The following is a 60,948-nucleotide window of genomic DNA, read 5'->3' as shown; positions in this document are numbered from 1 at the left end:
GAGCCTATGGAAGAAATCAAAGATCCAGTTTTCCAAAATACCCTTTAGACATATGGGAAAGAATAAATTTTTCCCTTTCTTCCCTGATTTTCAAAGGGAAGAGGAAGTACAATATACAAGAATTGTCTTTTCTGGTATACTTTTGATAGACAATTTCCCCAGAATGTTGTCAGCAGCTTTTCAAGAAACATCATTATCCCTAGTTTGTGTAACCACATTTGCTAGGTTTTCCTTAGTCATGTTTTGTTCCAAATATTTGTGTTTAGGGTCTCTGAAGAGGAAAAGGTTTTCTGTATTTGTTCCTATAAGCAGAAATAACAGATGATGTGGTAATGAAGTTGATGTAGAAAAATGATGGTTTATCATTACCACAGTAATTCTGGTGAAATTCTGGTGAATTCTGGAGGAATTCTGATGAAGCTACTGAGCTTTTCTTTTTTACTCCTTCTTTTCCAAATAAACCTATGGATAGGCTATTTTTTAGACTATAGAATAGCCTTTGCATTACCATCTCTTACAGGTACAACCCACTGCAAGGGAAAGGCTGGCTCCATCCTGAAATACACAGAAAAAGTTTGAAATATCACTACACAAAAAGCTAAAACCCTGCAGTGTTCTGCAATGTTTCTTTCAAAATGTTTGTATGTGTGTATGTGTGTGTGTGTGTGTGATCAGAGTCATTTCTGAAAGCTGGGGCTCTTCACTGGTGACAGTCTAGAGGTGATGCCAAATGGGTCCATGCTGTCTGTTTCAAGAGGCGAGGAGTACACCTCTGGTTCAAAGGCCTGGCTGTAATCACCGTATTCACCAAAGTCTGTTGACTCCACGGGAACAGTGTTGATCATAGGTAAGAAGTGAGATAGTGGAAGAAAATCTTTTCCTTTGAACTGTTGTCTTTGCTTGGCACTGCTCAAAGACACTGGTATTCCATATTTTTTTGATTTATAGATGTTGTAGCCATCTGGACGAATCTCCTCTTCGAAGGAACAATCCTCAGTGGAATACCTGAGCTGAAGAGCAAGGAGTAGCAGGAGTTAAATACACCCACCAGACACACTGTATTCAAACACAAGATAAACCTTTGATGCAACCAGCCCCTCTCTCCATGCTATCACTGGGAGTGACCCCTCTGGCTTGTCACAGATGCCTCAATTTGGTGCATCTTGTGAACCTCACTGTCAGATCCATGCTGGTGAGCTGCCTGCTGCCCCTTTGCCTGGCTGCTGCAGGGATGCAGGTAGGACCCGTGGCTCTGGTGACTTATATTTCAGTGATGGACCACAGCCAGCAAGATGAAGTGTCTTGAAGTGGTCAGGCAGTTGGACTAGATGATAGTTGTAGGTGCTTTCCAACTAGAATATTCTATTCTATTCTATTCTATTCTATTCTATTCTATTCTATTCTATTCTATTCTATTCTATTCTATTCCATTCCATTCCATTCCATTCCATTCCATTCTACCAGTGGTCCCCATGGGGCACATAGTATGAATTTTAGGACATTAAAAGACTTAATCCAGAACTCCTGACATTAATGTACATCATTACATTAAATAAGCTTTGAAATCTGGAAATGTGCTTCTCTACCATGCTTATCCTGTCCTGAGCACAGGGCAAATGAATCTCAGATGACAGTGCTTGTTTAGATAAACTGTCCTCAATTGCTGACAGTACTTAACTGCAGTCATGAACCCTAACCCAACAATCCACAGGTATAAAACTCCAGCTCTGTTAGAGATTTGCTTGTGTAAGGGCTTCAGGATCAGGTCTGTAGGAACACAGTGCTTTCAATGGCAGCACTTACACAAACGTGGCCAACAGTAAAACAATACTAAAAAAGGCAACTGCTGGGTTTTTTTGATTCAGTATTTACTGAAATTACAAAAGGCAGTAAACATCATGTTATTTTCTCATTATACATTGCTTAGAACAGTCAAATTAATAATAGTACAAGTTAAAAACTTTGTGTAGAATAGATTTTCTTCAGTATGAATTTGTAGAATTACATTTGTGATATACTGTACAGATAGTATATTAGGAGTTTGCATCACCAGGTCAGACCTTCCCAAATCCTTGCACAAGCACTGGATTTCTTACACGTCTGGTGCTATTTCAGGCTCAGCCACTACAGGTGGTTGAACTCATGGTCAATAAAAGACAATTGCTGATTATGCCTCAGTGATAAGTGTCCTTACATGAATGCTCTGCGTGTCTGAATAGAGAACATGTTTGATACTCTTCAGTATCTAACACCTTTAATAATATGGGCTACAATTAGGATGTCTTTTAAAAGCACTTTTTAAACTAATCAGGTAATTTTAGAAAAGCCATTTTCTCCCAATAAAAGGACACAATATTTGTCCTTCTACACACATTGTATTTCAGGAAACATTTGTGTGTATGATACAAATGTACGGCTGAACTTAAGCTGTCCTTATTTCTATGAGTGCTCAGACTCACTCACGAGGGTGATGAAATGAAAAAGCTTCTTGAGCAAGTGCACATTACAAACAACAGTTATTGATTGTGCCCCACATGTCTCAGTTGTACCATTCTCTCTTCACTTCATTTGGATCCTCTCCAGTGTATTTTTAAAAACAAGTATCAAATGCACTTTATATTTCCAGCTTGTTTTGTCCACAGGAGGAATACATAGTATGTCAGTATATTCAGCAGTTAGTAAACTAGGGACTATGACCCACTGCACATTCAAAAATCAACCCTAGTCATTCATTTTCCATTGTTTCAGGAGAACCAGGTGGTTGTCCAGTTCAGTCCCCAGTATTTGCCCTTTCGTTCTTACTCTTCTGAGCACAGGGTTGATAAGGCAAAGAACTGTCCATAGAGCTACCTGTCTGGGCTGTTAACAGGGAGGTGATAGCAGGTGTCCACAACATACTGATGTGGTGGCATAGCTATACATTATTGCATTTTCAGAGAAAAACTAACCCATTGGTTAATACTAGACACTGCCCAGTCTCTGCCAAGGCATGTACATATGCCTTCAAAATAGTGTTATATGAGAGCTATTTTAAAGTCCTGTGCCTGCCAAAGTCCAGCCAGCAGCTCTGATGGGAGCAGAATCCAGGCTCTGCTTTGTTTTCATTGGTTATTTTGCTTTGGATATACATTAAAGCATTAAGCTAATAATTGACCTACCATATCATCTGAACTTATGCACCTTATCACAGCACCCATTGATTTTAGCCCAAAAAAGCAAGGAAATTCAGAAAGAAAGACTTAATATTATGTTATATATGCATTCAAAAACATCCTTACACCAATACTGCTCTTATTAAAGATACTGAGACTTTTGATCATGGTCCAAGCCCTTGCTTGACTGAAACCAGCAGAAATTTTGACAGAATAATCAGAGCAGGATCAAGTGTAATAAAAACGTGAAACTCAGACTGTCATAAAGCAGTTACACATTGGCTGAATCTGAAACCCTTCGAATTCTAGAGCTGGCAACTTATTTGTGTGGCTCAAAAAACCAAGTTTATATTGTGGACAGTGACCAGCCGATTATGGTGACATACCTAGGGAAAAAAATCCATGGTCTAACGAAGGAGTGTCAGTGGGTTACTGAACTCCTCAGCCCCTTGGAGTCCAAGGGATGTTATCATGACAAAGGGCCTCTTCTCCTTGGAATCCTAATTCTGTTTGGTGTTACCTCAGAGGTGTGACTTAATCTACTTCTGCAGTAGAAATGCAGCCACTGATGGATGAGGCTTCCTAACCATAAATGCAATTTTTCCCCTGGACTGTATTTTCAGTATACTTTGGCAGAGGACATTAAACAAATACTTTGCCTTCTAAAAGATACTTCCTTGCTGCCTGCTGAGAATCCTAACGGCCTTTTAGGCAATAAGAGTGACAGGAATCACCGGTCCCATTGAGAAAGATGAGGGGTTGGAGGGGAGACCTGAAAGCTTTGTTAACCCAGTACCAACCGCAGCGACAATAAAATGTCAGCCCTTCGGTCTCGCCTGCCGCTTCAATGCGGCGGCCGGGCTGGAAAGCTCCCTCAGAAGACGCGAGCCCGGGACACAGCCGCCGGTGAACGGGGGCATCGCAGCTCACCTGCCCGTGCAGCCGTCCCGCCTCGTCCATGCAGAGGTACCGGGAGCTCCGCACGCCCTTGATGGCCACGGTCCGCACGGCCACGGCGCGGATCTCCAGCAAACCTGTGTGGGCAGAGAGTAGAGCGGCGTTATCTCCGCAGCCCCGGCCCGTCCCATCCCGCTCCGGTCCTCCGCACCGCCAGTACTCACTTTGCACGCTCTGGCTACCGGCGGCATCCACCCGTCCGTCGCCGCCGATGCGTAAGAAGCAGCTGAAAAGCCCATGTTTACTGGCGGTGTAGAGGTGCCGCAACCGGATCGGTTCCCCCCAGCCGTAGTTAACGTGCGGACCGGCGTCGGGCAAAGGCAGAGACACGGCAGCGGCGGCGAGACTCAGGAGCGCCAGGGCGGCGGCGCAGGCTGCGCGGCGCGGAACCATGCCGCAGAGGGGCGCGGAGAGGCGCGGAGAGGCGCGGAGAGGCGGGCGTTGAGGAAGGAGCGGCTGCCGGGCTCTCTCTGCGCTGTCTGCGCCTCGAGGATGTAGCGCGGACGAAGCCAGCCCCCCGGCCTTTTATAGCTCTCCGTTATCAGCCCGATCGATTCAGCTGCATCCAGCTCCGATATAGAGCCCCATTTCATAGAGGGAATTGGTCGGATCGGTCACTCCCCCCGAAAATATTGATCGGATGACATCATTTCGCAGGGGACATCCTGAAGTCGCTCCCTCCCCATCCGCATCTCCGAGCTTTCTCCCCCACTTCAAGTCTCCGACTGCATCTCTCCCCGTCGGGCCGGGACTGGAGCCCCACGGTCCCGGCTGCCCCCAGGGGACGGACTGAGCCGGGCCGGGCCGGGTCGGGCTGCATCAGGCCCTGGTATGAGCGCCGGGAGTGAGACCAGGGGTGGGCGCGTGTAAATCCGCGCGTGTAAATCCGAATATGCCCAGTGGGGTGAGACAATCAGCCCGGGGCTCACCTCCCTCCCGCCTTCAACGCCGCAGCTCAGCTGCTGCCTCAGCCCTTGCCCATCTTTTATTTTCCTTTCGGAAATGAGAGCTGCACCATCGGGAGATGCTTTTGAAACCTCGGATCACCTCTAGGCGCAGGGGTCATGTCGCCACCACGGGAGCCCTGAGAGAGCGGTGCCACCGTTCCCGGTTTCCAGCAGCCGGTGGGGCACAGCCGCGACGGGACGGTCCGGGACGGCCCTTACACAGCCCGGGATGGCGCCTCTGGTCTGCTCCCGGGCTTTATTGCCACCCGGTCATTCCCGGCTGTGTCACTAGATGGAGCCTGGCACCTGGGATGCGGGCTGGTCAGACCCCGGGAGAGCTGCTGCCTGGGGGGCTCTCCAGCTCCTCTTCGTCCCCGTTTGTACAAAGAGATTGAGGAAAGACAAACAAGTAATTGCGTGGTAAAACGGCATATCCCTCAGCATCAAAGATTATTTTCTCTGGTCTGTGTGTGGACTTTCTCCGCGTGGACTCCTCCCTGGGAGTTCACTCGGCGAGTGCGCCACGAGAGATGGGAAGAAGCAGACACAGGCGTTTTGGATTGTCGTGTGATTTTTGCATCTCAAGTACATTTTAGGACATTTGTGTTTTCTTTTCTGCTACCCATTCAAACTGAAGATTAAAGGAATTTGCTCAGATCTCAAGAGAGAAACTGAGTAGTGATGGGATTTTATAAAGAAAAAAAACCCCAAACTACTTCCCCCCAGGACACTTAAATAGCAATTAAGCAAAAGATAACCCCATGCCCCCAGCAGCTTCTCTGAAACAACGAATTTCCCATCAACTTCAAATATAGCTTTCATATTTTACTACCTTCTTTAATCCTTTTGTCTTTACTCTTGCATTGCCCTCCTGTAAACACTCACACAAATAACTTTATGAGTAAACTTAGCCCACTCAGTCTGTGCACACAGATAAGCTCATATGAAAGTATAGAGTCTTGTACGGTGGTGACCTGCACTTGTATAAATGCTTACACTTCTTATCATGTATAGCTTATGATACTGAAGTTAACCACATCAATCAATCATCATTTGAATGATCAGGGTCTTGCATCACAAGCTCCCTGGAATAAGGGATTGTATGCCACCAATCTTTTGAAAAGCAACTACTGATTTTGAGTGTTTCAGATTTTTTTGATGGTCAGCTTGAGATGCCCAAAGAGGAGCCCATTTTCTCTGCACAGCTGATGAACAATTAATAAAACCCAGGACTACTTTCAGCTATCTCCTCCTGCACCCTTAAATCCTGGGCTGCTGTGAGAAATTCTGACCTTTTAAATATCACAGAAGTTCATAAAATAAACCCAGTAAATAATACTAAGGCATTTGAGACCCTATTTTTTTTTTCCTCTACAGAATTCTGCAATGTTATTACATGACTGCTACAAAGGCAGTTTGCTGCCCTGCAACCCTGGGCCCCACAGCAGTTGTGCATGTAACTCATCCTGGCTACACATGCATTCTTCAAGGTATTGAGCACCCACCACACACACAGAGGTTATGGTCTGAAATGAATCTGAAAGGCTTTTTTAGTTCATTTTGTTGTGCATCTTGGTGAATGGAAGCTGTTTCATGATTACCATTTCTGCTATACTAGAGGGTGAATAATATTCACAATCACAAGCCTTCATTTTCTTCATCAAGTCAAACTATTTTGAGCAGTAAAGAACCGATGCTTGCAACTTGTATATTCATTTTGACAGGGTTATTATTCCCCTGTGAAGATCAAAAATTGAGGCAGAAAGGACAAATCATTTGCACTAAGTGCTATTTCAAACCAGTGGAAAAGCTATCTACAAATGAACGTTTCCTAACAATCAATGGAATGCTTTTAAAAATGATTTTCATTGTAAGGTAGACCAATGTTTAAGGTTTGTGTCTAAGAAAATGAAAATCAAGCACTTAACTAAGTTTTTGGAATGGCCTCTCTTGTTATAGGAGGCTTTCAATCTAAATCACTTGTCCAAGTCCCTCAGCAGTCAGTGACAGGGGTGTCCCCAAGTACTTAGCTGGAGTAGATAGTACCAATCCTATCTCAAAACAGCTGTTTAAGAGATATGAGTTAAATAATCTCTCCAAGTGCCTACATCTTTATTGGGTCTGTAAAAAACCAAAACCTAGATGATTAACTTAGATTAAGTACTTTAGTTTTAGCTAGAGTTAAATGAGTTAATGGATGTCATTGTTTCAAAAAGAGAGTTGTAACATGATTTTCATTTCAATCCCTGCCTGTGTCACTGAACTTTATGATTTATTGGCATCTTTTTACCAAAGTGCAAGAGAAAGACACATGTCTTGGCATTTTCCAACAAATGTATTTGAAGACAAAAAAATTATTTGCAGAACAAATGTCTTATAGGCTGAATCACACCATCACTTCCAGTGCTGGACCTGCTCCTCATACAAACAGAGCCTGCAACAAGGAAACCTGGTAAGGTGGGACTTCTTGCTTTTATGGAGATTGGGGAAAAAACCAAACCAGGACAAAGGTCTTGTAGAATAAAAATATCTCCTGACCAAATAGTGCACAACTGCAAAAGCATTTTCACCTGTTGCAATGAATCATTTATTTTCACTGCACTTTTCAGTCTCCCAGCGTAATTTCTGCAGAATGTGAACTTTAGCTTTCTGTTACACTAAAGCTGAACTGAGTGAGTTCTGCAAGAACATAACTGCCTACATTTAAAAGTCAGACATCCAGAGACCCTGGAATGTGCCTAAAAGTTAACAGAGGGCTTGTGCCTCACTATGCAATGACATCATTGGAACCATATGAAATAAAACCAAGGAAGGTGGCCATAAATGACCAGAAATAAGGCCTGAAGCCACCTGTGAGTAGAAGGTAGTCACAACAAGCTACCTGGTAGACATCAAAGGACAAATTACATAGTTGAGTCACTCAAGGTTAAGTGGGGGTAAAAATGTAATGAATTAGATGTGTTTAGGAGGAAGAGGTATCTGCTCAGTAGTCAAGTAACTTCCGAATATCATGGTGAAAACTTTGGGTATGTGCAGGAAGGGGGGAAATGTACAGAGACTTGAAAGACTTTCTGCTTCCTTTGGGGTGTTTTTGGAATCTCCCATGGATTTAAGAGTAGTCATTACATTAATGTGATCCAATATTACTTATGAGAAGAGATTTGGAAGTCTTTACTGCTTTTCTGTGAAGTCGGAAGTGGAAGAATTACAGAGGGTGTAAATACTCTGAGGGAAGCAAGGTCCCAAGCAGAGCTAGAGATGCTAGTGTTAATTCCTTTGGGTTCTGATTTCTGCTGCAGTTCCTGCATGTCATCCCAGAAGTGACAGCAAAAAGAAAGCCTTTAGTTTTCCATGGCAGAGGGCCAGCAGAACAGGCCAGTTCTTTCCCTTGCTTCTGGTAGAGAAGAGGATGTCAAACAAATGAGGGAAGGCAGAAGTGAAGACACAGTACACTGCGATATGCGGTTATTCGAGCACTGGGTTGTTCTATAAAGAGCCTTATCAGCACAGCACAAGTTAAAAAACCTGCCTAAGAAGGAGAGGTTACTCTACCATATGTCAAGGACTTCTCTGCTTCCCAGCTGCTTCTGCAATCCAAGAGGCATAAAGGTGACAATATTTCTCCCTGGGCTGTGAATGAGCACAGAATTGAGATTCCACAGCTCCCGCTGCGTGCGCCCACTGACAGGATGTCATACGACAGGACCAACATTCACGGAGGCTCTCCCCAGATAATAATACAGTATAATAGTCCCAAGTGAATTAGCAGGATCTAAATTCATCAAATACTTTGAGATTTTTCAAAATGACCAGCTTCCCAAGAGGTTCCTCTTCTAAAATCACTCCACTAAAGAAGGTCAATGTGCTGGAGAGATTGTTGCTACTGTACTTCGAAGTTTCATATGGTATTGCTGGTTCTTTCCAATGAATACAGAGAGGCAGCTTATTCTAAATATCTCTCACCATTATGTTATCTATTGCTTTCTTGACTATTGCTATCAGTCATTGCATTCATGAGAGTGATACGTGGCCTGGAATTGACTTGAAGCTTTCACGGTCAAACGATATCTTCTGATTAAGTCTGTGAGCTTTGGAGTAGAAGTCCTGTCAGCTTCAAATGGCCTCAATGCATTTTTTCCTCACTGTAAGTCATTATTCCATACTTTGGAAATCCACACCATCGTTTCTGTGTGCTATGTAATCCTCTGGAATTCTAGTATGGAAGCAGCCTCATTGGTTTTCTGGGAACATATTTGGTAGATTAGTTCTCCAGCCCCTTATTTACACTAAGTCAATGACTGTTAGTTTTTTATTATTCTTTTGAGCAAACCTGCATCCCACATCAGAAATTAATGCTTGCAAGTTTCTTTGCCAGCAGGTTACCTTTCCACTTCTAGCTTGACCTAGGGAGTAATGCCCTTGGACTTTGTTTATGCAGTGGGTTTGTGAAACCCATGAGGAAACCCTTTTCAGGAAGGAGTAATTCTAGATCATCAGCTTCTCAGTCTAAAGTGGTTTTCATGGAGTATTTACCTATACTTTTCTCTTGTTAGTTACAACTCCATAGGAATTATTTTTTCCTTTAATAGACAAGAGAAGGGAGCAGTAGAAGATGATGATATACTACAAAAGGAGGGAAACTATCAAAGTAGCATTTTGCTTCAAATTTGCAAGAGCATGTACTCAGACTTGTGATTCTGTTCAAACACATCCAAAGACCTGGAGAGACAGAACTAATCAGGTGATCCTTTTCAGTCTGATACAGTGATAATTACCACAAAATCAGTCCTAAGAAACATTGCAGGAAGTCGAGATGTGCAGGGACTTCAGCAATAAGGCCAATACAGGCACATTAAACCAAACCTGACTCTAGAGAAATTTCACTGATTTATATCTGGGATGAATTTATTCCACAAAGGTCTAACTTCATTTCACTGGAGCTTCAGAGTTGTTTTCTTTGTTAACAAGGACACTGAGCCAGAGGCTCCCAGGTGGTGATTTTTTGGAAGTCAGAAGAAAGGAGGAGGGTGATGAAAGCAGTTTAGCTATGCTTGTCTGTCTGGTGAGACACTGAATCCCCACTCTGCTCTTGAAGCCAGGCCTCCTAGATATCTGGGAATGTAATTACAACTCTGCTTAAAGGCAGATGTTTTCTCAAAACACTTACAATAATAATCCTGATTAGTTGTCAAATTGGTACCACAAGGTCTTTTAGTTATGAAGATGATATAATAAATTATATCAGCAATGGTAGGCTTATGGCCATCTAAACGGTATTTTATCTAGAATCAAGAATGACTGAGAACCCAGTCAAGAATTGTTACAACTTATATGGCCTTGAGGATCAGACTGTAGTTGTCCCTGGCAGCCCGTGAAGGTAAGATGCTTTCACAATGTTCACCTGAGGATTTACAGTATGTAAAATTTACACACTACAGCTGTCTCAGGAGAATGATACCACACATCTTAGTCATAGACATAGTGGAACAAACATAGGTAAGAAGTAGTGCTTACAAAGAGTCAGGGTCTGTAAGCTCCAATTACTTGCTAGGCTTGACTTTGTACTTCCTTAGGGAAGGTCTGAGAGGTCTAAAGTACTGCAGAGCAAGAGACCTCCATTTATTTGGAGGTCTTCTTTATTTGCTGTTAAACCACTCTCGTATTCTGCTAAAAGCTGTGGAAGGCATACTTGGCACAGTGAGTCTCTTGAAGGACAGAGGTGGATAAGTTCCTGGCTTCAAATTGTCCCTCAACATGTTAGTTTCGAACTGCTCAGCCCCGTTAAGACCAAAAGATGTGAAAGGCAAGAGTTGCATGTGTCTAGGGAGCTTCTGCCTATAGTCTGCTGCAGATAGCTGTGAGGGTTTTGGATATGGGGTACAAACATTTGACCAAGGTCAGATAAAAAGGAGTCTGAGGTCTGTGCTGAGCACATTGCAACAATTTACCATGTTGTGGAGGAAAAGAGGTAGAAAGGGAATTAAGGAAGTCAGCTAAGACCCACAATTTCCTTGCTGCCTATTGTTTCTTGCTACACTCTGCTGCTTATCTTTACTAGGAACAGCAAGTCATCGACAGAACTGGATAAACTGTTAGGGAGATGTAAATCATTAGTGAATGCAGGTGAACGTTGTGTCAAAGTGTCAATTCAGTTCACAAGCTCTTATTCACCTAATGTCGTCGCTTTTGATTATGATACTGCAGGAAGGACTCTTACTGAAATCACAGCATCATAGAATCATTTCAGTTGAAGAAGACCTTTAAGACCATTGAGTGTAACCATTAAATGATGAAGCCCTTTATTAAACAATTCTGAACAAATGTAAACTTTCAGAAGTACAAAGTTTCCTAATGGCATCATTTAAGGCTGTTAAGAACATTTTGCACAGAGTCATATCCTCAGCTTCTGGAGAGCAAAGTGATTCAGCTAAACCAACAGAAATCTACCTTTCACCTCAACCTATATCCTGAGCCTGAAACCATGGAGAAATACCTTAAAAGAAATAAAAAAAATGATTGTAGATTATTAACAACTGTTCTTCCATTTGGATGTAGTGTAGGAAATAGTTTTCTACTGAAAGGAAGCTTATACTACAGAGGTAGAGTAGCTCCATGATTTGCCACGACTCAGGAAAATGAGTAACTTTCTCTGATGTTCCTTATTGCAGCTTCTTAACTGGTCACATTTGCTGCCACAAAACATGGCTGTGGGACATTTAGGGTCAAGAACTGAAGGCCAAAGGTTACTGAAGCATCCTGCCAATGCAGCTAAAAGTGACCTTTACTTGACAATGCAGAAGTAACATGGGATCTAAAAGAATAGTATTCAGATAGCTAGTCCATCCAAAACATTGCATTTGGATTGATCCTAATCAGCCATAATTTCCTAGTTTAATGGCCAATTAAAAGGCCATTTGAAAGTAAGAGAAGCAGAACAAATCAGCATGGAAAGAGCCTGGATGGTCTTTAGAAAGTAATTCAAGTTTACTTAGGTTTTACACATCTGACTAGTGAGAAAACAAATAGGTAACTGAGGTCTTACTCCAAAAGTAATTCAGACCCATTAAATAACTTGTTTCAGTATGAGATAAAATCTGAAGCATTGCTGAAATGTGAAAAGAAATATATGTATTGAAACAAGGGATTTATCTATCTAAACATCACAGCAAACATGAAATGCAATGTACAGCCTCCCACTGTCTGGCTATTGTGTATGTTATGTACCTTGACTTGATGTAGGAAGTAGAATCAAACTTGATATTTTTTTATATGTTTTTAGAACTGTGATCAGACATGTAATGGTCAGAAGGACTCTCATTTACCATCTTCAAATCCCAAATGTTTTTATGTTAAAGGTGTCTTAAATTTTTATTCATTTTCCTGGAAATGAAATTCCTTAAACATTATGGGCCAAACATGAGAGCAAACATTGATTCTTTCATGGCTGGAGGCAGCAGGAGAATCCCTACTTGACAAGAGACAGAGACAACTCAGTTCTTGAAGTGAACAAAACAGACCAAAATGTTGAGGGTGAAAAAGAGGAGTCATGGTACCTCTTTCATATGGACCTGTCTCCAGTTCATATACTCTTGGATATGGACCTATTGACTTAGGCACTTATTTTGCAAAGAGAAGTGGAAAGATAGGCCCCCAAATTGATTTTGAATTTGACCTGTTTCAGGAGATTTCCAGAGCAGGGCAGGAGTCCTTCTCATGGCTCTATGTGGGGCACCAGGGTGTCAGTCAACGACAAAGGCTTCCTGAGACCTATATATTACTCTTTATCAGAGGTCTCTAGCAGATAAAGCCTGCCACAAAACAGCTACTGATCTCTGTTCCTGTAACCTCACTGCAGAAAAGCTGCTATTGCTAGGCAATAGACTGCCCTTTTTCTATTCTCTTGGCTAATATGTCACCTATTGCCATCAGTGTGATTTGGATTCAGTGAGGCAGATGTGCCATTGATTGTATAATACTGTAGCAGGAACTAGCCAATACTAACGAAATAAAGAAGAGCAGAACTACACATGGTCCCTACACAAACCCTTCCTATTTATGGCTCCAGTGGCAGTATCAGTAGCCCCTTCTCAAAAGACAGTAAACCCCAAATTTGTCTTTTCCTCAGACATGCAGGGACAGGAGGAGCAATGCTCTGCACCATGATGGCAAAGAGCAGGGATATAAAACCTCCTTGATTAATCATTTACCTCTCACACTAACTGCCTGCCTGACTTACATTCCCTTATAGCTGCATTTTAACATTTGCTTTCCTGAGAAGTGTAGTGACAAACATATTAACTACAGCTTTTGCTGTTAATTTATAATCCTTACTAGCTAAGTTCCTTCTGTACTGTCATTAGAATGTGGTAAGATTTCCCACTTACACTGTCTGGTCACCCCTGCACTGAAATAGATCTTACTGTTTGGTCAGTGCAGTGGTTCCTCATGGGTTGTTTGTATTTCAGGCCCACTTCACCATATAGTACTGATTATTACTATCAATAATACTACTACTAAGTTAATGTTCAGAAAAATGTTGCTTTCTAAGAAAAGGAGCTAGGGCCAAAATTTTGCCTTCCATGGAAGAAAATAATTTACTTCAGTGGGAACAGTCAGACTTTTGGCAACAATTCTTGGTAGTACATTATTAGAGTATCAATTAAGACTTCGTTCTGTTAAGACCTCATAAGAGTGAAGGCTTCATTTTGCCTCACATTTTATGTGCATGCACAAATAAACAATGTTATCTTTTCTCTTATTCTGCCGAGCACGATGTACAGTGAGGGGATTTTGTAGTCTCCCAGCCTGTACATTTATCCCTAGAGAGTTTTTCTTCTGTTACAGATGTAAACATGCATGGCTACAGCTTTTCCAATTTTAGATCGATGAGCCACACACCAAAAAAAGCATCGAGTTGGCAGGTCTTCCACATTCATCTGAATGAAATGAAAGGGAGCTCAGTTCTTGGCTCCAGTTTTCTGTCACTCCATTGTCATTCAACAAAACGGACCAAAGAGAAAAGCGATCAATCCATAACCTCATGAAGCCTCAGTCTCCAGCTGTCATCAGCTTTGAGCTCCCTCCACTGATCTTATCTGTTGCAGAGTGATTGAAAGTAATTTGTTTTGGTTGAAAGTAATTTGTTTTGGAGAGTAATTAGATTATCTCTTGGGGGGCTTCCTACCTGGTGACCCAGTGTTTCTCCTTGGCTTGCTGCTCATTAACATCAATTACCATAGAGACACTCTTCAAAGGAAGGCTTGCACTGCCCAGGGTGGGGAATCTATTAAGAAATATGCTTCTCATTCCTACTAGGAGATAATAAACCTTCTGATGTCAAACAATTATTTGTGGGTCAGACACATATGATCCCACTGGGGCTTAAGCCTTTCATTTGCCATCCAGTGTGAAATGTTCAGTAATTGGGAAATGAGCTAGATCTTTCTGTAATGGTGTATATTGACGTGTGTATAACAGGCTTGAGCAAACTGCTCCATAGGGTTTGTGAGCATTTACTAACACTGGACACATATTCCACACTTGCAGAGGTACTAGGATGGCAAACAAAATATTCTCTGTAGGGGAAAGTGCAGAGAGGCTCCAGAGTTTGTGCTTTGACTCTTGTCCCCAGAATCAACTCTTTTTAATGGAGACAATTAATATGGTTATGTGTATGACACAGCACTGATAAGCATCGTAATAACACCAGTACCTGTTTTTTTTCTCTGTAATCATGGGAACTCTAAATGAGTCACTGCCTGACTGGGACATTTACTGGTAAGATTACATCATTACTACTGTGCCATTCTACAGAACACCACAAAATAAACAAGAACCACAGGGATGCACCTTTTGAACCACTTCTCTTTTTCAGACACAGCAAGTCTGAATAATAAATCACCCCATTTATGCATTGACTTACAAATACTCAGCCTAAAATTTTCCCTTGTTGCATCTGATATTTCTTTTACCTGCACAGCAGAAAAAGTATACAGAGGGAGCAGAAATGACATTTAAAGGCAAGGTTTTATTGTTGAGGCTTGTGTAGAACTCCTAACACCACCAAAAGCCCCTGGGCCAGCCCTGCTTGTGCAGGCTGAGCTGGGGTTGATCACAGTGAAGCTGGAAGAGAAACACAGTGAAAATATCTGAATTCTGCAGCTGTTCAAACCTACCTGATTCATAGAGAGAGAAATATAAGTTGGAGCAGCCTAAGAGAGTGAAAGGGAGTCATCACCAGTGTTTGTAGCCATCAAAACCCAGCCTGATAAAAAAATACTGCCTCTCACATCTTAAACAGGTGACACAAGTCCTTTAAATCTCTTTCCTGAATTGCTGCTAAATGCTAACATCTGAAGTAAATAACTGCCTTTCCCCCCCTCCTTTGTCTTGTTCGAGTAATTAGGTCATTATATCTGAAAGTGATTGTTTTATGCATGCCAAGAGTGAATAATGAAGACCTTTGATGAATTCAGCCAGCAGCATGTAAATGTGGGGAAGGAATGCAGAGGCGAATGAATGACCTTTCTGAATCAGAATTTCTCCCTGCCACCACCATTTTTGTCCACATTAAAATCACAGAGTGTGTTTACTTTTTCCTGCTGTGTATATTATAGTTGATTCTTCGATGCTTCCTTTCCCTAATAAGATGCACATTGTCCTAAGCGTGTGCACTGTTCTTTAAATAGGCTGCTGTAGGCCTCTTTATGAGCCAGACCGCTACTGTTTGTATAGAGCTAAACATTTCCTCTTCCCCTGGTTTTCAAGGAGGAGTTAGAACTTAAGTATTTTATCAGATTATGTTGATATAATCTTAATATTAACTCTGAGCTATGAATGGTCTTTATCCAGCTCCCCATCCCCTAAATATGAAGTTAAACAGAAGCAAAAAAATTAACCTGTTTTATTACTCATGATGGTGTTAGCTGAAAAATAAAAGACAAGGACTGAACAAGCAACAGAAAATAAATAACCTCTTGTTTCTCATGACTGCTCCTCATAGGAGAGGGTGGATCGATTGCTTCCACTTAGCTGCTCATATGAGTGTGGGATGTTACTCCACAGCCTGGTGAAACCAGATCAACTTTGTAGCACTCACGTCATAAATCAAACTGAGTAAAGCAAAGAAACTGGAACTATCATGAGGAATCTGGCAATTATTTTGTTTTGCTGGCCTTTCCTTTGAGCCCTGAGTAGGAGGAGAGCTGCCTCTGCCTGCGAGCATCTTTGACAGCGTGCACTGATGCTGGTGCGAGGGTACTGAGCAGAGGGAGGGTGCCCTGACCCTTGTGTTGTGGCTGGTGACCTTACAATCCTGTCTCACGTCTGCTGGCTGCCAGTGGGAAATAAAACTCAGTCGTTCATCAGCATGGCTGGTTGTGAGAGTGAGGATGGCACAGGAAAATTCAGATGTCTTGAAGAAGGAAGCAAATGCAGTTGCCTGGGTCTGGAAGGCTTCATGGTAGGGAAGAGGATCAGGTGGTTGAATGCATTTTATCTCACCCGTGTACTGTGCAGGTGTACCTGCTCCTTGCAGGTGTACACGTCTGTGTACCCTACCTTCCATTAGCTGGCTATGGTGATTTAGAAGAAAATGAATTCCAATCACTAGACTCTTTTTTTCTGTGTACAGTATGTTGGTGGAAAAAGGGTCTGTTTAAAGCAGTATTTTAGCTTAAGCCAGGAGAAATGGTTTGAAAGAAAGCTGACTCCCCTCCTTTTTTGACCTTCAGTTTGTGTTCAGGAATAAGTGATATGAGAGCATGTGGATTGAATTCACTTTGAATTAAACTAAACCTGAATATGTGCTCAATGAAGCCCCCTGACATGCTGTAAACTACTAATGGTCATTTAACCCATGGGACCAGATCAGGCCTTGCCTGAAGCAACTCCCTTCAACTGCATCCCGTGTGGATGTTAGGTACACAGCAGCTACAGGCAAACAATTCATACTATTTAATCCACTATTATTTTATACCATACATATTTTTCTGTGTAGGACAGACAGTAGGTCAAATAATTCCAAATCTTGAGATGGCATGTGACAAACTCATTTATTTACTCTGCAGTCAACATGGTAACATCTTATTATGCACTTTAGATGCTTTGACTCTGTCTTTCATATCCTGATTGACTGTCCTGCCCTGTCTAAGGAATATGGAGAGGATTATCATTGACTTCTTATTTACTTGTGGGAAAGCCACCGAGGTAGCTATGCAAAGCAGGCTGCTAGATAAAAACAAAACAAAACAACAAAATGTGGATCAAAGGGGATGGAGTCTGTGGCAAAAAATCTGAATATCCTCTTGAGGAAACTGCAATTTTCTGAGCTAGAAAATTGCAAGTTGAACAAAGACAAAACAGGGACATGAGGCACATCACATATCAGATACTCCTAGTTACAGCTGGCTTAGAATTTTCAGATTTCACAATGCAGCAAGTAGGAACTAATTCTGAAAATAATTTCTCATCCACAGGACAAAATACTTTCTTAATACTTTCGTTAAACTCTGTGTGGGTTTTATTAAGATTCATGTGGGTCTTAAATCTCCCATCTACAGAAAACTTTTGTCTCTCCTTGATTCTCTGTTACAGTAACGGAAGAGGTGAGAAGATGGCTAAAGAGACAAAAAGACATCCATTCATATTTTCTTATCCAGTGAATTACCGATGGTTACAAATGTAATCACCAAATCATTTTCTGTGAACACTGTGGAGGAAAAAATATTGTTCACTTGAGTGGTTATTCGGGAATACTTTAGAAGCACAACTCTGAGTAATTTTTCAACATGCAGGTTGCTCACTCAAGGTGCAGAAATGACAGGCCATTGATTAGAGAGCCACTGACCCAGAAGGGTAGGAAATACCATGCATGTGCACATCCTAAATACAGAAAGTTCATTATTCTCTTTGAAGCAGGTACCAGTCACAATCCTGGATTCATATTAGAAGGTGTGCACTGGCTACTGTTTGTACCAGAAATCACAGGTTAATTAATGATAAAAGTAATAAATTCTTTGAGGCCAACTTACAGAGTCCTGTTTGCCACCATCATAGCACATTCGACCATTCTGAGCTAAGAGATGACTCCTTAAGCTCTGGAAAACAAAGTAACCATATTACAAAAGACCAAAAACAGTCGCAAGGGGCTTCTCAGCTCATGTTTCCCATGACCCTGAGATTTGAACACCAGCCTTCTTGCAACATTTCCAGTTAATGACCACAGATTTTGTCTACCATATCCCTTGAAGGTTTGCTGGGTCTGCCTTTTCCCACTTGATGCTGCTGTATAATCCTATTCAGTCCCTCATTGAGCAGCAGAACTGTGAGGTATCCCAGGGATGAGAGCAAATCCTAGCAGAGGAAAACACCAGCATCCTCTTTATTTCACTGAAAAAACAATCCTATACTAGCTGGTTCATTAAAGGGATGTTGCAAGGTAGTGATTATAGGGAAAGTTCATCTGGTTTCCCTTTGAAATACATAAAGGTGGTGTTCAGGTAATGATTTTCAATGTTAATCCTTTTGATGTCTGCAGGCTTTACACTTACACATCTGGAAGCCTGCACACCTAGCTATAAACAGACATCGCAGCTATGTTTCACAGCTGGCTTTACAAAAGATCAGCAGGATGCACATCACTTACAAAGGCCACTCTTTTCTTTTTCTTTAACTCGCTTGAAATTGTATGTTGTTAACTTGTTACTTGCTTTGGTGATTGTTTTATTCATTTTCTTTTTACTCACCTTCAAAGAATAAGCAATCTGGCCTCACAGACTTTGTTTTGTTGCCATAGGAATAGCCAGGGCCAGGACCCGGCATTTGTTCTTGGAAGCTGATTCAAGACCTGCTGAGGAGTGTGTGAAAGCTTTGCTACAGTGCTGAATTTCCCCAAACCACTGTGAAAGAGATGAGGACATCCTACCAACCAAAGGTGATGTGACGGGGTCGGTTCAGACACAAGTCTTATTAATTTCCATCTCTTAAGCCCCATATTTAATTACATTTCCCTTCTAGATTCAATTTCAGCCCCTATAAGAAGTGACAAAACGTCATTATCATTCAAAAACTACTTTATGGAAGCAACGTTTATGGAAAATGTCTTAGTGTCACAGCTCAAAAGCAGTATGTATGTTCTTACCCAGGTACAGGAGTAGCCACCATTACTTTTGGAAAGACCTGGCAAAAAGTGCCATTGCCTTTGAGATACTGTTTGATTTAGAGGGTTGGATATGTCATCTCAGGTAAGGGCTGCATACTAGGTAGTAAGGGCCTCACTACCTAGTGCCAGCTAATTCATGAATAAACAGCTTTGAAGCTTTAAGATTACTATGTTAAATGCAAGAGTTTGCTACGCAGGACGTAAGACCAAGAATTTTCCAAACCCACGGTTTCCTTGCTTTCCAACTGGGTCTTGTATTGAGCTGTTTGAATTAAGAAGTGGATAAATCCAGAACTGTGGTGTTTAGCATCCTTCAAATATTTTGTTATAACTGGAAGAGTATGTCTGGACAGTCTTGCAAGAACAGAAGCATGGCTTGGAATGGAACGAGTCAGATCAAAGACAAGTCTAGTCCAATATCCTACCAATCTGGTAGTGGTTGACCGCAGATACCTACAGAACAAGATAAAAAGGACCATATAAAGTCACTCTTCCACCTTTGTCAGTATTTGTCAGTGGGACTTTATGAGATGAAGGTCAACTTATACTCAGCACCTTATGGTGGAACTAACATTGTATTTAATGACCACTGATTACAGCTCCATCATTTTCAGGGAATAGGAGTTCCAAGACTTCTCTCATGGCAGCCTTGGGCAGGGGGACTTGTCCAAAACTCCAGAGTTAAGTTGTAACTTTCTTCTATAAAACCGTTCTGGTATCCTACTCACTCTTTTGCTTTTATCCTTGTGGCTTACAATAATTTTTCATTATTATATTAGCTTTCATTAGTGACTGATTTATTGATCTTCCTTTGAGCCCTTTTGAAAGCAGGCATCACATTTGCTGCTTTCCTTCCTCTGACACTAAGACTGGTGCAAGCAGTATGTTTCATATCCCAGTCAGCAGTTCAGTGAGTCTATATCTGATACCCTTTGATGAATAACACAGGTAAATATCCTGTGGTTAATTACTCTGTGGTATTTATTCCAGGACTGAAATAGAGAGAAATACTATGGATGGATGCTTACACAATTAAAACAGTGTTTACACAGAGCTTTTAGACAAAACTGGCAAAATGTGTGGCAGCAATCCATAAGCTCACCTCTCTGTGGTACTCAATTTGGTCTAAAACCTCCAGCTAAATAATGCTTTTAGTTCATCAGTGACCGACCATTGTATTTAAAAAAGTACAACAAAACCACACAGGAATGAAGGAACTTCCCTTTTTTCACTCTAATTTCTAAAAAGTAGAGAACAAGAAAGTGCTCTATCTTAGACAAGACAGGTTTTCCAACAGCCAGTTCCAATACAAGTCCATCAGCTCTCCCTCCCCTTCTCCCCAGGAACACATTCCTACCAAACTTTCATTGAAATCACTTTGTTATTTTCAGCGTGCTCTGCCAGCTTGCAGCCCATGCCATGACACAGCATTCCTCCTGCTTTGTTTAGGCTGCTACGAGTTTGAGCTGACATTTAACAAAATTGCATTAATGCCTCCCTAAGACAAGACTCCTTGTTGAATGCACTTGGCTGAAGTTGCAAGATTTAGGCACAGACATGAGTGGAGTGTGCAACCATGAATCCCAAAAGGAACTTCCCCCTTTCTTCGCGTGCGTGGGGATTTGCCTTGTTTTGCCATGGAGCTTGCCTTGGACACGGGTTGCACTTCTGAGATAACGACCTAGAGGAAAGTCATCCTTGGAGAAGAGGGACTGCCATTTACCTTGGCATTTCATGGGGCAGGCAGTGTGAGGAAGACTTTTCCAAACCCTATAAAGACACTTAAAGTGTACCTTTGAGGTTCTGAGTGCAGATTTTTGTTGACTGCAGTGGGTATAAATATCTGGGGGGACATGCTGGGCATATTTCCTTTCCAGCATCTCATTTAGGGCTTGTCTTCATTGAAGTCAATACAAGCTCACCTACTCACTTCAGTGGGCCTGAATCAGAGCTGCAAGATAAAGCATCTTGAAATTATAAAGTCTATAACTGTATGGTTGCTGTTTAATCAGTGCTGATATATCTTTAAATCGGCAACAAATGCTCTTTTAAAGCCATCACAGTAAAAATCTTTCACAACAAACCATCCACACTGCCAAAAGAGGCAGCTTTTGCTAATTGAGGCTTGTAGGTGTTAGCTGGATAGGTGAACTAAATAGTAAATGTTTGCGTTCTACTTAGCAAATGTCTGTCAGAGCCCTGCTAAGTAGCCAGAAACAAATTACCTGTGAAACTCAGCATCCCTCTCTCTCTTTCTCTCCTGTGATTGGTATTTGCTTATGCAGCCCAAGTCCTTAATTTAATTAACAGGGATATGCTTATTTTACAAATGATAACCTTGTAATCTCCTTAGCAGGAAAAAAAGGAAACTTTTAACCACAACTTATTGTTTAGTGCACATCATTTTATTACCAACACTGTTGTGGCTCTCTATTAAAAAAACCAAATTAGTCTTTCTGATTATATCCATTAACTTACAAGTGAATTTTATTTGTAGAAAGTAGATGGGAAAGGCACAAAAACATCCTGAAGCTGTGTGTCATTAAACAGATTTCTAGAGTTGCTCAATTGTTTAAGTGTTAATGTCAATTATAAAATGAATTTAACAGAATAATTGAGTGGGCTCTCCATTAATGTCACCATTTCAAACAAAGTTGTGAACTGTATGCTTTGGTGAAGCTTCATGGATCCTCATGAAAGGTAAAAAAAATGAATAGGTATTGATAGGTAGCAGAGGGATTTTCAGTATGTGTAGATTTATGTTTCTAAGACACACATTCATAGAGCTGTGGCTGTTGTATTTTTCGTGATCTTTCAGCACAGTATCTAAAGAACCCGTGCTGGTTCTTCCTTGAGTGTGGATTTACAATCATCAGTTCAGGCACTCTTCCCTTTTATCAGGAATATATCCTTCAGTGCACTCCCACCACCAACATAAAGACATATTTTTATTGAGGGTCACGTGTAAAGTGAATTCTGTTATCGCAGCAGCTTGGACAGGTGAGTGACCGACTGTGTCCCTGTGAAGTCAGTATACATCTCTAAAGCTGGTGGGGCTTTCCACAGAATCAAGAGGATAACGTGTTTGCAGCTCCTACGAATAGAATTGGAATAAATTGACAAGTAGTTACATATTTGCTTCCATATTTTTCTTAATTAACTTTTGGGGAGAGCAAACAATGAACAAATTCAAAGGTACTTCACATCATCTTCCAAAACTCTAATGGAAAGAAACCTCTGATTTATGTCACGAGGAGAAGTGAATATGACAATTTTAGTCTTGTAGCTGTGGTACTCACCTGGACAGATACACCTTTTTATTAAATGCATCTATAGTCCTTGTTTCTGCATCTGTTGACCTTCCTGTAAGAGTCACAACAAGGTGATTACAGCAGAATACTCTCTGGGTCAATTGACTGGTAGCCTGACTTATTTTCTGTGATTGCTCTGCAGAAGAGAAAGAATATGTGTCTAGATGCTGAGCTTTAAACCAACAATGCAGACTATACTTCCAAGCACATGCATTCCCTCCTCTGTGAGGTCTCTGATTTGCACTCATCTGACTTGCAAGCAGAAAGTACCAGGAGAACATTTTTCCACCAGTCAAAACCTGAAGAGGTATTTGTTGATGTTATTCACCTTTATTCACCAAATATTTCATTCATTTTTTCTTCTCTTGTTTTGCTGGGTACCTGTGTCTAGCAGTAGACTGAGGCTTAAAGGACCCAAATAAATTCAAATGACATGACTTTTTCTCTTAAGGCCACCTAGGTGTGCATAGAAGGACTTTGTTTAGAAACACAGTAATTACAGTCAGATTTCTAGCATTGAACATTGCAATTGTGACATTTATTTGGTAACAGAAGGTGTAAAAGCCCCAGACTGAAACGCAATATATCAATTTTTAACCTAAGGAAGTAGCTTGATAGACTTTTAATACATTAACCATCATGCTTGTATTTACTCTTTTCTTCCATATTTTGTGCTAAGCTATATTCCAAAGTTATAACATTTCCTGAACAAGCTATATTCCAGTACTTTCTGAGACATAATCACATGAGGTACCTCTTTCCATGAAGTCACATTCTTTGCTATTTACTACTCGTTACTCCAAAATATTAACTTCAGGAATTATTTACCAAGGCATGAAATAAAATGGTATTTTATGGCTGGAATTCCTATTCTATAATTTACATTTTGTATATGTGTATGTGAGAGTTGGGCAGAGAGGAATCTCATGAGGTTCAACAAGGACAAGTGCAGAGTCCTGCATCTGGGAAGGAACAACCCCATGCACCAGGACAGGCTGGGGGTCGAACTGTTGAAGAGCAGCTCTGCAGAGAGAGACCTGGGACTCCTGACTGATAATAAACTAACCATGAGCCAGCAATGTGCCCTCGTGGCCAAGAAGGCCAATGGCAGCCTGGGATGCATCAAGAAGAGTGTGGCCAGCAGGACAAGGGAAGTTCTTCTCCCTCTCTACTCTACCCTGGTGAGGCCTCATCTGGAGTCCTGTGTCCAGTTCTGGGCTCCTCAGCTGAAGAGGGACAGAGAACTTCTGGAGAGAGTCCAGCACAGGGCCACCAAGATGATCAGGGGATTGGAGCATCTTTCATACAAGGAAAGGCTGCGGGAACTGGGGTTGCTCAGTCTAGAGAAGAGGAGACTGAGGGGTGATCTTATTAACATTAACAAATATCTAAAGGGTGGGTGTCAGGAGGTTGGGACATCCCTTTTTTCTGTTGTAGCTAGCAACAGGACAAGGGATGATGAGATGAAGCTGGAACACAAAAAATTCCACTTAAACATAAGAAAAAACTATTTCACTGTTGAGGTGAGGGAGCCCTGGCACAGGCTGCCCAGAGGGGTTGTGGAGTCTCCTTCCTTGGAGGTCTTCAAGACATGCCTGGACATAGTCCTATGCAACCAGATCTAGGTGACCCTGTTTCTGCAGGGGGGTTGGACTAGATGATCTCTAAAGGTCCCTTCCAACCCCTAACGTTCTATGATTCTATGATTCTATTATTAATTATATTAAATGAGAAAAATACATATGAAGAATTCATTTCAAACAAGTTACTACCTTGGACGTGACTGGCATTACTAGAACAAAGGTTTGTGGAAGACACTAAAATTGTGATCTTTGAGGTCAAAGACCTTCAGTTTATCTTACCATGGAATTTCTTAGGTTTCCATTTGTACATCTGACTTTAGCAGTGCTTCTGCATTCAAGTTCTTTAAAATGCACTGGCTAATGAACACAAAGACCATGTGTAGAGATGATATCTATCTATATATATATATATCTTTCTGCCTAAAACAAGCTTCCATCAAGACACACCTTCTTTGCACAGCATAAGACTATCATAGTTGTATTTATAACTTACACAGTTCTATAAATACATAAACACTTGACCATTCTAAGTGTGCTAAAAAACCCTGTGCTGAATTGCCCACACTATGATTGTCAAAACAGATACCATCCAGTGAATCATATCTGATAACATATCAAGGAGCACAAAGGACCTGTTTTTTATGCTTTACTGACTGGTAAACAGATGCTTGATGGTCTAATTCTTCTTTCATGATGGGTTGTGGCTAATATACTTTGTTCCTCAGACAGATGCACGAGTTGAACTCTTCACACTGTAGCTAGGCCATTGCTCTCTGAGAAACCTCAGACACCGGGGAGAGAAAGTGCAAAGGGCTGAAGGAAAGGAGATATGTGAGTCAAAATAAAAGAGAGTCAAGTTAAAAATTCCGTACCAAACTCAAAAGGAGCTTGAAGTTAACACAGAAGATGAAAACCAAGGGCAGATATCAACCGGAGGAGTAAGGAAGAGTTTTAAACTGAAACGGGGTAGATTCAGACTAGATGTGATGGGCTGACCTTGGCTGGATGCCAGATGCCCACCAAGCCACTCTATCATCCCCCTCCTCAGCAAGCCAGGGAAGGGAGAAAATAAGATGGAAGTTGTGTGGATTGAGATAAAGGCAGTTTAATAAAGTAACAGCACAGATCATGCATGTGAAAGCAGAAGGAAACAAAGATGTTACTCTCTGCTTCCCATCAGCAGGTGATGTCTGGCAGCAGGCAGGTCCAGGTATGAGCTTCATTAAAGCTTGAGTATATCTGATGTTAAAGTGATTCATAAGATCTCCAGAATAGGATCTGACAAAAGATGTCAAGGGAAAGAGAAAGTGCAATAAAAGGTGGGAGAGAAAGAGTAGACAACTGAGGTAATGCAACCAGGAGATATAAGAAAAGGTGAGTGGGAAATGAAAGCAAGATAGTCAGGGGAAAAGAGAAATGGCAAAACAAGAGGAAAAGGTCTGAAAATGGGACAGCATGGAAGAAGGAAGGGTGCTACATTGAATGGGGTTTTTTTCAGGGCAGAAGCAGCCCACTGTGTGCAAGACTGGGAAGAGAAAGGTGGATACGGGCAGGGCTGCTGGAGGTTGGCAGTGCCAGTCACCTGGTCCCAGCAGAGAAAGGTCAAAAACAAGGGGAAAAGCAATCGTGGTGATTTTCCTTATGGACTGTGAAAAGCTGTAATAAATTACAGCTAAAGTTATGACTCTTGTCAGGCTGGACCTGCCTAGCTGCACGGGCACAGCCGCTCCCGGAGCATGCACTGCAAGAGACCCGGGGTCACCACACGGCAGTAACCTCCCGGCTGCAACGGTCATGCCCGGAGACATCAGAACGCTTATCTCAAACCTCATTTGAAGGAAAAGCACAGAGGAAAAGACACTCTGGCTCCAGAGTGAGACTGCACAGGTGAGATAGCAACCCAATTGCCTTGGTTAATGTGTAACTCGCCATGGACAGGCTCCTGCTCACGGCAGCATAAGGGTTTCTCGGAGTGGGATTCAGCGTGGAAGGCAGGTGCTGCGGAGCTGCAACTTGCCCTTTCCCCACCAGGTAATATGGAGTCATTTTACTGGTTAGTGATAGCTGAGAGGGAGAGGAGAGGGGCACCAAGGCTTGCCAAAGCAGTGGTCCTCACTCTGGATGGTGTTTTATGGAGGAACTGAGGCTCTCCCTGGACTTTCCTGGCTGGAGGGGCTGTCCTGCTGCAGGGCTGATAGGGTGCTTGCAGATGGGAAATGGCTGTGATGGTTCTGGGTTTCAGTGTTGATGTCAGGCATGGGAAGGCACTGGAGCAACATTGGCTTGGTGATGAAGGAGACCTATGGAAGTCATACATCCCACTGTGCTGCTCATCCACAAGCCACTGTGAACAATCCCCACTGCAGACAGGAATCAGAGTGGGGACCCAGTCACCATCTGGCCAAGTGAAGGAGCTTATCAAAGAGGTTTGTCCAACAAAAGCTCTATAATGTTCCTCATGAATGAGCTCTCAAACTTGCTAAGCAGCAGTCAGTCAGAAGTGCACAGCTGGACATTTCTTCTAAACTTCTTTAATAAGACCTCCTGTCTCTAATAGGTGCTCATCCCACAGGTAGTACTCCCTTTCTTCTCACAAACACCCTTAACCTCAATGACATTAAACAGCTGTATTGGCCTCAGCTAGCATTACAAACACTTTTCTTGAAGGCACTAGTAGCAAACAGATGTGACTGTGGGGATAATGAAAAAGTATGTAAATAGTAGCTCCCCAGAAATCACAGAGCTTTACCAAGTGGCTTTGACACTTACCAAATACCTTTAAGCTGATAAAGATCTGATTTGTACTTCAGAGGTAACCTGATTAGCAACCAATTTGAATCTGGAATATGTTAATTGGTACAAACATCACTAAATCACTTTCCTTAACCTATATGAAGCAGTGTGAATGAACGATAGTGAAGGTCAACATAACCTGGAGAGTCATAGAGAAAGAATACTTCAGTATCTACCCACAATAAAATAGTAATAAAATGTGATTGCATGTACACACACAGAATGACACTAGAAGGTAATCAAGGTCAACCCAGCACTCAGAATTTAAGAAAAATGGAATCAAACCTGTTAATACAACTAAAATCTGCTCATTTTGTCAGGAGTCCTGCTCCATTGGTCCCTAAATGAACACCTATTGCTATCTTGTTTTGCTCAGCCAAGAGCTGTACAGCTTATGAATCCCACACACTCACTGACTCAGTCTCTGTGTGTCTTACAAATCATCATATATGAATGGTTATATTTTGAACAACATTTAATATCAGCTTGGAAATGGGGAGCTAAAGAACAGAAATATTAACATGAAAAAGATGCCATGGTATAAACAGCTCAAGTTTAAACAGTCCTGGCCTGATTTTTCATAATGTTTGTCATTAACTCATCATTTACATCAACAACACAACTGCAGTTGAGTTAAGGTTCAGGTGCCCACAATTTTTCCACACTTCATGGTGTCATGTCTGACATTCAGAAAGGAAGGGCTAGACCACTTGTTGCACTGTGCTGCCTCTATAACAAAGCATATAGAGAACCTAGTAGCAAGTGCCTTCTTCATTATACTTGGCTGCAGGACCATTAGCAGCAGGAGACTTTGCTAAGGAACGGTTCTCCAAGTCCAGTTTGTCTTTAGCATGGGCAAGACATGTCTAATGTCATGCTCAAAATGGATTGCACTGGTTTTTGACATGCTTGCAAAAAGGAAAAAACAATCAATCTCAGTTTCCAGGAATAGTTGTTTGAATTTTATAAATTGTGAGTAAATTTTTAATAGTCTTAAAGATGAAAAGAAATCAACTTTTTCTATAGACAGCACTGAACAACTTTGTAATGTATAATGGAATTTGAGATATAAGAAATTGTCATTGTTTTTTATTAAATAACAGTCTATCTTAAATGACTGATCACAGACAGTTCCTGACATGATATTAAGTTATTTCTTTGAAGTAATCCATTTCCGAATCAAATAGTTTAGGGTACTATTTCTTGTTTGAAGTCCATAAATCACTGCTGGTGTGCAGCAAACTGAAATAGTGCTGTGTTTCCCTTTTGCACATTGTATTGCCTGAAAGCAGCTAGGCATTACAATTTTGCACTGTCCCAGCCATGTTTATGTTATTTGGCAGTAGAAAAACTTGGAGAAGGGGGATAATTTTATTTCTTAGCTTTGAACTGAGTTTTCTGCATGAAAAATCTCATCTGTCCTTGGCAAGCAGCATATTTGTGTCATATAAAGAGAGCTGCAGAGTTTCAGGGAATTCCTTTTAACTTTCTTGCTGAAGTGCTTGCTAGCCTTTATCAAAAGCCTCCTCACCCTTTAACAGACTCTCTTTAATTGGCCACTTGCATGGTCAGTTAACATACTGCAGTGGAAACCAAGTGGTAAAGTGTGAACAACTGAATCTTGCCCTATAAACTCAGTGACAGCTCTGAAACTTGTGGCTATTTATACACAAGGCAGTGTTTTGTCATGCTGATTTTTATTAGCACAGATTAGATAGAGACAACTTGGTAGATGTCACGGATGAATCAGAAAATGTGAAGCAGGGACCATTTAAGACATGCAAGTCTGCAAATGAGCAATGGGGCTTGGAGCCTGGTCTCTGGCAGGCAGAGGCATGGCTCAGGGCCAAGTTGGCATTGCTCCTCTTCTTATTATCATCCTACAGGACCATCATGGATGGGAAATATGTGCCTCTGGCTTATGAAAGGGGTTAATCCATCCTCAGGAAAAGTTTTTGGTTGTTCTATGCAGATAAATGTTTGGTAGAGGATGGCAGGAGCCTTGGACATGCCTAGAGCGTGGCAATGCTCTCAGTGACCTCAGAAGTGTTGCAGTGTGTGATGTATCAGAATCTTTTTGAGGGAGTTGAAAAGCATTTTTACTTTTAATGCATTTCTTTTACTACCTCCAAAGGCAATGTGAGGAAAGCTGGCTCAGCAATGAAGCAAAAAATCAATGATGCCAGAGGAGGAGCATTTCTCTGTGACATCTCAATCTGCCCCATCTGTGGTGGCTACAAACCAATCTATTTTTGTGAGGGTGGGATCACAAGTGCAGCACCAATAGTCCAGGTGTCACAAATCTGCAAAGCTACTACTATAAAATCTCACCTTCCTAAGAGTTTTAGGATTTATCTCCAATCTTAGAACTAGTTAGATGTCTTCCCAAAGCTGAAATATTTTTTTTCTCTGGCTATAATTTTTGGTTATGATTTTGGGAGACCTGGCAGTAAGAAATTGATATTTGCTCTTTTATACAAACATTGTAAATTGAGGAAAGAAAAGATAATTATGAAAAACAAAAATATCTATGTCTGCATGCCTATTTATTCTGCCCCTATTCATAGGAACATTAAACACACTGCAGCTATATTTGTCCAGCTAAAAAAAATCCCCAACACCTGTGCTATGTATTTATAGAGCCTATACAACTTTAGAGAGAAATGGCTTTTATACAGTGAGGGCATTGGACTTTCCCAGCTCATCCATTGCCTTCCCCTTTCTAGGAACAGGAAAAAGAGCATCACTCAGTATAACATGGAGAAGTTTGTTTCTTGGGGTCTGGCTCTTGCTTGGTTGGACAAGCTCCATTTGCCATCAAGGTGTGTAAAATCAAGCCTAGATATTGTCATTCCCATGAGGAATCCTTCCCTATTCCTAGGAAGGAGGTAAAACTGAAAGTACAGAGAATTGACTGTGTGTGTGTACAAGTGCATATATGTATTTATAAATAAACTTTGTGCAAAAGAATTTTGCCATCAGGTGTGCTACAAAGCACTTCATGTGGAGCACTTCAAATACACTTGCATGAGGATAATGACTAACTGTAAAAAGGAACAGTAGCTCAAATCAAACAGATAATCTCCCTGCCTTTTGCATGAATATAGTCCTCCTTCAAAAAGGCAGAGTGGCACTCATGAAAGGCAAGAAAAAGGCAAATAGGTTTCTTTTGTGACATCAACATCCAGCAGCATAAACTCCAAAGCTTCTTTGTGTCTCTCAATACTAGGTGCTGCACAAAAAGCTGCTGATGTTAACAGCCACACAAATAACACGAGTAAGAATACCAGTGTGCAGCAGATGCGAGTGAGTCTATTTGGTATCAAGCTCGTGAAGCTGGGCTTTTCTGGACCATTTCCAACTTTGGCAGGGGGAACTTTAGCTGAGTAAGAAATCCAGGCTGTCATTCGTGAAGTAGCTGGCATGGGTGCAAAGACTCCCTGGCGTTTGGGAGAGTGAAATAGCATTTTTTTTGGTCTTTCATTGGCTGATGTGTTCCCTTTTAAAGAGCTAAAACCAATATCCGAGTGCCATACACTTGTAAACGTTTATCATTTATTATGCATTTAAATGTGCACAGCACATACACCACAGTCTTGAACAGCACCTGTATAAAACTACAGACAGATTCTAGTAAATGGTGAAAGCTCGTACCATGTAACATTGTTATCGAGGTTTTATCACAACATTTCAAAGTTACAACAACTACTGCTGAACATATCTCCTGTGAGGCCCTATCAGTTGCAGACTTAACAGGGTGAAAAGTGACAAAGAAGAACCATTCCCAGAGCAAATGTTTGCCATCTGATTTTGCTATCTGAAGTCTGGAACAAAATCATAGGTTGTCAGAGGTAGTGGTGATAATTACACAACAATTACTCACGTATAGAAAACATAGACAGCACAGAAATCCCCCAAACTACAGGAAAAAAAAAGTATAAATCCTTAGGCATGACATTTCCTAGGCACTCTCTCTTGATTTGGCTTCCTTTTCCTTAATTGTTGTTTTTGCTTTGACAGTAACAGGCTTAAAATCTGGTCCTGGTCTGCTCTGGTCTTTACTGAATTCACTGGTGAGTAGATTTTGTCTCCAAGGTCATGTGTAAGTGGAGGATACAGGCAAATCTATACCATTACAAAGGAACAAAGGCTTTTGTGTAGGAATGTCAAGAGAAAGAAAAAAACCAAACACCTGAACTCAGATTTGCATGCAGTTAGAAATAACTACTTTAGATTGGAAGATGATCTGTAAACATCCTCTAAAGTCATCAAACATTGTGGTTAGTCCTCGTTCCCACTCAACGTACTGGTGCCCCAAAGATGGTGTATCTTTTAAAGAAAGGAAGGAAAAAAGGACAAATGGATCCTCTTCATGATTCCCCTGTAATCAAACCTGTCTTTTCCTTCATCAGATTAGAGACATGAGTTACACTTGCAAAATATGTAAAGAAAAATATAGGGTTACTTGATGACGATATAGTACTGTAGCCTGACAGCTGTCTGCAAATATTTTCACCATGATTATCCTTACTAAAAGTAAACCACTGGGTAAAGATAGCTCAAACGTGACAAGGCTCAAATAGGATGCAACCAACTCTATCCTGAATACTTTTGGCTACATATGGAAAAAAGGGGAGATTTGGGATTACGATTGTTCCCTCAGGCCCTCCTCCAGAACTGTAAGACCAAGAAGTGTGTACCTTCCTTCCCTGCAGATTTTGTTAGGAGACTGGCTTTGAGAGTTAGTGAGGTAGAAATTAATCAACTTTGTCAGGGAATGAGACAGAAATAAAAAGCAGCATATTTCTCCTTCCAAATACTGCATCAAAACCAATAAATAGTACGAAACGACCTCAATTCCTTGCAATCAATCTAAATTCTCTCTGTGGAGCCTGTGTTCTTTATGAACCAGCAGATGCTTTTGCCTTTCCAAAACTTATTAGAAGAGTTTCACAGACTTTGAAAAATTAATTGAAGCCTCCAAATGTGAAAGGGAATTTGATTCAAATAAAGTATAATTGGTTCACAGGAGCGTGTTTCCCAGCGCATTGGTTGAAGGAGGGACAGACACGTTGTTTTTAGCCTAATGTTAAGCAATTGCATCAAATATAAGCTTCCATGGAGGCCCACAAAAGATCATATGCTCCTGTTTATCTAAATAATGCCAAAAAAAAATACCCACCCCAACTTTGATGAGTTTATATAGGTGTTTAAGCCTCTCTAGTGCCTGGCAGCTCTGAAAAGACGGACTGCAGGAAAGTTCAAAGTTCAACACTGGCAGATCTAAAAACAGATTTGTGGGGTAGCTCTTCAGCACCGCTCTTTCTGTACCGAGGTAAACCGATACTGTTCCAATTAAATAGCAACACTGCACAAAGGAGGTCAGGCATTGTGTGTGGCTCCGCGCTGGCATCCCACCCAGGCACCTCCACTACCGCTCCTTCTCGGAGGCCAAGAGCTTCTTTGGGAGTTGTGGAAAGGGGAGGGTTGGAAAACACACCAGAGGAGAACAAAGCCACCATAACAAACAAACAAACATGTGTACAATGATAGACACAGTACAACACACAAACAGTGCAAAACATTGTACTAGAGGGATTGAGTTTCACCTCTTTTAGGATATGGAGTAGCAGCACACCTGTGATAACTTAGAAACAAATTAAATAAACCACAAAGCAGAAGACTTCCACTGTTGCACCATGAAATGAGATACCTTGGGTTGGAGGTTTGTTTTGTTTTCAGAAATTAAAAAAGAGAAAGGAACTATAAATAATTTTTTGTGGCAATATATACAGATTTAAATAATTAACTTAAATATCTTACACCTACTCTTGCATAAAACTCTCCAGTAAAAGTGCACCATGTTTCTTTTTCCCAAACGTGTTCTACGTCTTCCCCTGTGCTGAGGTAGGTCTGAAGGGAGATGTCTCAGATTCTAGGAAGAAAATGTGTCACTGTCATCGTGGGAGATACTTTATTGCCTTTCTTTGTTCTTCCATTTTTGCTCAAGGCTATGTACATCCCGGGATAAATCCTGGATTCGTAAGCATTGTAGTTGTTTGGCAGGAGAATCTCTTTGAATTTGCACTCGTCATTGAAATGAGTCTGAAATGAAAAGGGAAGAATGAGAGGGAAGGAATTTTAAACATCAGGTGTGGAAATAGTCTTGCTGCCAGGTGTAGAAGGTGTGCTGCAGGGAAATGTGCAGCTGACATCCCCACTCCTCACCCCCCTTGGTAATCTTTTGAAGTCATCGTCCAAACGAAGCTTCAAACAGGACTCAAAGGATCATTAAGGATGCTGTGCCCAGGCTAGACGTGTACACCTAAAGGTGGGAAGGAGACCCATAACTGTGTCTGCACTCTTGAGAGAGGGGGTACATTGAAACAGAGCTATAATGGGGTAAGGCTGAAACCCAGTTCAGCTGCCCTGCTCATCTGATTGCTCAGTGGTTGTCCCACCAGCAATGAATTACTTCAGAGGCTTTGGAAAAAGCTGAATGCTAGTGCTTTCTTGTGTGGCTTGATGAGAAAGAGGCATTTTTAAGACACTCAGCACGGACTGCTGCTTTAGTTTTAAGACAGAAGGGTTTGGATAACTTAGGTTAACAGATCAGCAAAACAGAGCTGACAAAAGGGATCCTTCCAATGAAAAGGTTTCATTTGCAAGTAAGCGCAAAGAGGGACAGGTGTTACAAATGTGTTATCTGGAAAGTAACAATGAACTCATCTCTTATTATTGAGCAAAAGCCTAAGGTTTTGTAAGCGAGGTTTCAGCCTGCCAAGCTAAACACTGCATTGGGAATTGCTTTCTCAGGACACACCAAAGCAGCAGCAGTCTTCCTAAGAAATTATGCAAAGAGCACTTTGGTGAGTGATTCTACATGAATTTCATATAAAGTCAAAATCCTCTGTAACAAGACTGATGCCCCAGAAAAATTATTCTAGATAGGTCATGTCTTCATGTGGAAATACTTGTTAACTTTGACATTGTTTGCCTCATCCTCAGCCCAAGTATCTTCAAAGCATACTTGAAAAATATGAAATAGAAAAGCTATGGGGAAAGAAAGAGACCCAGGAACAGCTCAACATGGGCAAAGACAGGCATTGCTGTCCACTTCAAGTATATTTGATAAGACATCTCTATATTTTCCAAAGATTCAATGTAAAAAATGACCTGTTTTGTTTCCTAATAGATCTGCCTGCTTATAAACCGAAGTCCACACCCTGAGATGCTGAACTGTCGTATGAACAGATTCTCCAACCAAGAGCATTAACAAGAGTGAACAATAGGTACGTGATAGGCACAGATTCATCACATCATACAGGGTCATTTGTGGCTGATCACAAGTTCAAGTACCCTCTGAGAGGTGTGAACGATTGCCATACCTGCTTAACACCGTGCTTAAACCCAAGGCAGATATGGACTGAGGCTAGCTCTAGGTCTTGCCACACGGAATTACTACTGTGTGTGGTAGGCAAGATGGGTAGCCATGGGAGAACCAAGGCAGTGTAATGCAAAAGCCTGGGGTTTATTTCAAAAGCTCTGTAAGCAGCATAAATGAGCAGCACACTGTCTGTTGACAAAGTAGCAAGGTTGCTCTGTGTTGCCTGGCCCAGGAAGGACAAGGATGGAGTTTGGGCAGCTTCCAGCACTGTGCACACCTCTCACCCCAGCTGACCATGGTTCCCTCCCCAGACACGCAGTTGGTGACTACTTACAGATCCATACAGTTTGCCTTTGCTGTTCATGGCCACGAAGAGTCCACTTCTGACACCAAATATGCTCACCACTCCTCTTTCCACTGGGGAGATTTCCAACAGACCTACAAAGGAGATACAGGAATCAGGGAGACAAAGGGCTGTGCCCTGAAGTAGTGTGTGGTGTCAGAGCTGATCTCACCCAAAGGCTCCCATCCCCAATGGATCCCTGAGCTCCAGCAGTACACTCTGTGTACTGCCCCATACCGAGACCTCTCCTCTTTTAGCTAAGTATCTATTTTTACCTTACCCCCAGGCATCCTCCTGTGCAGACAAAGTTAAAATAAACCAGAGTATGAAACATTTGTCATCATGCAGCTTATATCCCCCCTCCTGGATCTTATTGTTTCAGTTGGATATCACAGTCATAGGGCTACGGGGTTAAATCCCCAGCAGATGCTTTTTAAGTTTAGGGGCGAGCTGGTCTTTCCCCAGCCCCTGCTCAGAGTGGGCGGCCCACGGGACTGCGGATCCTCCAGATGTTGAGGCAACCCCGACACCTGATGCCTGCCGGCGGCAAGGGGTGACGGCACGGCACTGAGCAGCGCCGGTGAACTCCGCCGGAGCCCCCGGTGAGCTCCGCCGGAACCCTCGATGGGCTCCACCGCTTCCCCGCTACCCCTGGCACCCGCAGCGTTGCGGGGAGCCGAGACGGGCAACTGCGGTGCCGAGGGTGGGTGGACTTTTTAGGGGAGCTAGAGCTCTGTCATACACCCATTCTCCCTTTGGCTCATACCGTTCTCCGGGGCAGGTGAACCGCTCCGCTCCCGCGGAACCGCCCCTAAGGGCGGTTCCGCGGGAGCGGAGCGGTTCACCTGCCCCGCCGCGAAGATTGTCGCCGGCTTACTGTATCGATTCTCGCTGTGGATCCCGTCGATGCGGCCGTCGGGCAGGACCTGGATATGGAAACCGATGCCCACGTTGCAGTAGAGACGCCGCAAGCGTTTGATGCCCAGGAGGTAGTCGCCGTCGCGGGCGGCGTCGCGGCGCTCGGCCGGGAGGCGAGCGACGGAACGGGCGAAAAGAGCAGCGTCCCAACGGCGCTGGCGGAGCCCGGAGGGGAGGCGACCCGGGAGAGACCGACCGCGGATTGCCCCAGGCCACAGGAGCCCCAAGAGCAGAGCCGGTAGCAGCGCCGCGGGGAGAGGCATCCCGGTTTAGAGGCGCGTAGTCACGGGCCGGTGGTCGCTCGCTCCGAAAATACACTCGCCCCCCAGCTCACACTTTATACTGAGGTCAAAAGGGGGGGAAGGAGGGGGGGGAGAAAAAGAAAAAAACCAACCCACAACAAAAAAACAGAAGGAAAAAAAGAACCTAAACCAAAAAGCGAAGCGGGGAGGGAGGGAAGGAGCCCTGTGCTCAGTCCGCCGAGGATCTGCGGTTTCCCTGTGCTGTCTGCATAGAGAGGAAATCCCGAGAGCAGGAGCTTCTGAACTTGATCTCAACTCCAGGAGTCTTGTCTGAAGTGCTGATCTTCTTCTATAGCTGCTCAGCCATAGCGCTTTAGCCCTAGCCACGATATTTATATATCCATGTGCGTTGGTACCTATTACATCACCACCTACTGCTGTCTGCTGCAGCCCTCTGGTTTAGCTGAAAGTCAAATTATCACCCCTAGATGCTTGAAAGCTCTGAAATGTCTTGAAGGGAAAGAGTGAGCAGCACTGGTCCTAAACAAGAAGGATAGCACAAACTTTTAAAAATAAAAGGTCATATTTTGCGTTGATTACAACAGTTTGCTTCTTTCTTTCTTTCTTTCTTTCTTTCTTTCTTTCTTTCTTTCTTTCTTTCTTTCTTTCTTTTTCTTTCTTTCTTTCTTTCTTTCTTTCTTTCTTTCTTTCTTTCTTTCTTTCTGTTTCTTTCTTTCTTTCTTTCTCTCTCTCTCTTTTTCTCTTTCTTTCCTCTCTACTTCTTTCTTCTTTTCTCCTTCTTTCTTCTTTCCCCCTTCTTTCTCTTTTGTTTCTCTTTTGTTTCTCTTTTGTAAGTGCTTACAAATGCTAATGTAGGACACAAAAATCAAAGAATGCCCAACACACTTTCCCCCCAACACAATGTATGACTTTGTGGAAATCTGTGGAATTTCAGCTTTTGCTGTATCCAAGCGACATGGTTTACAGTTTGCTGGATGCAGAAATATTCCCTTCATTAAAAGCCAAAATAGTTGTTGCATGGGAGGTTTAAGAAATGAAAAATGAAAGAACTTGAAAAAAAAACCCTAACAAAGGGCCGAGGCTTTAATAAAGTGGAAAACATTTAAAGAGGCAGCATGTGCTCAAAAGTGGTAATCATAAAGTTTTTCATTCTAAAGATTGCTTTAGGAAATCAGAAAGCTCAGTATTGCTCTGGAGTACAAGACATGTGGAGCTCCCTCTTGCTCACTGTACTGACAGTGGCTGCAGTGACATTCCTGAGTTTATTCCTGAGCTTTAGAGTCCCCCCACCATGCAATATTGTTTTGCTTCTTAACAATATGACAATTTTCTCATCTTCAGTATGTGTGAACTTAGGTGCTTCTGTTGTGTCTTAGTGATGCGGTTGTTCTTAGGTAACTACTTCATCTATCTTAAGTTCATGAAAATGAAGCTCAGTATTTAAAAGTAGGTGAAGTTTTAATCTCATCAGTCTAGAATTACTTTGTTTAGAGACAATCCCAAATGTTTTATCACCTCCCTTAGCTTAAACCTCACTTCAACAGGTTTTCAGAAGCAACAGGTGAGGAGACATTAGGACAATTTTGGAAGGTTCTGAATTAATATGAAAGACTGTGTGGGAGGGGAGGTGGTTTGTGACTCAAGTCCTTTACAGCCTGAGGACAGTTTAGTCTTTCACGCCAGTAAAGCTCTCCTGCTGTTCCAGCAAAGGATGCGAGAGAAAAGAGAATTGCCCCAAGCCAGATGACAGCTCACCTAGGTGCGAAAATCTCTGACCTTCGCTAAACCTAAGCAAACTTAGATGATGTGCTTTTATTTCTTCTTGTGAGGTGCATATACACAGTATGTGTGTGCATGTGTGTGTGTGTGTGTGTGTCTTTCTACTACCATATCTCTCAGAATGGAATAAGAGGCTTGCTGCTTTGTGGGTGATTGCAATCTGGTGCTACAGAGGGAAAAGTCTTCTAGGTGTAGTTTTGTCTCAATGCCAAAGAAGTGAATTTCTGTCTGTGTATGTGTGTGTTTAGAAACAGCAACATTCAGATTTCTCTCTGAGGAAGTTTACAGGCTGGTAAATCCATTGAGGTCAAATGCACAGGTATTTACTACATTTCCATTTGCACCGAGTCCATCCAGACTCCTCTTACACCCAACAAGCTCAATGGACCAGTTCTGGATTAAATGGCTGTGCATCAGGTGAAGGCCAGCAGCTCAGGGATTTGGAAACTGTCCAGCTCTGCAGCAGGTAATAAGTCAGGGCCAGATCTGCTTTACTGCCACTGATAGGTAGATAGATTGTCCCTGACCCAAAAACCAACATGAACTCTGAGGCCTTGGTCCTATGAATGTGAAAGCATGCGAAAACTTTAAGTGCACTGGAGGGCTGGTGAGCTGTGGTACCTTCATCTCTTAGGACCATGTGAAAATGGGTTCTAAAATGCTCTATTAGGCTCTAAATCCATGTGTTTGCAAGATCAGGTCCTAACTGATTCCACAGAACATCCAACTACATTGCCACAATGCCACTGATGAATAAGGGATGCTTCTACAAGTTTGTTCCTGAACTTGTTTCAGAATTACATGGTACTTTTCCCATAAAGGCTTCAAGCAAAGCTTTCTGAGAGGGTAAGTAAGAACTTTTCAGCTAAGTATTCACCTATGAGGTAGGTTTTGCTTTCAAATTGTATATATTTGTGTGTATGAGTCTGTGTTCAATCTGTGTTCAAGACACTAGTCCTGATCCTTCAAAGCTCTCTGATCACTGAGTTGATGGTACCTCTGAAAAACCCACAGAGGTGAAAGCAAAGCAGAACTGCAGCATTTGCATCTTGCACCAGGTGTAAATGACAGGTGGAAGCTGCTGACCTTTGGGGTCTTTATGCTGCAACACAGACATTGCCAGTTAGAAAATATTGTCACAGGAAACCATTGAAGCAGCATATTCCCTATGGAAGTCATGAAACTATGTCAGTAAAGCTCTCCAACGTGCCATCAACTTCCACACAGTAGAGATGGGTGTCTCCAGATCATCCCATAATTAATTCTTCTAAATCTTCCACATCATGCCATGCTCCAGTGCTGTGTGCCTCCTACGCCTGGTGCCACACACTCTTTCACAGTAATAATTTAAATATTAAACCAGGTAAAATGTCTTCATCTTTGTATTGGCTCTGTTCCCTAAGAAGCATATGTGGATGTCACAGTTCAGACAGCTCTGCTTTGCAAATTCCTCTAGGCTTAAAGTATTAAAAAAGAAGAAAGGATTCACAGAATTCAGGTCCACACCCAGGTTCAAGGCCCATATCACGTATTCTGAAAGAAAAAGGGAAAAGAGGAAGGAATCTTTAATATCTTTGCAACCTTTATGGAAATTATTCTGCAATTAGTGGCACAGCAGGCATCTGAATTTGGACCCGTGTCTGTATCTCTAAAGGAGTCTAGGCCCACAGTTTAAAAATGAGTTTACATATTTATTAACATCAGTAAATAGATGTAAATGGCCCTGAAAGATATTGGTCCTGAGATTTTCTGCTGAAGGCAAATATTGTACAGAAGTCCTTTGATCTGGAAGGAAGGGGAGTGGACTAGAAGGGGCATGGAGAAGTATATTGTTAGGAAGGAAAAAAAACACCCATTCACCATGTTTGCATGCTATGAAGACATGGTAAAAAAGCAAGCCCATACCCAGGCTCCCCCTTTGCACACTCCCCTTTTAATTATGATTACATTGGAAGACAACTACCCAGCGATCTGCAGAAGGGACTCGCCTGGGAGAGCTTTCTCACGTTCACGTCTGGCTGCCTCTCTGTGTGAGCAGGGGTAGTGGTCCCAGGAGAGGAGGCAGGCTGGAATGCAGTGTGGGGCTGGGGCCCAAGCCCCGGCTGGCTGGGCTTGCTGGGAGACCTTGGCCATCCAGGCCTCTGCTGCCTACACAGCACACATACCCATACACAAGCTCATGTGCACTCTTTCTTCTCTTTTTGCTTTTTTTTTCTGTTTGCAGCTGGTCTATTTGATCTCCATGTGCCTGGGCTGTTTGCTGTTGAGAGCGTCCTGCCATGATCAAAACCTTATTATCTCAAGTGATGTTGTAGTGGTATATATTGGAAAAGGGCAGTGGAGTATAGCAGCAGGCAGCTACAATACCGAGTGGATAACAAAGGAGCCAATAACCTCTCTCCAGTGTATTTGGATTGATTCAGTGAGAGGACTGAACATCACTTTGCTTGTGATGGGTATGGACTTTTTTAACAGCGACTCCGTCTGCTACTGGTGAGCTTGTGCAGTTGTACTGTCTCTCTGTCTCCTTATAAAGCACAGATCAGAGAGGACATGACTGCACCCATCTGTGTGGCTCCCAAAGGTCCTCAACAGCTTAGATGCTGCGATTCACACTTCCATCTTGTGACCATCTTGCTCATACACACCCACCGCTTGCAGGGACAGGCACCAAGAAGCTCCAACTGGAAGAGCAAGCCACAGACATTTGTTTTTCTGTAAACTACATTCAATGTCTTAGCAGCCTCTTTTCTCAGCTTCTGTGCTCTATTTGTTTGTTCTATTGTTTTCTAGCAGGAAGGTTGCTGTTCCTGCAACATCAGCTCAAACGAATGAGATGGTAGTGTGGTGATAATAACCCCCTGGGAGACCCAAACCATTAGCCAAGCAACCTGAGGTTGGCATGGCAAGCCATTTTCTCATCCTGCTGGTCCTTGTCACCGACTGAGGTATAAGCAGCTCTCAGGCAAAGAAACACATCCAAACAACCTATTATACCCTCTGTTCTCATCCTGTTTCTACAGGCTGCAGCTTTACTCCCTGCTTTTCTTTCACTGTGCATTCCCCACAGCAAAAATTCACTACTTCTCCATATTCCCAGAAGTTTCCTTTGCTCCTTTAACTTTTGCTCTATCCTGTTTTTTTTTTCCTCCCTCTTTTTTTGGTAGCTGCTCTACTCTTCCTCATTCTCAGGACAAGATGACAGCCTTACAGAAACAAATGCTCTTCATGGAAGTTACGTTCATGGTGAAGGATGACTAAGCACCCAGATCTTAACTGAGGGTCTGAAGGATGTATCCTGCCTGGTGGATCTTCTGCAGTCATGTTTATGGTGCCAGTGCTTACCTGAATGTGTGAACTACAACTGCCATGAAAATGAGTGATGTCACGAGAAGTAGCTAAGGGAAAAACTTAGCAGCCTTCAGTTGGGTTTCTCTCTGATGTTTTGAATCATGTTGGTTCCTGAAGCCTGAGATGCTTTTCTGTGAGGTAGTGTGATGAGGGGAGAACATGGAGGATCTGAGGACTCCTCAGGAATATCATTGGAGTTTGTGTTATTGAAGAGCAGGACTCAGTGGGCTGGGACAAAGGAAATGTCCTGGGAAGTCATCAGTCAAGCCAGATTAGTTTTGAGGACAATCATGTGCCACAGTTTTGTCATAGCCTCACAGCCCTCATCCTAACGAAGTCTGAAGTGAGGGTCTGCTAAGAACCTAGGTAGAAAAAAGTGTTCTGAGAGCTCCACTTATTAATGTAGGTAGTTTTTTAGAAGACTTAATTCCCAGGCAGGTTCATTCTGACACTAAAACTCACATGCTTCTGCTTTCATATTCCTTGCTGACATTTCTGTATGTGCCATTTTGCTCTTCCTTGGCCTGTATTCTTTTTACCTATTGAAATTATAAACAATTTAAAACTAAAAATATACATTTTCTTTCCTTTTGTCAGATTATGGCACACATACTTTTGCTGATACATTAGTTGACATTCTGCCAAACAAAGCTGGCAAAAGGAAATATAATAGGAAATGAGTTTTGAGAAACAGGGTAAGTGTTTGTTAAGCTTATTTTTGTTATTATTATTGTGGGAAATAGTAGCTTAAGCTAACTTTTTGTGTGAGAATGTTTTAGCTGACTTTGAATGAAATATAATTGGTTTACATGAGTCTGTTCAACATGTGGCCTCTCTTGGATGAATCATTTTTAACCGGTGGCTAACGTGAAGAAAACTGGCTGCTGTAAGCAAATGACGTGTATTGCTGAATGTTAAAACTTCTCAGCAAAGCACCACTTAAAATCTGTCAGAACAAATATGGACATAGCTGTACGATTCATAACCTCTCTGAGCATGTAAGAGAGTAGCTTTTCCAGTTGACCTTTAGCGTTACAACCTTGACACAAACAAATGTCTCTTTCCCTTATTTACTCCTGGACTTTTCCTGGTGCTCATCACTGCAAGGTCTGAGGCCTCTGAGAAGGTAGTGACTGTATCCTAAGAATACCTCCAGGAGCAGAGTGTTGCTATAGCAGTGCAGAAATCAAGATCAAAGAGGTTTTAGGAAATCAATGTGATTCGTTTGGGTCGATGAACTACTGTGGTAGAGATTCTCAAAGCCTGGAGTAAGCAACTTGCTTTCTCAATGTAGCACAGCCTGCACTGTTGACTTTGACAGGGCAGCTGCACAGGTCCAACAGAACCACAACACTCACCTGCACCAAGAGGCATAGCTGAGCTCCTTTGATTTTGGACAAGACTTACAGGGTGTATGGAGTGGAGGTCAGAAGACAGACATCTGAAACTTCTCCAAATACTCTCCTTTCTTAATAACCACCAGTAGTACTGGCGATGGCAACAACTTCATCTTGTACTCTGGCACAAAAACGTACCTGAAAACAGTTTAACAGTTTGCTCAGACAAATACCCAGTTCAGCAGTACATTACTCTTGATAAAGTCAGCCAGAAACTGGGTGGGGTTTTGAAAAATAAGATGGACACCATGAAGTATACACAGATAACAGCTCTAGAGTTTGAAGACCAACCAAGGTGGAGGTTACTCATGTTGCTTGAAGGCAGGGGCAGCAGTAATGTATTAAGTAAAATGTAATTTCTTCCCCTTCAAGGCATTTGGAAAGAAAAGTTAAGAAGCCACATATGTAGCTAAGAAGCATATTACAGAAGTGTGCAAAATAAGTTATCTGTCAACAGACACATCAGTCATCTGTCATCAGACATGTCTAGAAGATTTGTCTCAGTTTTTGGCACACTTGCTGTTCACTCTGTGCTGTTTAATAACAGGCCTTATAGATGACAGTGGAAAGGAGTTCTCTCTCCACTTTGGATCAAACCAGATAGAAGTAGATAAGTTTTGGATGAATGATCCTTGTCCAGAAAAAAACCCTTGACACCAAGAAACATGCAGAGATGGCATACTGCATTGCTTGATTTTTTTTACTCCATCATTTAATTCCTCTTGCTATTCAAGTCTCAGATCAACTCTGTCTAGTCAATCATTTTAATATTACCACTGTTTCATCTTCTCTTTCTCACTTCACTAATAAAGCTACAAGAGGTACAGTAACATCAGCACTACAGGAACTAATACATTCAGGTTAAAAAGTAAACAAGCAGAAGAAAAAAGAGAGAGACTGCTTATCTGCTTTTGGCCTGGTACTCCTCTAAAAGTACATTTCTCACAAGGTCTGCTTTTGTTCCAGCAGATGAAAGAAGTAACAGAATTGGACTCAATGTCAGTTTTTTTCAGTGAAGACAGCCTCATTAGCTCTCAGCAATCAACATGCAGTTTATAATCTTTACTCCATTTTAAAACATGTTTATATTTGGACCAAGAGAATGTACAGTTTCCACGCTGCTAATGTGCTCTGCAGGAAGAGATTCCCAGCAAGTTAGCTTAGAAATGCTTTTTGTCTTTAAGAATGAGTTAAATGCAAACTTAATGGCCATATAAAAGATTGTCTTGAAAAGAAAATCTTCTTAGACCAAGCAGACAACAACGAAATGAAGACTTTGGTACTGCCCACAGTTTCACAGGACTAAGCCATAATTCTCTCCATCAGTGGATTGGAAGCCACCTGGAACTAAGCCAAACCTCCTTCCTGAATATGTGTGTCCTGCAAATGTTGAGTGTAATCTAATAGTCATCTAAAACCTATTAGCTGCAAACAGAATATGTCCCATAGCTCCAACATTTTCACTTTGCTACTACCTAACTGGAATAATGGATTAATTATTGCATGAAACACACTGAGTTACATTCTATTCTCACTCATTTCCATGTAACTTCCTGAAAGAACAGGATAAACCAAAAGATGCTGAGCCTACAGAGAGTTTGATCGCTAGCAGAGGTACTGTTCTTATGTTCAGAACACATACAAGCAGAATGAGTATTTTGATATGAATCTCCATGTATATTATTACTGACATCAATGGGAATAGAGGATGTACATGTGAGTTATTGAAATCAGGACAGTGGAATGAGAATGATACATAACGAAGAGAAAACTCCCTACCCAGGGAATTCAGACAGTGCTGTGCAGTCACTGCTATGCTATTTGCTACATGCTATATACAGTCACAAAATATTCCACTCAGTCAGAGACACGGCCAGAAAAAGCCCTGCAAACCCCAAAGTCTTACAGTCTTATAATAACCACATGCCCTCCACCACAAAAGGAGCACAACAGGGCTCCTGTTGACCTGCATGGGACAAACTATGGGCAATTTATTCCAGTATCTAGAGGACCAGGCAAAATGAGAGCGAATGGTTTTGGTACATCTATGGCCATTTAAGATTGCTCTGGAACTGCAAAATAAACAGTTTTGTCCACTTTAATGAAGCTTCATAATGCTGCAATGGGGTATTGTAACATTATCTGGAGCTTTCAGAATATCCATTTATTTCTGTGGATAGAAACTAAATTTGGGTACCAAACTTTGGGTGAAAAAGGACTCTATTAAAAAAAAAACACATTAAAAATTAATATGTCTTTTACTCCCTTCTTCCACTTTTTAATTGGTAAATTTATAATGCTGAGAGTTGTTGGATCATCACATTGAGATGTTACTTGCCACCTGAAGTTCAAATGCAGGATCTCAGAAAAACAAAAACCATGGGAATCTTTATCAGTGCTTCTTGGATTGGATGACAAAACAAAGTAAAGAAGATACAATAGTCCTTACTGTAAGATGTCCTTCCTGTTGTGTACAACACTTTCCATATTATAATGCCCATTATAATATAAAAGAAAGTCAGTCTAAGCCTTCAGTTACAACCAGACCACAAACAGAACAACACAGCAAATACAATAAGCTTCTGACTGATTCGTCTTCCAAACTGTTCAGGCAGCTGCTAGTTTTCAACAGTGTTTCCTTCCATATGCTGTCACTATAGATTATTGCAGTCAGGTCATTTTCATTTAGTTTTTTACCAGCCAACATCAGCATAGCTATCTGAATGAAGAGTAACTATGTGTGTATTGGTTTTAAGAAGAGAATGGGGCAGGTCTTGCCTTGTCCCACACACCAGGAGTGACTACAGAAGGAGAGGAGCTGGAACTAGTCAAGATATTACGCCAGGAACCAGAGCATCATATCAAACAAGTGGTACCCTTGAGGAGACCAGGCCAGTTCTGAAGATGCTGTCAACCAAGTGTGTCCAGGGAAGGTGGGTGTTTGTTGATGCTGACTCTACCTTACACTGAAGGCAGATGGAAAGTCTGGCTTGGTAACATTTTTCATGGAGCCCTTTTCTGATGGACTGTGGCCCCAGGAAAGATCCCACTGGCTGAGGACTGAAAGGTATTGCAGGGAGCAAGAGCCAGGGAGACCTCTGAACTACCCTGTTTATTTGCCTGGAAGTCCCCATTGAACTGCTGCTAAAATGATTTAATAAGAATGTTATTTTTGATGGCAGTGACAATTTTCACTGTCATCATTTGAAGAAGCAAACAGTATCACCTGTGACAAAGGTAGTACAGTTTGTGTTACACCTGCAGTCAAAGTTCTTTCTCTTTCTCTCTAGAACTCCTTTGTTCTTTCTCACAGTGGCTGGGGATACTGCTGGGGAGCTGGAAGGACAAGAGAGAGGAGAGAAAAGATTTGTGCTGAAAAGTTGTTCTACATTTGATTTTTACAGAGCTTAGAAAGTTTTTCTCCCCTCACCATCACCACAGTAGCTTATCCAAATTGCAGCAGGACATGTAGGGAGTGTAAATAAAATAGCTACCCCAAAATTCCCTCCTGCAGCAGCTTTGGTCCAAGAGTAATCAATTTTCAGAATCATCAGAACAAGTTTTTTACAGTGCTGCAGTTTATGAAACAGTAGCAAACTGACATTATCTTTTAGTGAGCCGCAGAGGTGGGTTGCAACCCCTTCTCAGGCTTCATGGTGTTTTCAATGCCACAAGAACACATGCTGCAGAAGTACTAAGTACATCAGATCAGGATTTGATGCTGCTAAAGGGGCTTTCCTTTTGGGGCTGCAGGGGTTTATACTCAATGCCCTACTGTGCTGCTACTCCTGCTCCTTCAGAGGCTTCAGCAGTTCCATCATCAACACAATGCTTAAAACAAAGCTGCATATTGCTAGATGTTATTTAAGCTTCTCTGATAATGAGGAATAAGAGAGACATTTCCATTAGCTGCAGAAAGGAACATATAGAATGTCTTTGCTCACCGACTAACCTTACACTGCTGGAAGAGCTGCAATACCTCAGCAGGGAGCCTATAAGAAATCAGCTAGACATGTTTAAACAGTAATTTGGAATCACCAAATACTAGCCAAATATATCTCACTGTTGTTAGAGCATAAATATAATTATTTCTATTATTAGTAGTGGCAATAGTTACAATTACTGGTTATTATTAGTAGTAATTTTTACTGTGGTACCACTTAGGAATTCCCTTAGTAGACCAGAGTGCCATTGCAATATGCTCTGTAACGCTGTTACCATGACAATTTTTCTCTGTTTGCCAGTGTGTTTTGGCTAGAGAGCCAGCTGTTGACTAGCTGTGCTCCAAGTTGCTGAGCAATAAATCCCAAGCCAAATTCATGACCAGATTTCTTCTCCAAGTCTCAATCTTATGTCTCAATCTTGCCTCGTAGGCTGCTTTACAAATCCACCTGACTTCATCAAGTCACTCTCTAAAGACATCACTTTGTCACTGAAACAAGTGACTTCTAAGTCAAAGTTTTGAATATACATATCATATAATCTTTCATACCAATAAGCATAGGAGATGCTGCTGGTGAGACTGACAATCCAGCAAATATATGTGAAAGGTTCTGGGAAAACAAGGCAAGATGAGACTTTCTTTGTAATGCAAGAGAAACAGTTTTTAGAAGCACATTGTATATAAAAAAACAGAGGATTTAACTAAGGAGGATGAGACAAACTTTGTCAAATGTCAGTGATTTCTTATAGATGAGATTTCCCTGACAGATTGCCAGTCTCAAGAGACCCACAAACTATTGACCTGGCTTTCAGCTTGGTACCGGTGTTATTAATTTTTCCAAGATTATGCAGTCATTTAATTTGGTTTTTTCCTTCTTGTAGCAACACAGGAAACTGGTCACTGCACAGAGAATCAATTTCACTGTGGGGTTCACTCACAAATGATCTTCCCCTTAATATTTTTGCAGCCTTTTGGGCAGAGGTACATGCCATACACGGTGCAAATTGTGCATTGGAGGTGTGTGTGGAGGACTCCAGTGCTCACAAACACCTCAGTGATCCAGCTGCCCCAGGACTATGGGGAGGTACAACCCTGTCGTCACCAAGACTGCAAGCCATTAGCATCTAAGGGCTGTTGGGTAAAGCCACGGTATGTGAACTAATGGTCCCAAACCATTACCTATTCAGTCAAAATCCTTATTGTAAAAGCACTACAGTTGTGATTCTGTGATTTGCATCTCTCCAATGTGTGGGTTCAGTAACTTTTCCATCTATCATTACCAGCAATCTCTTTAATCTTCCTAGTACCTCTGTGTCACCAATATCCACACTATAGTTGTTGTGTTTTCGAATGGTCCGCTTAACGCATTCAGAAGTCTTCCATGCTCACACTATTGTTTGATTATGTCTTTTAGGGTTAAGATCTGATCAGTGTATGTACATCCTCTTCTGAAGCTAAACTGACTTTCCTTAAGCCTACTATTCAGCTGTGCCTGTGCTCTTGTTCACAGGCACTCAAGCAAGCGTATTCTCAAATACAGCAAACAGGCTAATGCCTCTTGAGTTTTATATTCCTTCCTGCCACCTCCTTTTCTTTTTCTTCAACTTGCTGCAATCACATCTGAATACCAGGGAGAAGTCTTTCCATAGCTTTAAAAGGCACTGGGAATACCTGATGCTGTCCCACAGGTGACATCTTTGTTGTCAGAGAAGCCAGGAGGATGTGATGCTTTGGGTTAGCCATCCATGTGTCAAAGAGCAATGACATCTATGGGGCCACTGAACTCTCCTCGATAGCTTTTAGTCTTGATCCTTGTACTTGGAAATTCTGTTAATGGATTTTATGTTTTTAATTTTCTCAGCATGATTACAAATGATCTTTTCAACAGGTTTCCACTCTCACTTCTAGCTTCTCATCTGAAGTCCTTTCTTGTTTCTCTCTTCAGTATGATCAGCTTTTGAGAGATGAGCCATCCCGGTAGGTTTGACTGTGTCATCACTTGAGTAGGTGACCTACTGCACGTCACCTTTCAAAGCACAGCTTCACAGATATGTCTCTGAAGGGATCTATTTAGAAACGCTGTTGAATTCAAAGTAGACTTGGAACTTGTGTTAGATCCTGATTTAACATGTTCTCAGCCTTTATTTAGACTAATAATAAAATTGATCTGCCTCTTCGCACTAAACTCTTCAATTTAAGGGGACTTTTGTTCCTGATCACAGTTTATCTGATTAAATATTGATAGAGGTATACCATGATACAGTCAGGCAAAATATTGCCTTTAAAACAATATTCAGATTTACCTGTTGTGATCAAACAGAACTACTGACCCTTAGTTTTTCCCTTGAGGCAGCTTGGCAGTAACTGAGAACTCTCTCCATCTCTGGCAAAAGGCTCTCAAAACTTAGAGGAGTAATGGCTAGTGTCCAGAGAAGGCTGAAATTAAGTTAGGTCTTGAATCAAATGTTCAGTTAATTCTTGCCAAATATACCATTGTTACTGGTACTACAAGAAAAAAATGAGGGAAAACAAACACTGTTTTCACAATTCCCTGACTGTTCAAACAGGCAGTGTGAGACACTGATCTAAACAGCTTGTTAGTGCTGATGTAACAGTCATACTGGACACTTACAACAAAGTAGTAGTAGTTGTGATAAAATCAAACTCCATTATAAATAAAAAAATTCAGAAGTTACTTATGCAAGCAAAACCCAGTCACAAAAGCATTATTGCTGTAGCATTTTAGTGACCAAATCTGGTTTTGATTAATTAATTAGCAGTAAATAAAATAATATATTCCTAATAAGTGATTGGTATCATGTTCAGTAAAAATATCTCAGGATCGTGAGGACAACCTGTGACTTTTTGTTTCTGTTAGAAATCAGTGTAACAATTAGGACTCTCAGTTCAGGTTCCAGGGAGACATCTTTCTTCCATTGCATTTTTCTCTGTTCCTTCTGTGCCAACTCTTATAAAACAAGATACCACAGGATTTAATTCTAAAATTCTAATATTACTGCCTTGTGGTGAACTGAATACTACAGATTCCTTCTTGATAATACTGTCTCATGGGATTGCTGTGTGGTAACAGAATCTCCTGGGATTCCTGCCTGGTAACCATATCTCACTGGACTTTGATAGTATTTCTCCCATTGGATAACCCCAGCCCCACCAAATAAGCAGTCATAAACCTTACACTCTCATTATTTTACATGACATTATTTTACTAATACCAGATCCTGCGCTGTTTAAATCAGTAGGGTGGGTTTTTTCCACACTGAGTTTCACTAAGAATCCGGGCTCCAAGAGTAAAGAATATCGTGGAATATTTTATCTGTTTGACAAGAAATATTTTTAAGGTAGTAATAATAGAAATATTTCATGGCTGGTGTGTCTATGCATTGTTATTCAACTCCTAGCAGGATTTGCACTTAGTCTTCAACAGTGCACTGGAAAGCTTTCTGTTGTTCTGAAAGGGAGATGTTGTAACAGCCTCCCTTCATGCTGGTGTGAGGAATCACAGTGAAATATTTTCAAAGGGAATGTACTGAATAGTTCTTGAGAGGTTTTCAGTGAATGCCTCTGCTGCAACTGCACATCAGCAGCAAACAAACAACCATAAATCACTTGTTATTCTGCTTGGTGTTACCATACTCAAAAGTGTCACTAAAATATCGGGACCTCATTGCAGCAGACACTGCACTCTTAAATAACAAAGAAACCAATCCAGGCTTTCTGTTCTGGTACACACTCTACCCAGTTGTTCATAGCAAATTGACGGGGGATAAAGTTATTCCAAAAAGCCCATGAACACACAGAATTTTGTTTTTTCTACTGTCCTATCCAGTATCTCCAGACATTTGCCCAGATACTGCCAGTAGCAGTTAATCAGCAGGGTGACTTGGGTGTGAGAGGCTGGTCCCCATGGTTGCACATTTCACACAGTTCAGACCTGGTTCATCAACTTGTGAAGCTGGAATGGATCGAGGAGATGTCTGCTCTGGTTCACCCTGTAAGATTTCCAGGCTCAAAAGTTCTGGCTTGAGCTTTCCTTTGACCTACTTATAGTGTTTCTGATGGCCTGCTTTTGAGAAAATGATGGGATCCTTACGCTTGGGTGATCACCTTGATGTAGGGATTGCTGCTGAGCTCAGAGCCAGCTTTGCTCACAACAAAGCTGTTTCATAGTGTTATATTGCCATGATATATCTGAGAAATCAGCCATAACAATGTAGGTCAAAATAGTGATGGATGGAGCTCTCGAAGAATTACTCAGTAAGCTTTATGTCACTAAGCTCTAGATGTACCAACAGACAATAGGGCAAGTGTTGACTATCATCTTCCTGGCACAGGGTGGATGTGAACAGTTGAAGCTCTGGCTCAGTAAGGGAAGTTGGAAACATGGACACTAACTTGATTAGTTCAAGCCTAACTAGGGCTTGAACCACAACAAAGGCACCTGAAGATGATAAATGTAAGTATGAAAGAAAGTAAACAGGCAACACATTCTACTAAAGCACTGTATCTCCTGATGCATGCTCACACACAAAGAACGGACACGTCCTTTTCCCTTTCCACAGCTGTTTCTCAGTCCAAATATAACACTCAACTCCAGATTTTATGGCTGTTCTGAGACTTCTTTTGAATCCAGACTGTGCTCTAACACCAGTTTTCCTCTGGTCTGACTTAAAGTCATTAAACCTCATAACTCTTGGAGGTATAAGTATCTGCAATAACAATCCCTAACTACTTCACGTTATTTTTGAGAGGATCAACAAGGTTCCTGAAGCACTTTCTGAAGTATTTTTTATACTTTTTAAAAAAGACACACTTGATACCAGATCTTCCAAGATAATTTTCCTCCCTGAACCCTCAAGTTCCCATATTTAACTACCTGAAATACTGTTGAAATTACCAAATGAAAGGCATTCATGAGCTTTAGCAACTTTGGTCCCAGCTGATGCTTTGGTACCCTCTGCTACGAGTAGAAGGGCTGTATGTCCTGGCTACTGCTATAGAGTGTGATAAACAACAATAGGGTCAGATTAGGGTCTAGATCTCTGTTCTGTTGCCCTTTAGAGTACAACTTGTTGCTTAGATAGTGAATGCAGAAAACTGTGCTGGAGAACCGTGGAAATATCTGCAGGCAGCCTGGACAACGAAAACAGGAAAACCAAAACACTTCTTACCAGGGGTCTTTTGACAGCCTCTTAAGGGGGTATTCATGACTTTCTTGTGAGTCACTACCCCAAAAATACTGTAAATGCTATTCGTTCAGGAGGGCTAGCAGTGCAAGCTGGAAACAATCTAGAGAACTCTCATCTTCAGGTCAGTGGGGGCTGGCAGCATGGTTGCTCTCCCTGGGAACGAAGGGCGAGACGAGAAAGAGCACGGCTTCAAAATTGCTCTCGTGCATGCTGTGGCTGGGGACTGGCACTGCAGAAAGAGAAGGGTTTATTTGCTGCCCAGGACCAGAGCTGTGGATCCCCTTTGAAGCTCTCGTGAGAGCTGGGGTAATTTCTGTGTGTGTGTTTGTGCGCGCATGCGCTTGAGGGATGATTATGGCTGGGAAAGGCTTACATAAAACTGGAACAAAAAGAAGAAGGTGCAGAGCTTGAGGGAGATACATGAAAATTCCTTCCACCACTTCATCTTCTGCATGGAAGGGTCAGAGAGCAACTTTGGTGTCTATCCCATTTATAGCCCACAGGACTTTCTTAGAGTCTGAAGCCCTCCTGCTATAAAAATAGGGAAGAATCCATAAAAGAAGTAGTGACTCATATATAGCAGAAATCTTTTCTTACAAGATAAGCAAGAAGCTAAATACCTTAATTAGAAGTTCACTGGGTTATTTTTTGTATGTTGCAGCTAACAACACAGAACATGGACTCCTGATTGAATACCAAGGCAGTAAATCAATGGAGGGTCTTTGCTACCGTTCATGAAATGCTCCAGCTGTGCTCCCAAGGATTATAATGTCAACAGAACTCTTGATTTGAATCACAGCCCTGCCTTCACTCAGGGGCCATATATTAGTCTTGAAAAGCAGGCAGAGTTTCATGGCTCAAAGGAAAAAAAAAAAGAAAAAAAAAGGGAGAAATGCTGAGCTGAAAATAAAATGGTGATGTAGGGGAGAAACACTGCAATGCAGCCAAAGGAAATGCAGGGCAAAATTCATCAAAAACCTCTAGAAATTTGAAGGCAAAGATGAAATTTACACTAAACAGAAATATAAGACAAATTTATTTTCTCCTACTACATGTAAATGCTCAACTGGGGTGACTCCTCACACTTTCAAAGCAAATCAAATTCAGCCAAGTATCCACTCCTTACTCAGAGTATGATATATATCAGGAATCCCAGGAAGCAAGACATGGATTGTTTTAGACCCAGGTGAACTTGTCTGGAGGACAAATATCTTTCTGAATATCACTTGTGGTTATGCTTCTGCTTTAGACCATGAACAAATCAATGAAGACTAGACCATATTCCATCATCTGGATTCCTGAAAGCTGTGTAAAAGGTGTAGACACTTGAAGTTTCCCAGGAATCTTTTGACATTTAGCAGGTGTTCTCTTGCAATGATTGTAATAAATCTTAACAACCCACATGCAACCAGGCAAAAAAAGCTGAAGACTCTCCTAATGATGACCTTGAAGTTGTTGACGAGGTCACAGTGGTAGTGTCATACTGCAGTTTGCACATGTTCTTACTTTTTTACTCCTGTAAGGGATCAGCTGCTGCCAAAGTACACATGATACAAACTAGAATCTTGATTATCCAAAGTTCAGTCATAGTCTCTGTTTCTTATAATACAATTCTATCCCTGGTATTTATTGCTTACATTGAAAAGTATCTCAGTTATTCAAAACCTTGGTTACTCAGATTCAGTAACTGGACCTATTAAATCAATTTGCAATTAATTAAGCTCACCCAAAACCGATTCCCTTCTCATAACTGTACCAAAATTATGCACAAGTTTGCAGAACACTGTTTAAAAAGGGAGAAATCTAGCTTTACTATGAATAGTTTTGCTGAAAGTAAAAAGTAGGAAGATATTTCTCTCTGGAACTTTGGGCAGATTTATGTCATTGCAGGAGAAAGAAAACTAGTCACCCTTCCTCTCTGAAGCATAGAATTGATTGAAAATGTTGCTTTTGACTAGCACCAAGAGCAAACAGTAACTCAAATACTCAAATAGTGGCACAAATAGAGATGTGCTAAGTTCCTGAAATGTAATACTAGTTTCTACTGCAGTGAGTCTTGCAAAGTCACGGTACCCAGTGAGGATGACAGCAGCCCATTTCCTGGCTTGGCATTTTCTTTGTTTTGCTTTCCCACAACCAGATGTGAAACCTTTGCAGAGCTGTTCCAGCTTGTGCTCCCACTGTTATCCACAGGACTGCACCCAGGGCTTTTGCCCACTGTTGCCATCGTGGGCAAGCGACGGGGCTCAGCATATCCAAAAGCCTTTGTACATAGGTCTCATCATTTCCTTGCATAACATGAGCTTCTCTGGTCATGGGGTCTCCAAGAGCAAATACACCTGTGCCACCATACTTTTACAACTGCCAAACCTATTACTGGCTTACCATCACAATCAGTCTAACCAAAGAGAAAGTATGAGTTTGTTTCAGAAATAAGTGATCTTGAAAGATCACATCCATGAGTAAATAATGCCAGTGGTTTGAAAACATGCATTTTGTTTGTCTCTGACACAGTGCTTTATTCCTGGAAGCACGTGGAGAATAAAAACCCACAGGCCTTCACCTGGCAGGATTCTCCAGAGCAGTTTTCCAAAATGATTCTGTTTTGCCTTCCCCCTGCTTCCTGCCTTCTTTTACTTTACTGATCTCTGAGGGAGAAGCACTACAAACAGCAACTCAAGGTGTGATTTTTCTTATCTCTTTGCATTTTAATCTGTCCTTTCTGATTCCACTTTACCAAAGTCGTATGGATAAGGGGCACAAAGAGCCCTTCATCAGTCTTTCCACAGCTTTTTGACCAAATGCTTCATTATTTTCTAATAAAGTCTGTTGCTTTACCCATACGTGTTCTTTACATGGACCTTAACCTAGATTTGCTCCAAAACTTACCAAGAAAGCAGACTCTTAGCTACCTTTCTATTTCACTTCCAAAACTGGAGTCTTGTGCCAGTATTCAAACACCATAACTTTTGCACAGATTTTGTAAGTGGCATTATTTTATAAGGGTTTGGTTTATAGGAATCGTACTGGTTTATCTACTTAGAGGTTTTTCAACTCACTCACTGTAGATACCATGGCAAATCTATATAAAGATGTGTCAGTGCAGCTAAAAGTATTTTTGGTTTAAATGAAAGTTTTCTGTAGAAAATACACTGAGTGGAGTCCTTATCTTGTGTCATGGGTCAGTACCATTGCAAAAGTCATGAGTTATTTTATATGAGTTTTTAGATCAGAAAACCTTTCTTAGTGGTTTTTTGTTGTTGTTGTTGTTCTTGGCAGAGATGCCAACATTTGTTAGAACTTAAAACAAAAAGCAGTATTGAGTTTACATTAAAATAATCTTACCTTGTATTGAACTGTGAGGTATGAATCCCCCCTCAGATATCTGATGGAAGCAAAGTAAGGCTCCATCCTCTTTTTTGAATGGGAAATTTTCAACTTGCTATTAAACTTGACCAGACTCCATCTCCTTATTGTCCCGCCACAAAATATCTCTGCGTAGTCACAAACCCAAAGAGCTACAAACTAAATGGTAGTCCCTGAGCTCAAGCACCATTACTCTTCTTTCCAGCAGCTGGAATCTTACATTTCCCTGTAAATGAGGTTTCAGAGACAACGGCTTAGAGGGTTTACTCCAGCCCCTTGTAGAAACACTGCAAACAGAAGTAGCCATGTCTTTTATGAGGATTAACCAAGGAAGGAGATGATTCTGGTCAGAAGATGGTCAAGAGCTGCCTTCCTTGGGCACAGATGTAGGGAATTAATAAACCTACATCCTTCCTCACATCAAGCTCTAAGAGAGAGGTGCTGGAGCAGCTGGAACTTTTTAACAACTCAAGAAACCCTTTATCAGAGTTAGTGGGGTCTCTTTGAGATTGCTCTGGACCTACATCACTAGGTGGCTGTTGTGCTTTCTGGGAGGAGACTGCTGTTACTTCATCTAGGTAAGTACTTGAGCTACATGAAGAGAAAAAGTAAAGGTGGATTTGCTTTATCTGAAAAAGTGTACAGAGATATTGAAACACAAGGAAAAAACATGGGCCTAGGAGCAGAGAAGGTGCAGGGGAGAAGGCTTTGGTACAAGCTTTATTTAGCTTGGAAAACGCTGAAAGTTGTAGACACCAGGGAGTGGTGGTGTTAAACAAGAGGGAGTTTGATCTGTGCAATGTGGAAATAAGAGGAAACTTCACATTGGGTTGAGTTTTCTAAGGAGAAGCAAAAAACATGTGGACTCCCCCTTATCTACTTAGATTGGGAAATTTAGGGTGGGTTTTGTTTTTTAAATAAGAAAAGAAGGAAAAACTGAATTATGAAGAACTTTGTTTTATAATCCTGGTCCCCCTCTAGGAAGATTTTGGAGAATTTCAATGTCCTACAACTATTTTTTAATGCATTTGCAGTAAAGCACTGGAAATGCAATATGTTCTTCATTCTGAACTGGGGAAAGAGAAGGTTAATCTGATCCCGAGGGTTTTCTTTCCATATGCACCACTGAATATGGCTAACAGATCCCTGAAGCAGACAGACTATGGGACACAAATAAACTCAGTTTCTGCTGCAGTAGTTTTAGACCCATGTTGCCATGAAAAAATGTCTAAGGATTTAAGAATAATTTTGAGTTGATTTCATGGTCTGAGCAACACATGCCTGTGAGACTCCAATGTCTGCAGTGTAAACCAAGCATGTAGGATCATACTGCAACTATGCTGTGCCGAGTAATGTGTGTTACCTAACTTCTAGTGCCACTGTCTCAGAGATTGACAGCAGGCTCCTTTCAGACTAGCTCATACCTGGCTGCAAAAAGTAACACTGGTGGGACTTTTCCTAGTAGGAACATAAAAGGAAGGTGGAGCCTTGAATTGCTGTTAGTTTTGAGGGGAGGTCTATTTAATGAAATATCTAAAGACATTGAATTCTGTACAGAATAATGAGCCTATTTCTTCCCCCAAAATCCATTCAGAGACTAATCTCAAAAGACAAAAATTCATTTAAAGCAAAATACTGTCTTTTGTGGCTGGACTTCACATACAGTGTAATATCAGACAGTATGATCAAATTTACATTAAGTACTTCCCATATATCTTAGTGTGAGATCTTGTGGTATTTTAACACTACCAGACCTAGTTTTCTTTGCTCCAGGATAAACATTTGCAAAATCAGGTGCTGGAGATGTTTCCAAATCAGTAGAACTGCACATCCCATGGGGGATGGATCCTTCACGTTCTCTGCAGTCAGCCCTGCTGCCCCATGCTTCTTACTCTTGCATTTGCATCAGCATGTCTCAGTTCTCACAAACAAATCACCGTTCTTCAAATCCAGACATTTTAAAGTGCAATAAAGATACTACAGCCTTTGTGATTATTACTGTAGGAGAGCATAGCATTTTCTGTAAGATATGAAGATCATGAGCTTGCTTCTGTGGTCAGAAAGGGCATGTACTCTGGATTTCAGAGAGGCTTCTCTGCTGCTATGCAATGGTGGCATCTAAACTATTGCAGAACTAAAACGGGACAGTTCTCTTTAACTGTCTAAATTTGGAGGTGGCTTGAGAATGCTAACAAAGGAGGACAGTTACTATCAACTGTTCTTTAATTATAGATCTGCTTGTTCACCTTCCCAAATCCTTCAAACCTTCCGAAAGGAAACAGGAGACATTTGAACTTAAGCTCTGCTGCAAACTTCAAAGGACTGTTTAAGATAGTTAAAAAAATATATATAATCAATCAGTTCAATAAATTTTAACCCTATGCAAAGCATTTTATACTTGAAAATCCAAGAAGGAAGGACACCAACCTTCTCTAACAGAAAAAGCAGGTATATGAACTAAAGAACTGCTACCTTATCCAAGTTATTCAGTTTTGTTGCATGCTTTTGTTCCTAGCGTTTTTATATGTGCTCTCACTCTTTCTTCCTCTGCTTTCTTAGTTCATGCCACTGGAATAAATCTTCCCAACAGCACACTTATGGACTGTGCTTTCTCATCTGAGGATCAGTCCCTTCAAAAAACAAGGCATCTTTTGCTTACAAAAAAAAAACCCCTCTTATATTTTATTGAAAGGTTTACTGGTCACATTTGCAAAAGGCTCAGAGTACTCAAAAATCTTGTTGAAGCTTTCACAATGTTGTACTGTCAGGTTGAAAACTATTCTAGTCCAATAAGAGCAGCAGAAGTCCCACCTGTGGAGGGAATCAGACTGTGCTAGAGTTAAACCAAGTAATTATAGCTACAAAGATGAACTTCATAGTACAAATTAGTACAAATCAGTTCAATACCTTAAATTCTTCGGTGTATATTCTGCCCAATAGTTTCCCTGAAGATAGTAACAAGAATGAAATTTGGCCTCAAATTAATTTCAGTATGTTATAACAGTTTTGTTGTCTAGGTCTTTTTTTTTTTCATCCCAAACTCTTCTGGATGGGACTAAACCTCCTGAAAGCTGGGGGAGTAACCACATCCTCAACTCAGACAATTGTAAGAAACAGTTAAGCCTTGTCAACTGAATAGTTGTAAAACCAGCCCCATTCCAAAAGCAGGTTCGTGCAACCACCCAAAGCAAAGGCACGTGTGGTCAAAGGGATTTATTTGCCTATTGTTTTGCAGGGGGTTGTACATCTGCAGAGAAAAGTAGAGAAGAAAGAGGAAACATCAGGAAGCAAGCAGGAAATCCAAGAGCTCACAAAAGGACTTGAAATAGAAAGAGTTTGGGGCTAGGTACTGCTGATTAAAAAGTATTAATAAAAAAACTCCACATTATTCCAGGTTTGTAGTGACTGAGGAAAACAGATTTTATATGTTCTTTGTAAATAAATAAAATTACCTTGTGAAATGTCACGTCTTCATTCTAAATGTTAAGGGTGTAAGTGTGAAGCAGTTTCCAGGCACAAACGGGGTGCATATGCATAACAGTGACAGAGCTTGTAGAAATGACTGTCAGGTATATAGCAAGTGATGAAACAAAGCATCAGAAATCACAAAATTACTCAAATATAATCTCAGGATGGCAGAGTAATAACGCTCAAAGGGAGGGAAAATCCATGCTGAGAAACTGGAGGAAAAAAAGAAAGTCTGATTAAACTGGGAAACAATTTGTGCTTTGTAACTTAGTTATTTGACATGAGATAGCTCTTTGAATTTCATGTACAGCTCTCAGTTTTCTGAAGAGACAACCACAGAAGTACTAACATAATTACCAAAGACCAGTTGGTCATTTTACATGAAGTTTTGAGCAGCTTGGAATATAAACTATGATGAGTTAAAGAATGAAAGGAGCTACAAAAATCTGCTTTGGATATAAACCAAGAAGTCACAGACCAGGCTACATGTGTCCTGTCTGGAAGCAAGTGAGGAAAACTTTGTCAGAACCCCCTTGATGCACTCTCTGTGCCTCCTGGCTATGAAAGAAAATGACATTTGTGTCCAGTTTATGTATGAAGAAGTAAGACAGTATTTGTATGATCTGTATCATTTATACAGAACAATATTTATTTAAAAAATGGAAGGAAAGAGTTCCACACAGTGCTAGAAATGACACTAGCAGAAAGACTTTTATGTTGAGAGAAAGGTGAATGAAATGAAGAGAATGTATCTTACAGAGTCCAGGAAAGAGCTGGTGCAACACAGCGATCTGGAAAGGTACCTTTGGGAAGTACATACATCAGCTGCTCAGTTTTTGTTTGTATCTGGTAATTCAATGACTATGCTGAATGTGCAAGAGGTGATTTTAACAGAAGGAGTAGATAGTATAGCAGACTGTTAAAATGGGCAAGAGAATAACTGATGCAAAACTAAAGAGCATACTTGGTTTGAGATGAAGTCTGTGAACAGAGAGAGGTATGAGGAGTTGATAGGGGGCTGGACTCTGAAATGCACAGCAGGTATCTTGATATCCAAAAGTGAGGGCAAACTAATATTCAATTTGAGTTAAGTACAACTAGTAATTGAATTTTTGAATCACAGAGACTGGACAGGAACTATGGAGGGCATCTGATCCAATCCCTCTCCTCAAGCACCTAGGGCAGGAATAGTCAATTGATATGTGATGACCATCCTCTCCTGACTCCAAGAGAACAGCATATTATCTCTTTGTGGTGACAATCAACCTAAAGATCCTCTCAAAGCATTCCAACTACCAAAGGGCTTCTAGTCCATAGGGCCAGATTGAAAATAATCCAGAGTAACTTTCCAACCCACTCCCAAAATGTGTGCAGTGTGAACACTTGATGCCAGAGGTTTTGCTCTGCAGATCTGTGGCTGTGAGTCTGCATTACATGCTAATCTAGATGTAACCACTAAATGCTGACATGTCCTTGAAATGGACTTTGAACCACAAACCAATTCAAAATTGACCAAAAACCTACAGCAGGTGAGCTCCTTACCAGATCTGACTTCCCTAATGACCCTTTCTATCATCTCTGTTTTGTGATGAGTTGTGGGATGTCAGTGAACTTCTGGAGCATGTGAAGTTTACACAGAAACTCTACAATCCAAAATGGGTGAAGATTACATCTTCCTAAAAAAAAATCCCCAACAGTCTGACAAGAGCCTGTAAGATAAAAAGATACCAAGTCATTCAAGAAACTCTTAAAAGAAGAGACATATCTTGACTTCATAATCCTAAGGAGAAAGTAACAGTAAACTCAAATTTACCACCTCTTGTAAGGTATCCTTTAAGGTTCTGATCCAAATAAATAAAATGGAGTATTGAGTACAACTGGGATAATTATCATGAATAGGATTTCAGCCTGTCAGTACCTGTGGAATTCAAGGTTACTAAAAGAATATTAAGTAATGAATGTCTGTTATGAAATGTATTTCAACAAGAACATTAATATTTCTTAAAAGAAGGAGGAAAAGAAGACAAATCCCAAAGCCATCTCCTTTGAATTGCTGCAAGGAGACTGAGCAAAGAAAAATTCTAAGAATGTCAGCACAATTGTTTTAGGTTGATGTGAAAATCATCACTCCCAGTAGTTAAAATGCCATTTCATCCAATCAGTTAATCATTTTTTCTTTTATCTCCCCCAACTTTTTTTCAGCCTTAGTATTTTAGACTAGATGAAAAAATAAAGTGAAATATGGTTCATGAGTTAAGCTAAACCTCATTGCAATTTCCTATGAGAAGCTGCTTAAAACAATAATCCTACAGCAAGCATTCAATAACAAAAGACAGGAGTAGGCAAGTGTTTTGTATTTAATGATATTTCCTCTATCACCTATAGTAGTTGCCTGCTGTTGCATTATGGAAGGTAGTTTGACTATCTATAAGAGAGGTAGGAAGAGAGAAAAATGAGGAAATAGACTTGGAACTGGCCTGAAGATGCCATCTTTGTGTCAGGGGAAATTGGAGCTTGTCCATTTTCTTTAGACAATCAAGATTGTATCAAAATTACTTGATGCAGCCATTAGTCATTATACTTACAACCATGATTTTTAGGGGAGTGAAGCTCAGAATGGAT

The 60,948-nt window shown here is 41.3% G+C and overlaps 2 protein-coding genes across 2 annotated transcripts; both read right to left on the bottom strand.

The window, feature by feature from the left end:
* Nucleotides 1-677: 677 nt before the first annotated feature.
* On the bottom strand, nucleotides 678-4,502 carry FGF19 (fibroblast growth factor 19). The gene is made up of 3 exons (XM_062000456.1): nucleotides 4,274-4,502; nucleotides 4,083-4,186; nucleotides 678-1,010 (listed from the first exon to the last, which is right to left on the bottom strand). The coding sequence occupies exons 1-3, from the start codon at nucleotides 4,500-4,502 to the stop codon at nucleotides 678-680; spliced, it is 666 nt and encodes a 221-aa protein (XP_061856440.1).
* Nucleotides 4,503-32,832: 28,330 nt separating this feature from the next.
* On the bottom strand, nucleotides 32,833-35,815 carry FGF4 (fibroblast growth factor 4). The gene is made up of 3 exons (XM_062000274.1): nucleotides 35,512-35,815; nucleotides 34,626-34,729; nucleotides 32,833-33,009 (listed from the first exon to the last, which is right to left on the bottom strand). The coding sequence occupies exons 1-3, from the start codon at nucleotides 35,813-35,815 to the stop codon at nucleotides 32,833-32,835; spliced, it is 585 nt and encodes a 194-aa protein (XP_061856258.1).
* Between the last annotated feature and the right edge of the window lie 25,133 nt (nucleotides 35,816-60,948).

This window comes from Colius striatus, chromosome 7 (genome assembly GCF_028858725.1).
Source record: "Colius striatus isolate bColStr4 chromosome 7, bColStr4.1.hap1, whole genome shotgun sequence".
NCBI lineage: Eukaryota > Metazoa > Chordata > Aves > Coliiformes > Coliidae > Colius > Colius striatus.
The sequence above is the reverse complement of the archived record's forward strand: the minus strand, read 5'-3'. Positions and strand labels throughout refer to the sequence as shown.

Coding starts and splice junctions, on each gene's coding strand:
- FGF19 (XM_062000456.1), bottom strand. CDS start 4,502: ATGGTTCCGCGCCGCGCAGCCTGCGCCGCCGCCCTGGCGCTCCTGAGT. Junction 4,187..4,273: donor CGGTAGCCAGAGCGTGCAAA/GTGAGTACTGGC, acceptor CTGCCCACACAG/GTTTGCTGGAGATCCGCGCC. Junction 1,011..4,082: donor CGGGACGGCTGCACGGGCAG/GTGAGCTGCGAT, acceptor CTTGCTCTTCAG/CTCAGGTATTCCACTGAGGA.
- FGF4 (XM_062000274.1), bottom strand. CDS start 35,815: ATGCCTCTCCCCGCGGCGCTGCTACCGGCTCTGCTCTTGGGGCTCCTG. Junction 34,730..35,511: donor CCACAGCGAGAATCGATACA/GTAAGCCGGCGA, acceptor TCTCCTTTGTAG/GTCTGTTGGAAATCTCCCCA. Junction 33,010..34,625: donor AAGGCAAACTGTATGGATCT/GTAAGTAGTCAC, acceptor TTTTCATTTCAG/ACTCATTTCAATGACGAGTG.